This window comes from Falco biarmicus, chromosome 10 (assembly GCF_023638135.1).
Source record: "Falco biarmicus isolate bFalBia1 chromosome 10, bFalBia1.pri, whole genome shotgun sequence".
Lineage (NCBI taxonomy): Eukaryota > Metazoa > Chordata > Aves > Falconiformes > Falconidae > Falco > Falco biarmicus.
In genome coordinates, this window is record NC_079297.1 from 38,062,679 (window position 1) to 38,133,885 (window position 71,207).

General features: G+C 49.3%; 1 protein-coding gene across 1 annotated transcript; it reads right to left on the reverse strand.

Annotated features, from left to right (window-relative positions):
* Positions 1-25,898: 25,898 nt before the first annotated feature.
* On the reverse strand, positions 25,899-33,132 carry LOC130156226 (ubiquitin carboxyl-terminal hydrolase 42-like). Its single transcript, XM_056354530.1, has 11 exons — positions 32,946-33,132; positions 32,387-32,497; positions 32,216-32,311; positions 31,995-32,069; positions 31,762-31,832; positions 31,133-31,215; positions 30,789-30,897; positions 30,311-30,451; positions 30,005-30,105; positions 28,747-28,921; positions 25,899-26,066 (listed from the first exon to the last, which is right to left on the reverse strand). Exons 1-11 carry the CDS (start codon positions 33,130-33,132, stop codon positions 25,899-25,901), a joined length of 1,317 nt encoding a protein of 438 aa, XP_056210505.1.
* Positions 33,133-71,207: the final 38,075 nt, after the last annotated feature.

Here is a 71,207-nt window from a genome sequence, read left to right on the forward strand (position 1 = left end):
TAGTCATCCCCGTGGTGATGCAGATGAGGAGCAGACCAATTGTTTTCACATTGATCTTGGATCATGGGTTGTCCGTAGACAAGGACACTTTCAAAAGCACTTGGTCCTACCTGGACATCAGCTTCACCTGAACCACAGGTCCTCTGGGGCTGCAGAGATATCACTTGCAGCAATGCCCTCTCCTGCCACCACTGCACAGTCCAGCCCTGCATCTCTCTGGTCCCAAGGACAGCATGGTTTGCCTTCCTGCGGGACATCTCATTTCACCTTTACAATGCCACCTGCCAACAACCCCAGCGTGCTCTGCAGCAAACTTTTGCTTTCATGGGACCCTGGGCACTTGTTACCCCCATTTATTGTTACACATCTGATCTTGGCCCTGGTGCTACAGCTGAGGTCCGATGCATCTCTTCTCTGACACAAAGACCCTAAATCAAGGAGAGGAAGAGGAAAAAATTCTTATTTAACCAGCGTGAGGAAGCCTTAGGATGAAAAACCTCACATCTTATTGGGGACTTTAAAGATCCAGTGGGTTTAAATGGCAAGGGTTTAGGAGTACTCAGGGAGTTTGTAGGGCTGGCAGAGTTGACAAGGGATCAACAGCTGACTCCATGTCCATAAAAGACACTTTCATTTGGCTCTGAAATGGACCAGTCACCGCCCAAAGCTGAGCCAATAAGCAATACCAGTGGCACCTCTCTGACAACCTGTGGAAGAGAGGATAAAACACAGTGTGCAGCATCTGTAAGGGAGAGGAGTGAGAAATGTGTGAGAGAAACAACCCTACAGACACCAAAGTAAGTGAAGAAGGAGGGAGGGCAGGAAGAGAGAGTCTTGGTGGGATCCTACAAGCCAGTGGTCAGGCCATCCCCCCCTTCCCCCCCCGACAGTCACAGGACAGCACAGTGACAATGCTCCTTTAGGTGTCTGCAGGTTCTTTGCATCGGCATTCTAGCACAGCTGACAGATGATCCAACAACTGTGATGCTCAGCTGAATCTGAAACCCTGCGTCATCCGTGTCCACCTTGGCTCTCGTAGCAAAGAAATGGTGGAGTCTCATCTCCCGGGGGGGGGGTGAGTCAGGAGAGCAGCAGAGCGCAGGTGCCAGGAATCAGGGTGGCAGGCTGTGGCCAATGCTGGGAACTTTCACTGGGCAGTATCGCTCAAGGGGAGAAGAGTGTCCTGCAAGTGGTTGCAAGGAGGCCATGAGGCCCCAGGGCCTAAGGACAATTTACCTCTTCATAGGCCTCGGTGGCAGAGACAATGGCTGTAACCACAAGGACAAAGACTTTGCTTCTCTTGGTGACTCCCAGCCTTGCCAGTGCCCTTTTCCATGTCCATCACAGGGTGTCCTACGCTGTCCCACAGCTGCTGCTTTTTCCCTGCAGGCTGCAGACACCCGCCTGGCTTCCCCGCCTTGCTCTCACCCTGGCGTTTCCACACATGCACTGGTGTCTGTCCAGCCTCACACTCTGTTCCTTGAAACACAAAGACATGCACAGATCTTCTACTCCTTGTGGAGGACTTCTCTTACCACAGCATTAGCCCTTGAGTGACATTTCCTCCTCCTGATCTCCACTCTCCGCTGTCCGAGATGCACTGTGTGGCCGTGCTTCTCTCCCCTGCTCTTTCCTACCTCCAAGGAAAGCTCCACCACCTGGGAAACCACCCTTCAGGCAGGCATCCCAACCCAGCACCCTCCTTGTGCCCTTTCACCTGACCACGCCATGGCCTCACCACGCTCTTCCAAGGCTGCTAGCCTTTCAGCTTCTCGCCTAGACACGACCAACCTGTGCGCCTGCTGCTGTGCCAAGATGTACTCAGGCAGCAGAGATGTGACAAGCAAGAAATAAGCCCCTTCCTGGAGGGAGCCCAGGTCCTTAGGCAGAGGGGATCTCACAGCCCATGTGCCACCCAGGGGCCTTCTGCTGGCCTGCCCGAGACACTGGCAGATGGAGCTTAACAGCACGTGTCCCAGCCATGAGGCAGGGGCTCACCTCTCTGCTCTTTCAGACAGAGGTGACCTCACAGTCCCTTTCCCAGCCACATTCCTGCTCCTGGCCTGTCCCCTCCGGAGGCAGGAATGACCTCCCTGCTCCCTCCACAGCCATTGCCTTCCCACTGGATGGTGAGTTCCTGAGACACAAGGGACCACAGGACACCGTGCTCAGCCACCAGCCTCCCTGTGGCCCAGTGCCTCAGCAGAGAAAAGGAAGCTTCTCCCACCCAACATAGCTCGTAGATTTCCTACCAGTGCTTTGAGTGGAGAAGTGTTCCTCAGAGCAGCTGCGGAATTTCTATTGGTACATCGGTGCACAGCTGTACTTCCCGCTCTCAGTTTTTCCTTCTGACTTGAAGGAGCTCTCCAAGGGAAAGAGTCAATGAATCCTAGAATCACTGGGGTTTGAAGAGACCTCTGTAAATCGCCTTGTCCAGCTATCCTGCTCAAGGCAGGGTGAACCAGAGGAGGTCTCTCAAGGGTTCTGCCCAGTTTGGCATCGTCCACCAATGGGTTGAAAAAACATTCTTCCAACTTATACGAGGAGGTAAAAAAGGTATTCAGCACTGCTGGCCCAGGTACTTGCACTATGGGATGTCACTAGTCACTGGCCACCAGAAAGCCTTGACCTCTGGTGGCATATGGGCTTGAGCCCCCAGGCAATATTCTCACCCACAATATCCAACGTTTCTTTACTCGAGATGTCATAATCTGGCTATAAAGAGACTGCAGGAGACCATGTAAAGAACCCTTGCTGATGTGCAGGTACAAAACATCCACTTCCTTCCCCTACACTTACAGGTTCAGCAATGCCTTTCTTGTCCTACAAGTACCTGGAAGTGGCTGCAGGAACATTTTGCCCATCATTTTCCCAGACACTTAGGTGAGGTGGACCAGCCTGTAATTCTCCCAGTACTTTTTCTTGCCTTTCTGGAACAAAGGTTGGATGTCTGCCTTTTGCCAGGACCCCAGAACCTCTCTGATTGCTCAGAAAAATTTCAGGGCACCATCCAGAAAGGGTGAGATAAGCAGACAGGAGCACTTTAAATGAGCCTGCCCAAGGCGGCTGAGATGAATCTCCCTGGGACAGCGCGCTTTCTTCCTGCGGTCACACACAGAAATGGCCGTGCCCTGGGAGGTGTCCCCACCTCAGCTGGCCTCATACACTGCTGGCGTGTTTGAACCCCAGCCTCACGCACACAGGGGTGCTCAGAGGCACGAGCCCTTCCCTGGCACGTGCGGAGGCAGAGCACTGCAGCGGGCACAGTGAGTGCCTGGCCTCCTGCTGCCCCTGCCAGAGGCTGGCAGCACCTCAGCCCGGGGGTGTAGCGCCCTGCTCGGCACCTCTCGGAGATGGCCCTCGTCATGAGCAGTGGAGACAGGCACCTCGGTTCAAGGGAGCACATCCCAGGGCTGCATTCAGGCGGTTTCTGTCAATACAGAGCATTTCATGGAGGCCAGCTGTGTCACAGAGGTGCCACTGCCTGTCCCTGCCTGCGGTCACAGCACTGCCACGCAGCACGGCTGTGACCAGGCTGCCAGCGCACTCAGGCCTGACAGCAACGCAAGGGTTCAGAAGGAGCGTGGAAGTGGGAAGAGGACAGTATTGCAGAGCCAAGGGCTTCCACCCCCTGGCAGTGCGGCCATGCCAGGACTCTTTTCCCCTCCAGCTCTGCACACAGGAACTGCCCCTGCAGCTCCAAATAGGCCTTGGAGGAAGGATCTCAGGGGAAAATAGTGACTGAAGGGCCCTTTATTTTGTTCAAACAGGCAGAGAGCAGGGCTCTTCATTTACACAGCCACTGGGGCAGAAAAGCAAAGGTGAGAGTGAATTACAAATGCAATGGCAATATTATCATAAGCAAAAATAAACACCACAATCAAAACATAGAAGAGACAGTCTGGGTCCGTAACAAATTATTTTATAATTGCTAGCAGAAGTTTATTGCTTCAGAGGAAAATCCAGCTATATAGTTTGCACACTGCACCCTTGAGCTCCTGGTTCCTCATGCTGTAGATGAGGGGGTTCACTGCTGGAGGCACCACTGAGTACAGCACTGACACCACCAGGTCCTGGGATGGGGAGGAGATGGAGGGGGGCTTCAGGTGTGCAAAAATGCCTGTATTGACAAAGAGGGAGACCACAGCCAGGTGAGGGAGGCACGTGCAAAAGGCTTTGTGCCGTCCCTGCTCAGAGGGGATCCTCAGCACAGCCCTGAAGATCTGCACATAGGACAGAACAATGAAAACAAAACAGCCAAATGCTATGAAGGCACTAACCACAAGAAGCCCAACTTCCCCGTAGTAGGCCCGTGAGCAGGAGAGCTTGAGGGTCTGGGGGATTTCACAGGAGGGCATCCAGGTAGATGCCCAGGAAGAGCCAGAAGTGCAAGTGCTGCAGCTCCTGTCTGTCTGCAAATGCCAGGAGGAGGAACTGGGTGATGGAGCTGCTGTTGGACATCTGCTGCCTCTGGGCATGGGGAGCTGTTACAGGAAAAAAATACAGTGACAAGTGAAGGGTGACTTCTCTGAGCAAAATCAATGCCATTTCCCACAGACCATCCCCCTGTCACACCCAGACATCCCTTACTCTTCCTAGCAGACCTTCCTTCAGCTGTGTGGCTGGAGGCCTGCTTGGTGCTGGCCGTGTGGGCGATGAAGAGCAGGGCATCTGCCCACGGGCTCTTGATCAGTCAGCCCCAATCTGCAGAAGTAGATATGGGCAGGGACCAGTCCTGGGGTTTAACTTTCTCCTGTTAAACCAGTGCCGGAGCAGAAGGGCCTGTCAGCATCTGCACTGCCAGTTCTCTGTCACAGCATCCCTGCGCTTTTTTTCTTTTTTTTTTTTAGATCACTCCCCTCTCTCTGTTGGTGAGTGTTCTTGGATGTCAGAAAATCTTGCAATTTCTGCTGTCCTCAGGGGGAACACAGTGAGCTCTGCGAGGCAAGAGGATTGCCTGTGGGTGAGTGCACAGTGTGGGGAGGTGGTCTGTCCATCTGGTTCCCAGTGTCTCTGGGCTTGCACCTTCCTGGGGTGGAGGGTGACCACACTGCCATGTCACCCTGGAAATCCACCAGGCACTGCTGAGAGCAGCCTGACTCATCACAGACCCCTCTTTCTTGAGGTCTCAGCACCCCGCTTGTAGCCAAGGACACACAGGGCTCATTTCACCCTTCCAACAGCATTTTCTCTGTCACAGCATCCCTGCGCTTGTCCGTGGGGCTTTCAGATCACAAAGGGTGGGAGGGGACAGGTTTGCATTCTGGAGGGCAGCTCACTGCTTGGAAACAAATTTTAAGTATATAGGTGAGAGTCACCAATACAACATCTGACAGAGAAAAAAAAGCTCAATGCCCATCCCCACAGAGGGCATTGCCCACAGCCCCACAGGTGGCATGGGACACTTGTTCCCATGGACACAGCTGCAGGAATGGACCCACAAGATCAGTGTGTGACTCTGCAGCTGAAACACCCATCCCCAGAGAGCCTGACAACAAGAGCAAGAGAACAGTAACAAATAACAGAGACAATGGAGAAAGGAGGCAAAACAGAGTGAGGGTGCATCTGAGAGAGGTGAGTGTGCTGGGCACTGAGGGCAGCGCTGCCCTTGCCCAGCTCTGCTCGCCACCTCCCACATGTTGGAAGAAGGGTTCGCCGGAGTCAAGAAGACACTCAATATGTGTTATGCATCTTGCTCAACTTTATTAGTTTCTAACACTACTTATATAGAACCAATACACATGCATATTCGTAAAGCAGAAATATAATTGGTTATTAGTCTCTAAATGCTTGCGGTTCTCACACCCCTAATTATCATGACTAAAATAAGCATTCTATCCATGTAGCTAATTGTGTTGTTGTGCTTCAGCCTTGTAGTTTGTTACTCCCTATATTCCCATATCACTCCCCATCATTCTTGGCCCTGCACCTGCTTTCCCAGCAGCTGTAGCTTGTTACAGCCACGGCCTGTTGGCCCAACATAATTACTTGGTCTCAGGATTCAAGAATAGCTCAAGGCTACCTTTCTTGTTAACTTCAGCACAGCAACTTCAGTACAATTCTGATTACAGGTCTATTCTAATACCAGGCCTGGATCGTGAAGATCTTCAGAGACTCTAAGGCCACGCTTCTGCAGCCATTCTTCTTTACCCACACACCAACATTGCCGGGCAGCTGCTCTCAGCCCCTGTGCTCTGCAGAGGGACTGGGACACGTGGCTGGAGAGCTGCCCCGCGACTCTGCTGGAGCTCTGGCTGCAGAGGGGGTGGCTCATGCCTCGCCTCAGGACCCCCAGCCCTGAGGGCAGAGGCTTTGCGGGGGAGGGAGCAGGCCAGGGGGATGCCTCAGAGGAAGGGCTCCCTCATTCCCTGATATTATCCCAGCTGCACAGGATTTCCCTCCTGGGAGGTGTTTCCCTGTGCCAGGTCTTTCCCTGTCGGTGCTCACAGACCCCATCCCAGCCTCTGTGCACTGGCCCCACACAAACCTGCCTGTCTGCAGGGCACTGGCTGGGCACAGAGTCCTGTCCGCAGAGGGAAAGTGCAGCTCTAAATGACCCTGATGGCTCCAGCGAAGATGCTGCTGCTCCTGTTCATAGACAGAGGAGTGGCTGAGGGCACTTCAGAAGCTCCTTATCACTCACAGTTCCAGCTAGGAGTCTCAGGGACTTCTTCCAACTAGAGATCTCCGTTGTCATTTTAGCCTGCCCTCCCTTCCTCCAAGAGTAGGACACTGAAAACACAAACCCAAGAGAGACCTGTATTATGATAGCAAACACTGCCCTGAACTTCCTCATGAAATCTTTCTTCCAGACATGTCCGCAGGGTAACCTAGACCTGAGAGCAGCCCTGAACCATGCAGCATCCAGGCAAAAGAAATGGAATCCTTCCCTACTGAGTGTCACTCGGTGTCACCACCGAGCTGTGGGAAGCTCCCCGGCAGGCTGAGAGCTGCCCCTGGCAGGCGGCAGAGCCCCTGCCCCAGCTCACAGCCCCCTGGGCTGCAGGGACCCTGCTGGCAAGGACAGCCCTGGGCACCCCTGCCTGCACAGCCACCTTCACAGCCCTGCAGCCGGCCCTGGCACAAGGCAGCCCACATGCCCTGGCCCTCCCACGCTGCAGCAGGGAAGCCCTGCTCTGCAGCACACTGGCCTCCTCCACAGCACAAGGCTCCCACACAGTCCCACAGGCTGGGGGGGCCCCAGCTGCTGCAGACCCGGCTAGGAACTGCAGAGGCATTGCCCTGCAGCCACACACTTACCGGCTCCAGGGCTCTGCAGATTTCTCCAACGGTGAGCTCTCAGCAGTGTCCCAGCCCAGACTGCCTTGAAGCTCTCAGTACCTCGCTCCTGTGCCCTGGGTGCCTGCAGGCAGTGCCTCAGCCCTGCTGCGCTTTGCAGAGGCGCTGCTGGTGGGCAGAGCTGTCTCTCTGCAGTGCTGCCCGCTTGCCATGAGCTCCCTCCATGGCAGGAGCCCGGCCCAGCTCAGCAGCAGGGAGCAGCCCAAGGCAGCCCTTGCTCTGCCCCTCTGCGCTCCCTCCAGGTGCCCCTGGGGCTGCACGGGAACCTGCTGGGGAACAGCCGGATGCAATCACTGATGCTCCCTGCCTCAGCTGGGCAGAGACACTTCTGTCCAGCAGTGGCATTTCTCTGAGGAAAAAAAAGTTTTGTGCATCAGTATCAACTTTTGTTAACCCATTACTAGACAGGACACCATGAAGACTGCATACTCCTAAACAGCGTCTGTGTATGTGTGTGTCTGGTGGTTCTACAGGCAGGGGCGGGGAGGATGTCTTCAGCGCTTCAGTAAGCATTGCAGAGTCAATTGAAGCACCTCACTGCATAGTCCTAGGGGTACAAAGACTCAGCTCTCCTTTGCCCAGGCCAGGTCTCTGCTCTGAAGCAAAGCCTTTGCACCCACGGGCTCGGGGACACTTGGTTCCAGGTTTCCTCATGGCAGAGCTGGGCTGGTGCCACAGCTGGGGGGCTTCAGCCCAAATGTGCAGCAGTGCCCTCTCAGCCAGGGGCACACACAGAAGCAACTGGAGCCCGTCCTGTTGCAGACGGAGTTGTGACACTGATGGAACCAAGTGCCAAGGCAGGTGGCAGAGCTCAGCAGAGCTGCTCTGCAAGGGCAGCAGCTTCCAATTGCTCAGAGATCCAAAACAGAGTTGAAAATTGTGAGGCAATTCATGGCAACCCTACATAATAGTTATTCCTCCAGCAATAGATAAGGAAGAAACCAAGATGCTGTGTGGCCTCTGCTGAATTGAGTAGGGGCAGGTGTGGGTACAGCTGAGGTTATCTCTGTCCTCTTCTCCTCTGCCTTCCCTGGCCAGTTCTCCCAGGCCTCTGTGGCTGCAGGCAGGTCTCTGGAGGAGAAGAAGCAGCAGCGGGAGGGGATCAAGTCCCGTGAACTCAGGCAATCTTGAGCAGTCCGTGGGAGCAGAGGGGCGTTATCCCAGGGAGCTGAGAGAGCAGGCTGCTGTCACAGGGAGGCCACTCTCCATCCTCTGGGAAAGGCCATGGAGACTGGGAGAGCTGCTGGAGGGGTGGCATCACCCACCGATGGTGCAGACTTTTAAAACATGGCCAAAGGATGAGCAGGGGAAATTAAGGCCCCAGAGTGTGTCCACTGAGATTATATTTCTGGGTGTATGAAAGAGAAGGTGAGCGGATTGACCATGGGGACATTGTGCGTGGACATCCTCTCTGCTTTCTGCGAGGAAAGGACAGGATTGGTGGACTTAGAGCAGTGGTGGTCTTCAACTGGGATTCAGCAAAGCTTAAGAAATCGTGACCCACAACATTCTAGTGCCCACATTAGGATATTGTGTCCTGCATGGGTACAGAAGTGGATGGGTATAAAAACAGTTGGATGGTCGGTCTCTGAAATAAGTGTTGAGTGCATCGTTCTCTGCCTGGAGGCACCCAGCTAGCAGCGTCCTGCTGGGGTCTGTCCTGCCACCTGCCCTGTTGTACCTGGTTTGGATGACCTGGAGGAGATGAGAGGGGTATTTTTCATAGCATTTGTAGATGACGCCACATTCAAGACAGCAGACACTGCGCTGAAGGAATGGTTGCCAATGTAAAGGACAGACATGCTGCAGGGGTGTTTGAAAAGATACTTAAATGTGTCCAATAATAAAAAAAGATTCCAAAGTCTTTTCCCTAGAGTGGACTAAGCCCCTGCACTGAGTGAGGCTGGGGGCTGTGTCGCTGGGTAGTAGCTCTGTGGGAAAGGCTTTGGGGGTCCTGGGGTGTCATAAGGCAAAGCATGAGCTGTCAGGAAAAGCAGCCAACAGAATCCTGTGCTACGCAGAGACAGTCCAAGTGATTATTGCTTGTCTACTCATCACGTTATACCATAGATCCAGCATAAAAGAGACATTGGTAAACTGGACTCAGATCTCTGGAGGCCCACCACAATGGTCAGAGGTGGAGCACTTGCCACATCAGAAGTTAAGACAGCTGGGCTTGTCCAGGCAGGAGAAAGGAAGATCTTGGGGGAACATGCATCAGCATGGCTCTGGTCCCAGGAAGACACAGTCAGGCTCATGCCCATGCTGCAAGGAAAAAGGACATGAGAGAATGGGCTGAAAGCAGACATGGTCAGAGGACATCAACTGAGAAACTCTTCCAACGTGACAATAGCCAAATGCTGGAATTGGTTTCCCAGAGATTGTGTGCTGCCTCTTTCCCAGAAAGGGACCAATATGCATTTAGGTAAAGCCTTGACAAATGGGGTCTGGCCCTGCTCTGTGCAGGACGTTGGTCAAGAATCCTGCAAAGGTCCCTGCCAGCCTGAAGGATGCTGTCCCTTCTTCCCAAAACTGTTCTCCAATTAGGGAAAGCACTCGCCTGCTCCCTGAGCACTGAAGAAACTCACAGCAGGTGTGGGGCTGCTTCACAGGTGCCCACAAGGTGTCACCTTCCCTCAGCCCATCCTTTCCCTGATACAAGCTCTTCTCTGGTACTCTCCTCACATCATGCAACAAGAACAGCCCAGCCTGTCAATCCCCATTGACCATGCTTTTCTTGTTGTATATCCTCTTCCGTATTTTCAAGATGCTTGCTGTGGGAATTGTCCACCTTGGGTAGCAACTCCATAAAGCACACCATTCTCTCTCATTCACCATAGTTTACTACCATTCCTCATCATCACCACTGTAATCTGTGACCACCACCTCCGCAGACCCACGTACTTCTTCCTCCTCAACCTGCCTCTCCTTTACCTGGGCTCCATCTCCACCACTCTCCCCCAAATCCATGGCCAGCTCCCTGTGGGACACCAGGGACATCTCCTATGCAGGATGTGCTGCACAGGTCTTTTTGATTGTCTTTTTCATTTCAGCAGAGTATTCTCTGCTCACCACCATGGCCTATGACCACTACGTGGCCATCTGCCAGCCCCTGCACTCTGGGACCCTGCTGGGCAGCAAAGCTTGTGTCCACATGGCAGCAGCTGCCTGGGGCACTGCGTTTCTCAATGCTGCGCTGCAGACGGCCAATACACTGTCACTGCCACTCTGCCAAGGCAATGCCCTGGGACAGTTCTCCTGTGAAATCCCCCAGACCCTCAAGCTCTCCTGCTCACGGGCCTACTACGGGGAAGTTGGGCTTCTTGTGGTTAGTGCCTTCATAGCATTTGGCTGTTTTGTTTTCATTGTTCTGTCCTATGTGCAGATCTTCAGGGCTGTGCTGAGGATCCCTCTGAGCAGGGACGGCACAAAGCCTTTTGCACGTGCCTCCCTCACCTGGCTGTGGTCTCCCTCTTTGTCAATACAGGCATTTTTGCACACCTGAAGCCCCCCTCCATCTCCTCCCCATCCCAGGACCTGGTGGTGTCAGTGCTGTACTCAGTGGTGCCTCCAGCAGTGAACCCCCTCATCTACAGCATGAGGAACCAGGAGCTCAAGGGTGCAGTGTGCAAACTATATAGCTGGATTTTCCTCTGAAGCAATAAACTTCTGCTAGCAATTATAAAATAATTTGTTACGGACCCAGACTGTCTCTTCTATGTTTTGATTGTGGTGTTTATTTTTGCTTATGATAATATTGCCATTGCATTTGTAATTCACTCTCACCTTTGCTTTTCTGCCCCAGTGGCTGTGTAAATGAAGAGCCCTGCTCTCTGCCTGTTTGAACAAAATAAAGGGCCCTTCAGTCACTATTTTCCCCTGAGATCCTTCCTCCAAGGCCTATTTGGAGCTGCAGGGGCAGTTCCTGTGTGCAGAGCTGGAGGGGAAAAGAGTCCTGGCATGGCCGCACTGCCAGGGGGTGGAAGCCCTTGGCTCTGCAATACTGTCCTCTTCCCACTTCCACGCTCCTTCTGAACCCTTGCGTTGCTGTCAGGCCTGAGTGCGCTGGCAGCCTGGTCACAGCCGTGCTGCGTGGCAGTGCTGTGACCGCAGGCAGGGACAGGCAGTGGCACCTCTGTGACACAGCTGGCCTCCATGAAATGCTCTGTATTGACAGAAACCGCCTGAATGCAGCCCTGGGATGTGCTCCCTTGAACCGAGGTGCCTGTCTCCACTGCTCATGACGAGGGCCATCTCCGAGAGGTGCCGAGCAGGGCGCTACACCCCCGGGCTGAGGTGCTGCCAGCCTCTGGCAGGGGCAGCAGGAGGCCAGGCACTCACTGTGCCCGCTGCAGTGCTCTGCCTCCGCACGTGCCAGGGAAGGGCTCGTGCCTCTGAGCACCCCTGTGTGCGTGAGGCTGGGGTTCAAACACGCCAGCAGTGTATGAGGCCAGCTGAGGTGGGGACACCTCCCAGGGCACGGCCATTTCTGTGTGTGACCGCAGGAAGAAAGCGCGCTGTCCCAGGGAGATTCATCTCAGCCGCCTTGGGCAGGCTCATTTAAAGTGCTCCTGTCTGCTTATCTCACCCTTTCTGGATGGTGCCCCTGAAATTTTTCTGAGCAATCAGAGAGGTTCTGGGGTCCTGGCAAAAGGCAGACATCCAACCTTTGTTCCAGAAAGGCAAGAAAAAGTACTGGGAGAATTACAGGCTGGTCCACCTCACCTAAGTGTCTGGGAAAATGATGGGCAAAATGTTCCTGCAGCCACTTCCAGGTACTTGTAGGACAAGAAAGGCATTGCTGAACCTGTAAGTGTAGGGGAAGGAAGTGGATGTTTTGTACCTGCACATCAGCAAGGGTTCTTTACATGGTCTCCTGCAGTCTCTTTATAGCCAGATTATGACATCTCGAGTAAAGAAACGTTGGATATTGTGGGTGAGAATATTGCCTGGGGGCTCAAGCCCATATGCCACCAGAGGTCAAGGCTTTCTGGTGGCCAGTGACTAGTGACATCCCATAGTGCAAGTACCTGGGCCAGCAGTGCTGAATACCTTTTTTACCTCCTCGTATAAGTTGGAAGAATGTTTTTTCAACCCATTGGTGGACGATGCCAAACTGGGCAGAACCCTTGAGAGACCTCCTCTGGTTCACCCTGCCTTGAGCAGGATAGCTGGACAAGGCGATTTACAGAGGTCTCTTCAAACCCCAGTGATTCTAGGATTCATTGACTCTTTCCCTTGGAGAGCTCCTTCAAGTCAGAAGGAAAAACTGAGAGCGGGAAGTACAGCTGTGCACCGATGTACCAATAGAAATTCCGCAGCTGCTCTGAGGAACACTTCTCCACTCAAAGCACTGGTAGGAAATCTACGAGCTATGTTGGGTGGGAGAAGCTTCCTTTTCTCTGCTGAGGCACTGGGCCACAGGGAGGCTGGTGGCTGAGCACGGTGTCCTGTGGTCCCTTGTGTCTCAGGAACTCACCATCCAGTGGGAAGGCAATGGCTGTGGAGGGAGCAGGGAGGTCATTCCTGCCTCCGGAGGGGACAGGCCAGGAGCAGGAATGTGGCTGGGAAAGGGACTGTGAGGTCACCTCTGTCTGAAAGAGCAGAGAGGTGAGCCCCTGCCTCATGGCTGGGACACGTGCTGTTAAGCTCCATCTGCCAGTGTCTCGGGCAGGCCAGCAGAAGGCCCCTGGGTGGCACATGGGCTGTGAGATCCCCTCTGCCTAAGGACCTGGGCTCCCTCCAGGAAGGGGCTTATTTCTTGCTTGTCACATCTCTGCTGCCTGAGTACATCTTGGCACAGCAGCAGGCGCACAGGTTGGTCGTGTCTAGGCGAGAAGCTGAAAGGCTAGCAGCCTTGGAAGAGCGTGGTGAGGCCATGGCGTGGTCAGGTGAAAGGGCACAAGGAGGGTGCTGGGTTGGGATGCCTGCCTGAAGGGTGGTTTCCCAGGTGGTGGAGCTTTCCTTGGAGGTAGGAAAGAGCAGGGGAGAGAAGCACGGCCACACAGTGCATCTCGGACAGCGGAGAGTGGAGATCAGGAGGAGGAAATGTCACTCAAGGGCTAATGCTGTGGTAAGAGAAGTCCTCCACAAGGAGTAGAAGATCTGTGCATGTCTTTGTGTTTCAAGGAACAGAGTGTGAGGCTGGACAGACACCAGTGCATGTGTGGAAACGCCAGGGTGAGAGCAAGGCGGGGGGGAAGCCAGGCGGGTGTCTGCAGCCTGCAGGGAAAAAGCAGCAGCTGTGGGACAGCGTAGGACACCCTGTGATGGACATGGAAAAGGGCACTGGCAAGGCTGGGAGTCACCAAGAGAAGCAAAGTCTTTGTCCTTGTGGTTACAGCCATTGTCTCTGCCACCGAGGCCTATGAAGAGGTAAATTGTCCTTAGGCCCTGGGGCCTCATGGCCTCCTTGCAACCACTTGCAGGACACTCTTCTCCCCTTGAGCGATACTGCCCAGTGAAAGTTCCCAGCATTGGCCACAGCCTGCCACCCTGATTCCTGGCACCTGCGCTCTGCTGCTCTCCTGACTCACCCCCCCCCCGGGAGATGAGACTCCACCATTTCTTTGCTACGAGAGCCAAGGTGGACACGGATGACGCAGGGTTTCAGATTCAGCTGAGCATCACAGTTGTTGGATCATCTGTCAGCTGTGCTAGAATGCCGATGCAAAGAACCTGCAGACACCTAAAGGAGCATTGTCACTGTGCTGTCCTGTGACTGTCGGGGGGGGAAGGGGGGGATGGCCTGACCACTGGCTTGTAGGATCCCACCAAGACTCTCTCTTCCTGCCCTCCCTCCTTCTTCACTTACTTTGGTGTCTGTAGGGTTGTTTCTCTCACACATTTCTCACTCCTCTCCCTTACAGATGCTGCACACTGTGTTTTATCCTCTCTTCCACAGGTTGTCAGAGAGGTGCCACTGGTATTGCTTATTGGCTCAGCTTTGGGCGGTGACTGGTCCATTTCAGAGCCAAATGAAAGTGTCTTTTATGGACATGGAGTCAGCTGTTGATCCCTTGTCAACTCTGCCAGCCCTACAAACTCCCTGAGTACTCCTAAACCCTTGCCATTTAAACCCACTGGATCTTTAAAGTCCCCAATAAGATGTGAGGTTTTTCATCCTAAGGCTTCCTCACGCTGGTTAAATAAGAATTTTTTCCTCTTCCTCTCCTTGATTTAGGGTCTTTGTGTCAGAGAAGAGATGCATCGGACCTCAGCTGTAGCACCAGGGCCAAGATCAGATGTGTAACAATAAATGGGGGTAACAAGTGCCCAGGGTCCCATGAAAGCAAAAGTTTGCTGCAGAGCACGCTGGGGTTGTTGGCAGGTGGCATTGTAAAGGTGAAATGAGATGTCCCGCAGGAAGGCAAACCATGCTGTCCTTGGGACCAGAGAGATGCAGGGCTGGACTGTGCAGTGGTGGCAGGAGAGGGCATTGCTGCAAGTGATATCTCTGCAGCCCCAGAGGACCTGTGGTTCAGGTGAAGCTGATGTCCAGGTAGGACCAAGTGCTTTTGAAAGTGTCCTTGTCTACGGACAACCCATGATCCAAGATCAATGTGAAAACAATTGGTCTGCTCCTCATCTGCATCACCACGGGGATGACTATCTACAGTGCTGGCTAAGTGGGGAGGTCCTAGGAGACTGAAGGTTAGTCAGAGTGGTGCCCACCTACAAGAAGGGTAGGAAGGAGGATGCGAATAACTACAGGTGGATCAACCTGGTCTTAGTGCCAGGGAAGGCTGTGAGCAAATCATCCTGAGCACCATCAATCAGCAGGTGGAGGAAAACCAGGAGATCAGGACTAGCCAGCATGGGTTTATGAAAGGCAGGTCTTACATGATGAATCTGATCTCCTTCTGTGACAAGGTGATCTGCCTAGTGGGTGAGGGAAAGGCTGTGCATGCTGCCTACCTGGACCTTAGGAAAGACTTTTGACTTCATCTCCCACAGCATTCTTGTGCAGAAACTGCCTGCTTATGGCTTGGCTGCGTGCTCTCTATGCTGGGTTAAAGCTGGCTGGACAGCCAAGCCCCAGGAGTGGTAGTAAATGGAGTGACATCCAGGTGACGGCCCATAAGGAGTGGTGTTCCCCAGGGCTCAGTGTTGGGGTCAGTCCTGCTCCAGAACTTTATCAATGATCCGGCCAGGGGGATTGCGTGCACCCTCAGTGAGTTTGCATACAACAACAAGTTGGGTGGGAGGGCTGATGTTCTTGAGGGCAGGAAGGTTCTGCAGAGGGATCTGCACGGGTTGGACAATTTCAATGAGTCAAGTTGTATGAAGTTCAACCAGGAGAAGTGCCAGTTCTGCACTCGGGTCACAACAAGCCCACACAATGCTACAGGCGTGGGGCAGAGTGGCTGGAAGGCTGCCTGGTGGGAAAGTACCCAGAGGGTGCAGGTTGACAGATGGTTGAGCATGAGCCAGCAGTGTGCCCAGGTGGCCAATTTCATCCTGGCTGGTATCAGAACAAAGGCGTACCAGAAACAGTGTGGCCAGCAGGACCAAGGCAGTGTTCGGCCCCTTGTAAATGGCTGAAGCCAAACCTAAGACACTGTGTTGTCATTTTGGGCCCCTCACTTCAAGAGAAACGTTGAGGGGCAGGGGAAGGCTCCTTGCAGCTCTCACTCACCGCTGGTGGACACCTTGCACTGGCAGACCCCGTAGGGAAGGGTGCTTGCCCACTACCCCATGATGCTTCTCCACAGCCAGGACAGACCCCCAGTACAGCCCCACCAGCGTTCCCCAGGAAGGGGCATGTGAACGCCACACAGCTTTGCTACCCTGACAGCAAGACCAAGATTGACCTCTGGCCCAGACCAGAGAGTGGAGAGGACAAAAACAACCCAAAAGTACCCCAAGGTCCCCTCCCAACTCCACCCTCAAGGAAGGCTGGCCAGCACACAGATGTTGGCATTGCAGGGTTGGTGGTGCTGGCCCCGTGTCTTCCCCTTTCACGTGAAATTCAACTCCCAAAACAAAACACAGCTGAAGTGGGAAACTACGGTGGGAATGGGAAATCTGCACTGAGCACAGGAAAGCATCAGCAGGATGGGAAACCATTGAGATGGGAAGTTGTTCCAGAATTAAAAGTCAAACCATCACAACGCTGGCTGAAGCAGGTGCTGGTAGAATGATCGCCATGGGGACAGAACACTGTTTGCCCCAACAAATGCCAACTGGCCAGCCGCCACGGCACATATTGCAGCAAACTCCTCGTGGTGCTCCTGCCCTCCGGGTAACCCCCAACCAGCTCTGCCGGCCAGAATCTCACCCCATCACCCCCCTTTGCTTCCCCTAAGAGAGAGGTTCCCCCTCCAGCTGCCGATGGTGTCAGAGGTGCTCGGCATGAGCTTCAACACTCCGACCATGCCACCACCAGTCACTGCTGGCATGCTGCCCTCTGCCAAAACCACAACAAAACCCCAAGGTGAGGTCTGGGAGTGGCAGAGCCCATAGATGGGTGGCCGTGCCAAGGAAAGCTTGCATTGCCCTGGAGGTGGCTTGGATTTGTTGTCATTTTTGAGAAGTGGGGACCACCCCAGCAAGCCCAGAGAAGCCCCTGGACCTGCCCGAGCTGTGGCCAGATGCCTTCAATGAGGCCTCTCCTGAGCTGGCAGAGGACAACCTGCAGTTTCAGGATGAGCATTTGTCCACCATGGACAGCAGTGACCCGCTCACGTGGCTTGACAGCATCCTGGAGCTCCCTAAAGTTCTCAACAGCTGCTGTTTGACAACCCTTCTCAACAAGCTCCCAGAGCTCTCAGAAAACGTGGCAAATGGTGGCTGCTCCATAGAGCAGACAGTGACTGCAGGGCTAGGGGACAGCAAAGACACAGACAGTGGTGTCCCTGATGTCCATGTCTTGACCACCACCCTCACCTGACCTCTTGGAGTACATGATGGAGGGCGAATGTCCAAAAGAAAAAATTGGCGGCCGTGACGCAGGAGGACACCAATTCCTCCTGGTGGAAGGTGGCAACATCCCCCTGTCGCATGCTGGTCTGAGACCGGAGCATTGTTCTGTTTGTCTTCTCGGGAACAGAATTAAGACTCAAAAGAGAGTCAAGAGCCAAGGAACTTTATTTGCCCAACAATCAGTCTGCGAATGCAAAGGGAGAGAGAGCGAGAGAGAAAGACAGAAAGAAAGGAAAGAAAGAAGGAAAAATAAAGAAAAGAGTTCAGAGCAACAGCTACCACCCGGAGCTGCAGCATCCCAACAGTCCGATTCGTTTCCAAGTCCAGTGGCAGAACGTTCCGTCCAATGTTAGGTGGTTCCGTTTTTTATAGAGTTGTTACAAGCTGTTCTGCTACACCACACCTTCCACCCGGCAATGGTGTACGTGCCCAACATTCCTCAGGGGCCTCCAGGTACCTTTATCCCCCTGACCCCTGGTCTGGGCACAAGCACAGGGGTTTGGTTAAGTTTTGCAGGATCAGCCTCCCCTGTTGCTCCATGGCGTCAGTCAGCTTCCTCCTTAAACCTCTGCAGTGGCAGTGGTGTGATCTTCCTGCCTTAAACCTCTTCTGTAGCAGTGATATCTTCCTGCCTTAACGACATACAGATCGTTCACTGTGGTGATGGCATGAGCTTCCTGCCATAGCAATGTTGAGAAAACACATCTGCTATGGCGATGGTGGGTCTCACCGGTGCAGTTTCTCACACCCCCTTGCTGGACCCCAAGGGGAAGCAGGGTGGGCTGGCAGCGCTCCTCCCCACCTGCCTGCCAGGGAGTCCCATGGAGCTCTCTCAGGTGGGTACGATGGACACTTCAGAGGAGAGCTAAGTGTCCAGAAAACCAGAAGGGTCCAAAAGACCAGAAGACCAGAGGGTCCCCAGAATGGTCCCCCAGAGAGTCTCCTGCAGATCCTGCTGCAGAGTCCCCTGGCCAGACCCACGGCTGCCGCTCAGCATCATCTGCCCCACATGGCGCAATTGGTGGAGGAGGCACTGCAGAGGCAGCCCCGGGTCATTTTGACCCACTTGCAGTCACCACTGGGTGTCCTCTCCAGACGGGTGGTGCCCAGATCGAGCAAGGCTGCTGGCAAAAAAGCCAAGCACCCTGCACTGGCTGGTACCCCCAGGATGCTAAAGACCTCCCTACGAGACAGCATGACACCCAGGAAGTGCAAGAAGATGGTGGTCTGCTAGGTGGCAAAAAGCTCCAAAACCCTCTGGGGGAGGGGAACCTGGACAGGGACGGCACAACTGCGGGCTGTAGTGGGCAGCAGGTGGGCGGCAGCAAGCAGAGGGCATCCAACAGCGACTCCGTGCTCACCAAGTGAGCCAGAACCCTGAGGGACTCCAGGAGACAAAGTGCCCCACACCGCCCTGACCGCTGTTGATATATTGATAGAGAAGGTGTGGAGCACAGATCCCTGTGACGTGTGACCTGCACCCGCCCACTACAGCCCCAGCCCTCTCCCATATCTCTCCTTCTTAATTCATTAAAGGCTTGATGTTCCGTGCACAGTGCCTCTGCTTGCGGTCATTCACGCAGTGGGAGACAGGGATTAATGCAGCCCCTGCCGCATGCAGAGAACCGACCTTCCACACTCCCCTCTGTCTAGGTGACACCTCCACCGACATGACTCACTCTCTAAAGCAGTTTCAAATGAAGGGACTTCCCATCAAGGGAGGCAGCCTTGGCAGGGGTGAGAAACAAAGACCAGGTCGTGAAAAGAACACCGTTAGCTAAGTTACGCAGGAAGAAGCCTTCCAATGAGGAAAGTTCTGGCAGCAAGAGAACACAAGCTGGTAAGGTCTTGGGATCCACTGACACCAACAGAAAATGAGTTAAAAATAGGACAAAGATAATTGCGGCAGTGGGAGATGGCGACCTCCAACTCAAATAGTTCCACCCGAAAGAGGCCAAGACCCTGCTTGGAGAACATGCGTAGTTTGGCAAAACACGTCAGTAGTGCTATTGAGGATGCATACGTATTTGCATTAGAAGTGAAAAACCAGTAACCAAACCTGTGTATGACACATGACTATGCAATGTATGGCACTCTGAGAAAGGCCCCGAAACCCTTCTCAGTATTCCAATTGGATCAAAAAAATTTCTGTGCGCTTTTTAATTGATGGAGCTGTCCAAATGTCAGTAGTCACTGCTGACCCGGCCAAGGCATTACATACACAACCTGGCTGCCGCAAAGTAAGGTATACCGGAATAGAGGGAGTAAGTAAGGAAAGCTAAGTGGCCAAAATTAATTTATGGCTACCCCGGCCAGGAAAAACAAATGGCAGATGCAGAAGTGCTCGCTGGAGAAGCTGAGAGTTACATTTTGGGATCTGGCCTGCCATATGGTCGGTGCAGGAAAACGCCTGGCCGGTCTGTATGGTCTTTTGCTTCTCTGGTGACAGCAGATGAGGAAGACGATGGGGAGCCCCACATAACTACTGGGTGGATGTGGGAGAAAAATGGAACAGGGAAATTAATTTGTCTGTTACAACCATCCACACCTCTTCCTCGCTCTCCAGTTACCAGTTAAAACAATGTCCCTTGCCAGCAGCAGCAAACTCCGCTATGGATGGGGTGGTGGCACATTTAGAAAAGAGAGGTATCAGCACTAGAGCCCACTCTCCATACAGTTTTCTGCTTTGACCAGTCAGAAAGCCTTACGGGCAATGGCACCTAACTCTCGATAGCCGCAAGCTAAATGCTAACTCCCTTTTAGTGTGGCAGTGCCCAACAAGACCCAGCTGGTGACACAAATACAGGGAGCCTCCCTGATTTGGAAGGCTCCTTTTGATATGGGAGATATGTTCCTCTAGATTCCGCTCCACATCCAAGATAAAGCCCAGTGTGCCTTTACCTGGAAAGGGACTCAGTACGTTCTCAATAGGCCTCTGTAAGGATATAAACACTGCCCTGCTATTGCTCACAGTACTCTGGCTGTAGTCTTAGCACAGATCTATTCCACCTGGCATCACAGTGTATCGGTACATTGATGGAATCCTCAGCGGGTGAGAAGGGACAGAAAGCATTAGAGAGACAATGAAAACCATTTGGGAAACACTGATCAAGTTGGACTCAAAGTCCCAGAATCAAAGTGCCAAGGGCCAGCACAAGAAGGTAGATTCCAAGGAGTCTGGTGGGTTAGAGGAGCTGCCTCTGTTGCACCAGAGACACTGGAACAGAAAGCATCTGGGCACAATCCATCTAGTATGCTGGAACTACAAGTCTGCATTCTGGTGTAACCGTATTCTTGCCTCTTCTGTCATTGCTCAGCCCTGGTATAATTTGTTAAAAAAGGGAAAATCATGGCAGTGGACATCTGATCAGCTCTGTGGTACCGTCATGTTCCCATTCCTATTCAAATACAGGAACTTATTAGTAAGCATGGGCTAATTCCTGGCACACCACGATTCGCACAGTAGCCCACAAATCCCTCAACTAGATTTGTTCTGCCTGTATTGATGACAGTTACATGGCTCTACATTATGAGGGAAAGCAGATTACACAGCTTGCTCGTTTGATGTGCAGGGCTGTGTTTCAAAGGCCTATGACAAGCCCAGAAGAGCACAGCATAGTACGGCTTACGAATCAAGTAAATATCACATCACAAACCATACTGCATGTGGCTTCACGAGAAACTGGGGTTTATGCAGGTGCATGGGAAGCGGGTCTGTTGCTCAAAACACAGCAAATACTGTTTAAAAGTATTCATATACTGAAACAATAAGATGACATACTTTTTCATTTGTCTCTAAATCCCCATGTAGATGTAATTCCTGAAATCGTACAGCTTGAGGCACTTTTCATGTAAAGCCAAGAAAGCTCAACTCACAAGGCAAAGAACCTTATTAACAGAACGGATCATCTGTGACTACAAGACACCTTCCCTCTCATTGAAACAGAACAGCATAGTTAAAAGCAGGTTTTAAATTCCACGTGGAGATATTGAGAGCTTGAAAACTACAGGACATACTCTTTTCAGCAAAAAATATTCCATTCCTTTCCACTTCTCTGTCAGCCTTACCCTAGTGTTTCTTATTTTTCATGCTGCAGCACAGAAAGCCAGTCCCCACAGCTGCACAAAGGCTTCCACTGCCAGTGCGCAAAGCATTGAGGAGTCTGGGCTCCGTCTTGGCTGTACAGGAACGACCCACCTCAAATGCACTACACAGCCTGCACCTGGGGGTATCACAGAGTGATACTTAATCACTGCTTTTCCTCCCAGTAATAACAAACCCAACCCAACCCAACCCAACCCAACCAAACCAAACCAAACCACACCACACCACACCAAACCAAACCACACCAAACCACACCAAAGCACACCAAAGCACACCAAACCACACCACACCAAACCAAACCAAACCAAACCACACCAAAGCACACCAAAGCACACCACACCAAACCACACCAAACCACACCAAACCACACCAAACCACACAAAACCACACCAAACCACACCAAACCACACAAAACCAAACCAAACCACACAAAACCACACCAAACCACACCAAACCAAACCAAACCAAACCACACCAAAGCACACCAAACCACACCAAACCACACCAAACCAAACCACACCAAAGCAAACCAAACCAAACCAAACCAAACCAAACCAAACCAAACCACACCAAAGCACACCAAAGCACACCAAAGCACACCAAACCAAAGCACACCAAACCACACCAAACCAAACCAAACCAAACCAAACCAAACAAAACAACCAAACCAAAACAAACCAAAAACAAAAAAGGGGAAAAAAAAAAGAAACCCTCCTTGCTTCCACAGGTCTTCTGACCAGGCGAGAGGTTTATGGAAGTGACGACTGATTTCACCCCAACATACAAGCCACCTTCTGAACAATTTTCAGAGCTGTCCAAAAAATCCCCAGATCTTACACATCAATCAGTCCAAAGAAAGTACAGAGGTCTCTGCACTACTAGGACACAGGCAGGAACACTTGGATTTACTAGACACCTTTGTAAAAGCAAAAGGTGTTACACAACCGTGCCAGATCCTTGACCAAAGACTTTTCAAACCACCTGTTTGTTGACACAGTCCCTGCACTTCAACTCTTCCACCCATGACAATATTCTCTCAGGGATCAGACTTGCCTGCTCTGATCAGAGAATCAGTCAGCACAGTTCACTTTGAACCAAGCTAAAAACAAGGCCCAACCTCTACATTCACACTTGGGATACACGGCTCCTAGCGCAGGGCTCACACTGCGGTCCCACCTGAGGTACTGTCCCGATCCGATATTGGAAGTCGATATCGGGGACGGTTCTTAAACAATCCCAAGAATTAGATTAAGGCACAAACGAGGCCGGATGCCATACAAGCTTACAAGTTTTATTCTCTACAACAACTGATACTTGTGATAGGACAGAGAGGAAGAGAAAGAGAAAGTCAGAATCCCTAAGCAAGAGAACGGGAGAGGCGCACCTATTCACCACCACCAATATAGGACTCCAGTGATGTATTGTCTTGGCGCGGTTGTCCAAGTCCCAGACTCTGTAGAGGTGAGCGAGCGGGTGGAGCAGGTGGAGTCGGTGAAGTCCGTGGAGACCTCCGAGTCGCCGAGCACAAGAGTGAGCAGAGCCCCAGCAGTTATAGGTTTCAGTCCACACCATTTCCCCGGAAAACCGCCCAGTTCTCCTAAAATAGTTTAGTTCACACAATTTTCGCCCACGCTCCCAGGTGTTACTGTGCTGGCTCCCCAGTCCCAGTTCCGACAGGCAGCGTGTCTCCGGCAGCAGCCGTCCCGACTGAGGCTTTTCTTGCCAACAACAGGATGCTGTGGTCACAAAGTAGGTAAACAAAGTCCCTTCTGCTCGGCAACAGGAAAATGGCGGTCGTGAAACAGTGATGTTGAGACAATATTATTTTCTGTCCTTAAATACCAGGGCATGCTGGGAGCTGTAGGCCTGGGGATGCCCCATGGCCATGTTGTTCCCAGGGCATGCTGAGAGCTGTAGGCCTGGGGATGCCCCATGGCCATGTTGTTCCCAGGGCATGCTGGGAGCTGTAGGCCTGGGGATGCCCCATGGCCATGTTGTTCCCAGGGCATGCTGAGAGCTGTAGGCCTGGGGATGCCCCATGGCCATGTTGTTCCCAGGGCATGCTGGGAGCTGTAGGCCTGGGGATGCCCCATGGCCATGTTGTTCCCAGGGCATGCTGGGAGCTGTAGGCCTGGGGATGCCCCATGGCCATGTTGTTCCCGGGGCATGCTGGGAGCTGTAGGCCTGGGGATGCCCCATGGCCATGTTGTTCCCAGGGCATGCTGGGAGCTGTAGGCCCGGGGCCGCCCCATGGCCATGTTGTTCCCAGGGCATGCTGAGAGCTGTAGGCCTGGGGCTGCCCCATGGCCATGTTGTTCCCAGGGTGTGCTGGCAGCTGTAATTGCCCACCCTCAGCCTCCTGGCAGCCACGTTGGGCTGGGGGGTCGCAGCCTGTTTTGGGTCTGCGGCCAGGCTGAGTGGGGGCTGGGGCCGGCCATGGGGCGAGGGAGGCCCTTGGGCCAGCGCAGGGGTGTCTCCTGCCTGCTGGCTGCCCGGGGGTGTGTGTGGGGGGGAGCTCCCACCCCCCAGTGTGCCGGGCCCCCGGGCAGCTGGAGTCAGGCTGGGCTGGGGCAGCCCTCGGGGAAGCCCAGTCCCCTTGAGGGATTGGGAATATGCAGCTGCCTGGGAGAATTACCAGCCAGAGCATGCGTGTTCAAGCCTTGCTTCCCTTGCTGGAAAATAGTTCATTTTTATATACAGCCTCTCACCACCGAGATCCAGGCAGTAGGGATTGTGCCCTGTGGGGAGCAGCCTGGTGACTGGAGCCTGCTGCCCTTCAGTGGCAGAGCTGGATGCTTCTCGCTGACAGGATTAAGTTGTAAAGAGTCATCAGGAGAGGCTGCAGCTAAAGCAGTGATTAACTAGACCTATTGAGTAAACTCAGCAAAGGGTGGCAAGCCTTCTGAGGCACCTGGGCTATAACAATAGCCAAGGGAAGTGGGGTAACAGAGCACTGCTGTCAAAACCATATAGCACCGAGAATAAATGAGGTTCTGTAATACAAGCAGAGTGCATGTGCCCCAAGAAAGTTCAGCAACTTGTTGACCACCAGTAGTCTCAAAAGACCCCAAGAAAGCCCCACAGGAGCAAAGTGACATACACAAGTGCCTTATGCATATGTAAATAATTTCAGGGAACTATTTAGTGTGAAGTACAACTTGCCATCTGAACATGCCCAGAAAGGACCCTGAGGGGCTGGATATTGAACGGTGGAGCATGTTGATAGGTCACAGGTTTTTCTTTTCCTTCCCTCACAAAACTCCACTTTGTTTTGATAGTAAGCGAAACCACATATTTCAATGTGTTTTCTCGATTGGTAGTTTTTGCCTAACATATGGGATCTCCAGGTTTAAACCCTGGTGCAAGAAAACCCCAACAAGGTCACATGTCTGGAATAAAGGTTTGCAAGTCTGGGGTATACCATGGTTCTATTACACGACTCACAACTAATTGTTCACAAACAATTCCTGAGGAGAGTATTCTCATGGGGTAAGGGATTTATTTCCCGTGTTTCAACTCTATTATCTGTATTGGACAAAAAGTGTTTAAGGGACCAAGCCCCTACCCCATTTGTTAGGCATTTGAATATGCCAACCCGGGGACAACAGGACTTTTTGTTTGTGGTGTATGGATTAACTGTGGCGTCTCAATACATACTGGATCCCCCCTTTGCAAGGGGTCCAAGTCCCCTGCCCAGCAGGCATCTCGTTGAGGGGCCCACCAGGACCTCCTCTGCCAAGCTGCTTTCCAGCAAGGTGACCCCTGACTGTGCCGGGGCCTGGGCTTGTTCCTCCACAGGCACCAGACTCGGCACTTGTTGGACTTGATGAGGTTTCTTCTGGCCCCTTTCTCCAGCCCAGCCCGATCCCCACACGCCACCCCCTGTGGTACCAGGCACCCCCACGCCCTGTTTTGTGGGTGCAAGCCATGCCCAATGCCTGCTTGTCCCCACTGGGTTCAGGCACTCAGAGTGACACAGCCCCAGCTGCGGGACGGATGGATGAGCCCCAGCACCAGGATAGAAAAAAGACTGAATATTTCAGATGGGGGGCAGCCCAGGGGGTTCCCAGCCCTGCACCCTGCCAGCTGCTCACTGGCAGGGAAACCCATTGCTCTTCTGGGAGCAGCGCTGCCACCACGGGGGCTTGCAGAAGCAGATGCAGTGGGGCCAGCAGTCGCATCTCCACCAAAGCTTTGAGCAGCCCCACAGCCAGGAGCAGCCGTCCTGCAGGCACAGTCCTGCCTGGCACAGTCCTGAGGCCGCCTGCCCACGTGCCCTGCCCACGTGCCCCCGGTGCTGGGGCCTGGGCTCTGCTGGGGTGCTCCTGCCCGGCCCCACATGGATGGTGCTGCCCAGGCCCATGGAGCTGATTCTGTCTGGCGCCAAGGGGCTCCTCTTCGTCACCCCCACCGGGCTCCTTCTGCCCATCTGCATAGGGCTGCTTCTGCTTGGCACCGTGTCCTGCCCTTGGTCTTTGTCCCCATCTGCTGTCTTCCCTGAGTCTACATCTGCCCCCAGCAGCTCCACTCAAAGGCCCTGGGGCCACCCTCTGGGCTGCAGCAGGCCTGGTTAGAGCTGCTCCTCTTTCCTGGCGGGGGGGAGGAGGGCACTGCGGGGGGGCGTCCTACCACAGGCTTCCTTTCGCAACTTGGCCATCATGATTTGCAAAAACTTTTTGTACTGCTTGGTCACTATGACGGTGTCCTGCACAATGCGGATGAGCTCCTTGGCGAGGTTCTGTGTAACCACAGCTATGGCTGAGGGGCTGCTGGGGGTGGCTTCACATGGATGGGGCTCTGTGCTCTTTCACTGACATCCAGTAGGGAATTCCTCATGCTTTGGCATCCCTGCCATCCATGAGGAACTCCTGCTGGGTCCTGGCCAGGGGCGATTCCCAGCTTCCCCACTGGCACCCACTGGCCCTGAGGGACTGGGAATGTGCTATGCAGGTTAGTGCCACTGACTGTGCCATCACAGCAGGCCAGTGGTCTGGGACGCGGTAGAGGGAGCCCAGGGTAGAGGAGCCACTGCATGACAGGGAGGGCAGCAGGGCTGGTGGGGATTGGTGGTCCCTCCGCAGAACATCTGCACTTGCCCTGCAGTGGAGGATGGGGAAGAGAGAGAAGGCTGTTGCCCTGCAGTGCTCATGCACATCTGTAAGCCCACGTGTGGAGTTCCAATTTCTGCTAGTGAGGACTGGCAGGTTTCTTGGACAGGGAGACTGGGAGGGCAGTCAGACATTGGGTTGCCTGAGGATCCTGACATCTTCTTCCTCAGCCAAAGTGCCACGAGTCCCAGAATCACACAGTGGTCGTTGTTGGAGGGAACCTCCGGAGATTATCTAGTCCACCCCCCTGTAAAAGCAGGCTGTGCTAGAGCAGATTGCACAAAATTCTGTGCAGGTGGCATTGGAACGTCTCCAGAGGCCTCTCTGGGCAGCTTGTGCCAGTGATGTTAGTTGGAGTGCTGTGTGAGGGTCCCTGTGCTGGTGGGGGGCAGTGCCTGTACCAGCTGCAACATCAAGGCACTGCAAAGGGGCAGGGAGATGATGAGCACAAGCCCATGCCACGCTCCCTCCCCCCACACATCACAATGCCTGTTGCCAGGTCCCTGATGGCTGTGGAGGCCACCTGGCCCTGGGCACCCTCTGCCCCAGGGTGCGCTGGAGCTGTCTTTGCCCTGGAGCTGTCTTAGGCTCGCTCTAGTCCACCCAGGATGCCTCCTGAGCCCTTCCTTGCACCCCAGACCCCTCTGCAGGGACTCTAGCACCAAAAGAAAGCCCACTGGACTCGGGGCCTGGACCCTAGATTCGACCATTCCCCTTGAGTCTCCACGGCACTCCTCCATAGGTGTCTGTAATGCCCCAGAGCCTTGTGTAGCTCTCTAGCCAGATCATGGGAGCCCTCCTGAGGCAGTCAGGGTGACCCAGGCACTCTGTTTGTCCCACAGTCCCTCAGGGAGCCCTGCAGGGTCCCTCTGGCCCCCTTAGCGCCTCTGTACTCTGCCTGGAAAAATTGCTGAGCGCGTCATGGTGCAGGGACATGGCGGAGCAGCCAAAGCAGTTGCTGTGCTTTCACTGGGTACCTGGAGACCCATGGGACAAAGTTACGATGGACTCTCCTCTAACTTCTCCCCTCCTTTGTTCAGTCTTTAGGCTTCATGGTACATTGCATATTCGTTGTTATACACAGGCTTGGCTTGTGTATGCTGAAGGAGGTCTGAACTAGATGAGGTCCCAGTCAGCCCCTCTCTCCAGCCTGCCCAGGTCCCTTGGGATGGCACCACGATGCCCTGGCCTAAGTGCTGCTCCTCCCGCTTTGGTGTCATTTACCAAAGTGAGGGTGCCTTCTGCCCCATCATGGAGACCATTAATTAAGGAAGGTGTCAAAGAGGTTTGCAGCCAGTACTGACCCCTGGGTGCCACCGCTAGTTCCTGGCCTCACACCAGACTTGGTGCCACCGAGCAGCACCCGCTGGGCCTGGCTGTTCAGTCCTTTTCAGTCCCGCTCGCTGTCGGCTCACCTAGCCCTTTTCCATTTGAGTGACTTGAACTCCATGTTTAAAAGGAAGAGATTGCAAGAGGGGCCCATGCAAGCACACAGCTTTCAAAACCCCATGGCATAAACTTCCCACACTGAGTATTTCCACCAACTCCCCTAAAACCTAGAAAAGTACATGCCCCCTCAGTGACTTGTGCAAGGCCAGCAACTGCTTTTAATTCTGGCTTTGGCTTCTCTGCCGGTGGGTTCCAAATGAGTGTTGTTTTTGCAAGGTGATCCCCAAAGCAGAAGAGAGATTAAAGCTCTTCCTCGATGGTCCTGTGGGCAGGTGGGCCAGCTGGCGGAGCTGTCCCAGTCTCTGGAAGCTCCCTCTGAGCTCTTGGTGACCACAGGCAGCACTGGGAGGAGGGACAGGGTGGGCTGTTGCTGCTTTTTGTGCAGCTTGTTCCCTGTTGGGGTCACTTGCGGTGCTTCCTGGATCTTCCTCCTCCTCCTCCTCTCTGATATTCCATGATACAGATGCTGTGCTCCACGCTCATCCAGGGTTGCAAACCGCCCGTGTCTCCACCACAGCACCCTGAGTATTTCTCTCAGCTGCATCTGTAGTGCACTGAAACCCTCCTCCTCCTCCTTGCTGAGTGGTGGTACTCTGTGTACTCCACAAACCGGCTGCGGAGATCATAGCCATGCCGTGGGGATCTGCTCCGCTCTCTCTGCCTCAGCAGGCTTTTCTCTCCAGCAGCCCTGGGTGCAAGAGGTGACTCGGAAAAACTGTTGGAAAGCCCCTGAGTTGTGTCAATCCTGGGAGCATGACGATGACTTGGAGGACTTGTTCTCCTCCTCTTTGGTGACTGGTGGTACCCTCTGTGCTCCACTAATTGGCTGCAGAGATCATAGCTGCGCCGTGGGGATCTGACCTCTCTCTGCCTCAGCAGGGTTTGCTCCCGAGTAGCGCTGGGTGCAGAATTTTGGGAGCTGCCGTTAGAGGTCCCTGGAGTTGCGTTATCATTGGGAGCATGGTCATAACTTGGAGGACTCGTTCTTCTCTTCCTCCTTGCTAAGGGGTAGTACTCTTTGTACTCCACAAACTGGCTGCGGAGATCATAGCCATGCCGTGGGGATCTGCTCTGCTCTCTCTGCCTCAGCAGGCTTTTCTCCCCAGCAGCCCTGGGTGCAAGAGGTGACTCGGAAAAACTGTTGGAAAGCCCCTGAGTTGTTTCAATCCTGGGAGCATGACGATGACTTGGAGGACTCGTTCTCCTCCTCTTTGGTGACTGGTGGTACCCTCTGTGCTCCACTAATTGGCTGCAGAGATCATAGCTGCGCCGTGGGGATCTGATCTCTCTCTGCCTCAGCAGGGTTTGCTCCCGAGTAGCGCTGGGTGCAGAGCATCTGCGGGAGAAAAAGAACAAACAAGGATCAATGTTTGTTTAGAGCTGCTTTTGCAGCCCCCTCTGGGGTTCACTCATTTACTTGGAGTGGTTTCTATGACAGAGAGAAGACATGTCAAGACAAGAATATGGGAAATTCAGTTGGGGTCTTCCCACTAGGTCTGCCCCTGTCACAGCAAGACCTCGCCTTCATACCCCCTACGGCCTCCATTTCATAGAATCATAGCATCACAGGATGGTTTGGCTTGGAAGGGACCTTAACGGTCATCTAGTTCCAATCACCTGACATGGGCAGGGGCACCTTCCAACAGACCAGGTTGCTCAAAGCCCTGTCCAGCCTGGCCTTGAACACTTCCAGGGACAGGGCATCCACAGCTTCTCTGGGCAACCTCTGCCAGTGTCTCTCCACGCTCATCGTAAACAAGTTCTTCCTAAGATCGACTCTAAATCTACCCTCTTGAAGTTTAAAACTGCTGCCCCTCACCCAATCACTACACATCCTGATCAGGAGTCCCCCAGATCTTCCCTGTAGGCCGCTTTAGGGACGCTTCTCTGTATCAAACAGCTACAGAGAGCAGACAAGTAGCAGTTTACATCGGGGCAGCAGCCTAAAGCCCAGCAAGGGAAGGGAAGGACTGACGGGGGGCAGTTCACGTTGGACAGCACTGAATGATGCAGGTAGTAACTGTCTGCTAGGACAGAAAGACTCAGGAGGATCGGAAGGAAAATAGCCAGACCGGGAAAGGGAAATGTATTCTCGACACATTTTGGTAGTGGCTATTACCTGACATAAAAAAGTAAATAGGCTTGCTGCGCGAGAACTGTGTTTATGTCGCAACGATCCACCAACGTATCGTCCATCTGGTACCACAGTCCATCGCTGGCCTGTAAATAAAGGCAATGATATCTGGAGATGAAATGCGTGGTTTCTTCAGAAAAACACAGGCAGCAAACTACAGAAGCAAGAGTCCACCAGTGCAAATCCCATCCAGCCAGTCAGGAGACCTTCTCCCCCAAAAGCTTGGCTACCAGAAAAGTTTGCCTTCCCCAGCACACATTCTTCCCCGTGACAAAGGAGGTGGCTCTTTACCTTTGTGTAGCAGAAATAGTGTCCTGCCTGACAGCTGCCACCGCTGTGCACCAGGACAGCATATAAGGTGTAGAGGAGCAGTTCTGCAGCTCCCTGAGACATGTATGGCCGGAGATCCAAGTACTGGGGATACTGCACAAACTGCAGAGAGATCAAGAGGGCTCAGGAAGGATACTGCCATACCACGTGAAAAAGCCTGCCAAGACCAGGGCCCAGCTATGTTAAAATACATCTCTGGGGCTCATCAACACTTCTTGTCCCTGAAGCAGCAGGTAACGCCTTGGGTGGCAGGAAACTGTTCTCGGCCAGAGCAGCTCTGTCGCAGCAGAGCATGTGCTTGCCTTGCCACAGGAGCTCTCCTCTGCCCAGAAGGGAACACCAAAAGCTCCACCTGAACAGCTTGTGACAGAGCATCCTGCTTTGGGAAATCTCCTGCTCCAGGAAGAGAAAGAGAGTTGCCCTCCAATTGCGTACACACCTTGCCGATCTTCTTGCCATAGAAATCAAAGCGTTTCAGGCACAGCGTGAGCACCCTGGGCGCGCGATCGATTGTAAACCTCTTGAGGGCAGTAACCATCTCGTCACACCTTGAAAGCAAGCAGAGAGCCAAGCACTGAAATGCACCCTAGCTTGCCCCAAGGCAGCCAGACAACCTTTTCCACCTCACACGTCCTCACGCCATTTCAAGACTCTTCAGAACCATTAGGCCGTAAGAAAGAAAAGCTGTGCCTCCTGATTGTACATCGAACCTCCTGAGGCTCGATGACAGGCAGCATCTCCACACAGGTACAAGTCTTAATCTGGTGTTAGACATCCTCTTACCTGCTACATTGAAAGCTGTTTTCACCAGCCAGCCGCTCAGGTTTCACAAAGTTCTCCAGAGCTGCGGTGACAGATGAGGCTGCCTGGAGGGGTGAGAAAGGAGAGCTCTGAGCTGGGAGAAATGCCCTCGCCCAAGCACTCAGGAGGAGTTGCCCACAAGACCCAGGTGGATGACGCAGAGGAGACCCACCGTGACCCTGCAAAGAGTGGCCAGAGGGAGGAGGAAAGAGGGTATGATATCGGACATTTCCCTCACTTCCCAGAGATTCCCGGCTGACGCTATCAAGAGCTACCTCACCGTGCCACCGCTCAGTTCAGCTGCCGATAGTGTGCAGCATCATCAGGAATGAAAACAACACGAGCCATCAGCCTAGGAGCCAGGTGGGTGTTGAGGGAAGGCAAAGAGATGGTGGCTGAGAGTCCCTCAGTGCAGAGAGTATAATGCGTGCTTGCCCAGCACCTACAGGGAGACCGCTGCCATGGCCTTTGCAGGACACCTCCCATACCACTTCCCACCTCCCACCAAGCTCTCCTGTGTTCACAGTGCACTTTTCAAGGCCAGCTGCACACATTCTGGGAAGCCACAAGGAGCTTGGGATGTCCTGAAGCACAGTGAGAAACCCTCTTACTTCGATATCCAAAGGCACATCCAGGAAGGCCTCGCAGGAATTGGAAACTGCTTTGCAGCTGCAGCACGTGACTGGAAGGCAAACGGAAATGCTCAGCAACAGGTGAAGTCAATAGGATGTGCCCATTTATGCTTTTCATCTTTTCTAGAGCCAGCCACACGCTCATCTGTTTCTCACAGGCACACAGCAGGGCACAGGCAAGTGTAAGGAGAGCAACAGTTGTGGAAACATACCTCTGGACCTCAGGAAGCCCCCAAATATTTGATGGACGATGGTAGTATATTGAGAAGAGGTGTCCCAGCTGGAAGGAAACAGTAAAGCAGAGAGTTATCTCCTCCAAGAGTTTTCCTTTGCCTGCAAGCCCTGGGCGTAGTGTTTCCTTGATGGGGGTACATCAAGGCAGCCAAAAGGCCGGGCAACATTGAAAGGTCATTTGTTTGTGCTTATGCGCTGCTTCCAGCCAGACAAGCTCTCTGCATGGCAGTGACAGTACAGCGTAAGAAGTCGTGGGCGTCTTCCTGCATGCCAAGCATGAAATGTCCTCCTATTCCTAATCAAGAGGAAGGTAGTACTTCAGTCCTCTACCAACAGAGGAAAGCACATCAAAGTAGCTGAGGTGACCTACGTGGGAGGGCACTGATGACGTCCCTGGGCTGGATGGCACTGGCTGAGGTGTTCCAGGCATTGTTAACGTGCGCTTCCATGATGCACGTCATGCAGAAGCCTTGCTGGCGACCTGAAGAGGGAGGGAGGAAGGGAAGCAAGCCAGTCAGGTTAGTCAAAGAGCCATTGAATGGGAAACCTCATGGAGATCTTGGAGTTGTCCTAGACAGTCTCCTAGTCCTCCCCAGGTGCCAATGGCCCAGTATGCCCAGGACATCTCAGTACACAGAAAACATTCTTGAGAGGGATGCTTCACTGACAGAAGTTTTCTGTGCAACCAGCAGAGAGAGTTTAACCTGCAGGAATCGGGAACAACACCCGGGACTAGAAAGAGGCATCTTTGTGAGAGCGAACACACCTTGATAGGACAAGCGGCTTCTAGGCTTGAGTGTTCCCAGAACACCAGCTTGGGGGCAGCTGACAAAGAAGGGCTGTTTTTCTCCTACATCCCGTTGCAGGTTCTGGGGATGCTTGGGAAGTGCCCAGCAGACTGACAAGGAGATCTTCCTAAAAGTACTCACAGGAGCTGCTGTGCTCATGAGAGAGCAGGTAGTTGGCAAGAGGGGGTGTGTACGTCAGGCACTGCAGCACGGAGTTGAGGAAGCACGTATTGCCCAGGTTGTAGAGGCCTGCTCCAGCTCTCTGCCTTTGCTGCCAGCCCATGCAAATCTTCTCCGGGGAAAAGAGGATCCTTTGTGGTGGAGCCATTCCCTCGGCAACGACTGCAGGGAAATGATGGTTTTGTTGCACAGAAGCGTATCTGAAAAGCCAAGTTCTCTGCAGGAGCACCCAGGACAACCAGCTCCAACCTCCAAGCCAGAACAGGGGAAACCCAACGCTGTCTGTGACATTTACTGCTTGGAAAAGGTTTGGGAAAAGCCTGTTCACCTCCTTCTTTTGCTGGAAATCCAACAAACCCACACTCTGATTTCTGGGCTCGGGATACCCGCCTTTCCATCTAGAGTGTTGAATGATCAGGTCAAGCCTTCCCTTTTTCTGACTGTCACTTGACAAAAACAAGCAGGCACCAAGCCCAGAAGGGAACCCTACTGATGTCAGTTTGTTCTACGGGCAATGTGTAGAATGGCAGAGGAGGGACAAAATGACCAATTGCTGCGTCCAATCAAAAAACCCTGGGTAGGCCTGGCTGCTCTCAGGAAACACCCCAGAATTCCCTCAAGGTTGTCCCCACAATCAACATTCCAGGATGGAGCAGGAGCCGTGCCCATTGCATTTGGGGGCTCACAAAGCCCAAGGCTGCTGGTGAAGCTGTTACTCACAGGAGTCGTTTCCCATTGTGGCCGTGGCTCCTCTCAGGAGCAGAGCAGGAAGCTTTGGCTGGCAAAGAATGTCCAGATGCGGCCCAGAAAGAGAAGATCAGCACCAATACCATCACTTGGTTGCAATGAAGAAAGTGGAGCTCAAGAAAATCATTCAACCACCATAAAAAACAGAGGCCAACACTTGCCATCAAAAGTGTTCAAGTGGTCGCTTTAACTGCCTGTAGCGACTGTTAGCAGCAGAGCCCTCTGGCTCTCCAGCCCACACTTGCCCACCCTGTTTGCAGGAGTGACCGGTGCCTGGCCGCTACTATAACGGTTGCCTTTGCTGGGCTGTGTTTCTGGTCTCCCTTCCTGACCCATCAGTCAAGGTGGGCTTTGGGTCAGGCTACGCTGAGCTCAATGCCTCGGCCTGCCACCTCACTACTTCCCTAGCCTTGGCAACGGCAAAAAAATAGGAATTACCAAACAGGAACTCTACCCATAGTGCCTGTCTGGCCAGGCTAGAAGGGTGGAAAAGCTCAGCATACAGCTTGGGAGGTAGAGAGCAGCCTCCACTTTTATCCCCAACCTACCTCTTCTAGGACCTGTCCCACAAGCAAAGTCCTAGTTACCTTTGGAAGAGGGTGGAAGCTGAGGAGCAGTCAGCAGGAAAGGAGAAATGTTTAGAAAGAGGTAGCCACGCAAGTAGCTCAAGAAGGAGCCGAGTTATCCTGACGGGCAGCTCAGCCCAACTGGCTTTGGCCAGGATGTCCAGCCCTGGCCAGGTGAGGTCACAAGTTCCGGGTGGGTGCCGCATCACTGCCCCTTTGTGACACGGGGCTGCACGGCAACACACTGTGGCCAGGCAGCTGCCCCAGCCTGGGCACCTCCCCTGCAGCCAGCAGCCGGTGCCGCTGGGCTTCCCCACGTGCTGCTGGCGAAGGGCTGCTCGGCCGCCGGCACAGTTCCCACCTCTTCCCCGCTGCGCACAGCCAGAGGAGTCAACGCCTGCCCCGGGCTGGAAGCTGCCCGTGCACAGCTGTGGCTGGCACCGTCGCGTTGCGCAGGGTTTCTTTGCCATTCATCCCAGCTATAGGACTGTGTGCGTGAGACTCGTGGAGCAAAGCACCTGCCCATGACTTGCATCTGCCCCCAGGACTCAGCCTGTGCTTGGGACATCCACTTTGGCCACAGCCTCGCTTGGGTGGCTTTTTGTCATCATGTGCCCCTGGGGATGGCTGGTGTTTCCCCTCCTGGCCTGGGGAGGCTGCTTTTGCCCCTTGTCCACACCAGGTACCTGGGCTGACTCCTGCCCTGCTCAGGGGGCTCTTTATGCCCCTGCCCATATTGGGGTGGCGAGCTTTGCTCCTGCCCCTCAGGGGGCATTGACTTCTGTCCCTGTCCTGCTCAGGGCATCTTGCCCTGCCCCTCCCCTGCTGGGGGCAGCCGTTTTTGCCCTGCCATAGCAGGACACCAGGACTCCAGTGCTGTTTTCCTGGCACCAACTACCAGCGCAGGCTGGATCTCAGTGTCACACCACAACCTTGCTGCTCAGGACAAAGTCAGCTCCGCTCCAAGTCTCCTTCAGCGCTGTTCCTCCAGCTGGCATCTGACAGGCGTAGGTGCAAATTTCCCTCCCTGCTGAGCTGGCTGCAGGGCCAGGCCGCAGGAGCTGGCAGCACCCAATGCCACCCAGGGAAGTGAAGGATCCCGGCAGCTGGATGTCAAGTAGGCTGTGCCTCTTCCTCCCGTTCCTCACTCACACACTTCAGCTACAGCTCTTGTGCTTGGGCACATGGCGAACCGTTATGCTTCACAAGATGCCGCAGTCAGTGGGATGGGTTGTGTGAACGTGGCTGAAAAGTTCCTGTGCCCCGACAGGCTCCCTTCACAAAGGCATCTTGTCCATGAGATGACCTGTTCAGAGTGGTTTTCCGTATTTAGCTTTTTAGTAGCATTGCACTAAACAAAACACCGTAACCAGTAGTTACCTGGAGGAGAAAAATAAAAAAGGGGGAGGGAGGGGCAGCGGAGAAAGGGAAACATAATAAAAAAGGGCAGACTGAAATAAAACAGACAACAAAAACTTGACTGCAGTTCTTAGTAAAGCCAACATGGAACATGACCAGAACCAGCTGCCAGGCGTTCCAGGTCCTAGGAAGCTCTGTCAGACCTGTGCAGAACACCTCTGCCCTCATTAGACATTGCTGGTATTGCAAAGACCAACTTGCAAAGCTCTCTTCAGACTTGAAGGTATCTGCTGCCCTGAGGGCCTTTGGTGGAGGAGAAGGAGATCTCCAGGCACACCATGGAGCTGCTGACAGGCCCACTGTGAAACTGCTTGGCGTGTTCCCCAACTGTATTATCCAGGGGCTAGTAAGGCTTGTTGGAGGTAAACCCCAGCAGCCTGAGAATGCAGGCACACGAGTGGAGACCCCGGTGTGATGTGCCTTGTGTGCCTGGGCTGCTCTGCATCTGCTGGGTAGAGGGAGGACAGAGCTCACTGCACTGCAGCAGTGGTATCGGTGGCTGGCACAAAGGCACCCAATGTGTCTGCAGGGCTGCCTGGGGTGCCCTCCGCGCTGCCCTGCTGAGGCTCCACCTGGAGTGCTGTGTCCAGTGCTGGGCTCCCCAGTGCAGGAGAGACAGGGAGCTGTTGGAGAGGGTCCAGAGAAGTGCGACGGGGATGAGGGGTCTGGAGCATCCCCCTTCTTATGAGGACAGGTGGAAAGAGCTAGGTGTGTTCAGCCTGGAGAAGACAAGGCTGAGGGTGTCTTACCAATGCCTACAAATCCCTTAAGGGTGAATGTCAGGAGGATGGGGCCAGGCTCTTTGCAAGCTCTCCTGCTCGCACACCTACTACAGGGAAGTGGTTAGTGCCTTAGGAAGATTTGGTTGTTTTATTTTCATTGTGCTGTCCTATATGCAGATCTTCAAGGCTGTGCTGAGGGTCCCGTCTGAGCAGGGACGGCACAAAGCCTTTTCCACGTGACTCCCTCACCTGGCCGTGGTCTCCATCTTTCTCAGCACCGTCATGTTTGCCTAACTGAAGCCCCCCCGTATGTCGTCCCCATCCCTGGATCTGGTGGTGTTAGTGCAGTACTCGGTGGTGCCTCCAGCAGTGAACCCCGCCATCTACAGCATGAGGAACCAGGAGCTCACAGGTGCAGTGAAGAAGCTGCTGCAGTCAGGTGTCTCTCAGGAGAAATGAGCTGCTTTGTGTCTCTTCACAAGGGACTTCCTGTTCATCTTTGGATCATCCTGTACATTTATGACTGTATCTGTTACAATCCTGTTTTCCCTGCAATATCTGCACCCATTGCACTTCTTCAAAAGCAGGAACCCAGCCTGTGTGACCCAGAGGACTTTTTGTGCATGGGAGGGTGGTACAGCTGGCCTCCAGTGTTGCATCTCTGTAATAAAGGTGGTTTTTCTCAGTGCCCATGTCTGGAGGTTGGGCTCTTCTTCCAAAGCTGAGCTCAGGAACAGGCTGAAGGAATTGCCCCCAGGAGCGTGCTGCTGGGCTTGGGTTCCCCATGGCTCAGGGGAGGAGGGCATGGGTCAATGCGTTAAGGAATGGGCCTGTGTTGAGCCTTCCCGTGTGGGTGCCCAGTGCCCATGGGAATGGTGGGTGACCAACAGGGATGTGCCTGGGACCATCTCCCTGGGCTTTCAGGCACCGCTGCCCTCCACAGCAGCACCGCCTGCTCAGGGCCATGCCTGAGACCACATCCCTGGGCAAGAGCAGGTGTCTCTCTGCACGCCCCAGCTGGGGCAGGCTGCTGTGTCCCTGGTGCACCAGGAGGTGCCTGGGGAGCCCCCAGGCCAGCAGTCTGGTGCTGGGGACAGGGACTGGCCCAGAGGGGCTGCCGGGAGTGGGCAATCAGGGTCTGTGTGAGAGAAGAGCAGCAGGCAGAGGGGGACACTGGCCTCTGTCCCCTCATGCCATGGCTGGTGTCAGCCCTGGGGCTGTCTGGCAAGATGAGACCCCTCTCTGATCACCAGCATCTGCTGTGCCTTTCAGAGAGGCTGGGTCTTTGGGATGAGTGCCCAGAGCTCTGCAGCCCCCTTTGGGTGGGCAATTGCATGGGGCCAGCCCAGCGTGGGCTGCTGTGTCTGCCTGGGCTGGGGAGAGGGCAGGGGAGGGGGGCAAAGCGTGGAGGGAGGGGGCAGGGCTGGGCTGGGAAGGGCCTGGGAGAGGCAAACACCAGTGTAGAGCTCAGCTGTGTGAGTGTGCATGGTGGGGTACAGAGCAGGGTGGTCCTGGTGCAGACCCAGGGGTCATGGTGAAGGAAGCAAGGCACCAAAGGAGAGGGCCTGCACTGTTTCATGCTCCTTGGAGACCCCAGGGAGGATGCAGCAGGGAAAATTTCCCCAAGAAGTCCCAATCACCGCTCATTTCCCTGTGTGGTCATAGACCCCAGCCCCAGCAAGGGACCTTTGCTGCATTGTCACGTCTATCCTTCTTGGTGGCTTAGTGAGACCAAACTCCATTGCCATTTTCAATATAAAGTGATTCATTTTCCTACAGACACTTCTTACACACAAGTGTCCCATAGCTCTTGCCACAGTTGGTCACTCAGCCAAGGCCGTGGTCAGAGACTTCCAGCCAGATCATGTGCTCATGGCCTTGTTTTGACAAATATTGAAACAGGCCAAGGATTGCCATCCAGCAGCAGCCCTGGGCCCAGCGCTCTGGCCTTTCACTCTAAACGATTCCTCAAATAAAACCCCAACTCTCTTAGCCCCTCCTTGTCCATAATGTGCTCCAGGTCCCACCCATCCCTCTGGCCTCTTCAGGACCTGCTCCAATCTGTCGGGGTCTTTCTGGTGCTGGGGAGCCACATTCTGGGCACAGCAGTCCTGATGTGGTCCTGTGGTGGGTTAACCTTGGCCCGAAACCTACCAGTGCCCCAGCTGCTCATTCACTTCCCTGACTCAACAGGACAAGGGAGGAAATGAACCAGCAATGTTCATGGGTCAAGATAAAGACAGAGAGATTACTTACCTATCCCTGTAATGACCAATTAGATGTTGTCTTGCCAAAGGTCAATTTCATTTATTGCCAATTCAAACGGATTTTGATTATGAGAAACAATGTCCAAAGTATTATATGACCATTCCCCTCACAGGTCCTTCCAGGGCCAAATTACTCCATTGCTCCCAACCACCTAATCACCCACACCCTGAGAGGTGCCGGAGGGATGTTGAAGAGTGGGCTGATAGCACAGAACGCCTCTGCTGCTCCTTTCTGCTCACAATTCTGCCCTGCTGCAGTGTGGGTCCTCTCCATGAACCCCACTATCTTTGCAGCGTTCGTTTCATTCTGTCTTACTTGTGTTCTTGATACTCACAGAATGGCAGAGAAGTGTTGACATTGGAAGAGACCTCTGGAGATCACCCAGTGAAACTCCCCAGCTGAGGCACAGCCAGCTCAAGCAGGTTCTACAAGGCCTTAGCTTGGTAGGTTTGGAAAATCTTCAGGCATGGACACTGCACAACCTCTCTTGGCAACTCTTCCGGTGGCTGATCATCCTCAGAGTCAAAAGTGTTACCTTGGTTCAGATGGAATGCTGTATACATTAACAAGACTCTCAGAGCTTTTACTTCTACAGAGTGAACAGTTGTAGAACTCTCACCCTTTCTTCCTGGGAAAGTTGCTCCAGTGCCTCCCACCCACTTTGTGGCCCTCTGAAGAACTTGCTTTAGCAGATCAAAAACTTTCTTGCCCTGGGAATAACAGCCCTGGACGCAGCACTGCAGATGTGGCCTCAGCAGTGCTGAGAGGAGGGAAGGGTCACCTTCCTCCATCAGCCAGCGATGCTTTTCCTAATGCAGCCACCACAGCTTTGGGCCTTTGCCATGAAGGTGCATCAATCATTCATTATCACCTGCTTGTCCTCTGGCACCCAAAGGTCCTTCTCTGTAGAGCTGCTCTCTAGCTGCCCTGCCACCAGCAGGATAGCCACAGGAGGTCTGGATCACAGCCTGGCCTCCCCCAGGGACTTGCTCAGCAGCAGCAGCTTGTCCTTCTTGGAGATGAGCTTCACCTCTGGCACAGGCTGTAGGGTGCTACAGAGCCACCTGGGAGAGCAAAGCCCTCTCCTGGCAGGGCTGCACAGACCAGGCCTGTTGCCCTCTGGCCTTGGCCACTGCAGCCTTTGCTCTCGTGGTGGGAACCCCCTTCATCCTTCTGCTGCCCCCTGCCATCCCCTCCAGCATCCTCTACTGGGCAGCAAACCCTTCCCACACAAGGGCTCCCATCCCTGGGTACCGGTGTCCGTGTGACAAGCCTGCTCTTGGCCCTGGTGCCACACCTGAGGTGCTGCAGCCCACATGGGCCCCAGAGCCCACCGCCTGGGGCATGGGCAGCAGGAGCCCCCTGTGCCACCACAGAGCTGTGACATCAGTGCCATAAGTCCTAGAGGAGGGGCAGGACAGCTCCCACGCCTTCGGTGGTGGGTCGAGACACAAGGTCTGTAGGGGAGACCTACGGGAAAGATGAGGAGTGGGGGATGCTCTGTGTGATGTCAGGGCAGCTCAGATACATGGGGCTCTTGTACTGGACAGGCAATTGAGGTTGGGTGAGAGCTTGTGTGTGGATCAAAGGAGAGACCAGAAAGAATGACACTGTGGTAGGAATTAGTTGTGGTTTGACCCTGGCCATAGCCTAAACACCCAGAATCAGTTGCTCACTGACCACATACATGTCCAACATGACTGGGGAGAGGATCAGAGGAAAACTCACAGGTCAGGACAAAGGTCAATAGGAGAAACAAAAGCTTTGTGTGAAGAACATGCACTCCATGCTAGCCCAAGCCAGGACAGAGTTACAGGTCATATGGTCAGGGTGAAGAATGAACAATGTCTTCTTCACATGCTCTGAGGCAATCTGTGGATGACAGGGTCTGGCTTTTCTGGAGGAATCAGTCTCCTTGGTATTCACTGCACAGGTAAGCAAGGATGCCAAGAGTCCAGGGCCTTGTGGGCTAGTTCCTCATGTTCAAACAGCCCATCCAGTCTGATGCCTGCCTGGACCTGGCACTCCAAAAAGGAAGAGCTGCTCAAGGATGTGAAGACCAGTGCCAGTGTTGGTTGTAGTGAGTGTGAAATTGTGGTGACCCTGATCCCCAATTAGGTGGAGAAGGAGGTCAGCAAAGCACAGCTCTGGGACAGGAGGGAATGAGAACCTGGCCTTTTGAGGGCCCTGGCAGGTGGGATCCCGTGGGGCCAGGGACCAGAAAGCATCCCTATGCCTTCCTGGCCTAACCAGCTTCATCTTGGGCCTCCACCTAAAGCTTTCTCCATGGTTCCAGGAGGCCATTGAAGCCAGGCAGTAGTTTCAACTCCAACGTGATCCATGCTGTAGATCTGCAGGTCTCCAGGCAACATCTTAGACACAGCACTGCCTGTCCATAGACCTTGCTCTTTTGGCCTTGAAGGCTCATTTTCCCAGTTGATTCTTGATGGGGTGTCCAATGAAATGACACTATGACCCTTTAAATCCTAGGGCCTCACTGCTTCCTTACTTCTCATCCCTTCATCAGTTGTTAGGAGGAGGAGAAGGAAAAGCAGGTTCTGGCTGTCAAGGACTAAAATGGAGGAGCAAAACTGTTACCTTCAGCTCCTTTCATATAGGCCTTAAATCTTTCACAGGAACCAGAAAGCACTGAGATTCCTCCACCTCCCCACCTTTTAGCAAAGAAGTTCATACTATCCAAGCAGAGCATTTGTTTGCATTCTGTTTACAGCTTCAAGCACCCCATGATGTGGAGGTTGGTCATTGCATTATCTCCTGCCAAGAACATTCTTATTTCCACATCTGACGATTGCCTATCACATTCCTGCCAGGTACCACAGCTCCAAGACCGGCTTCATCCTCCTGACCACCTCCCCGTTGGGACTGGCAGGTCACTAGGAGGCTCCCAAGGCCTTCCCTTGTGCAGGCAGAACAAGGGCCTTGCCCTCAGTTTCCCCTCCCAGGAAAGTGTTCCAGCCCCTGAGCATCTCAGTGACCCTTCACTGAACTCACTCCCAGTCATACACATCTTCCTTGCTGTTATGGGTCCTGTCTCGAGGCACTGAGACACTTCTTGCCTCAGTCCCTCCCCAGTCAAGGCCCAAAAATGAACACAGCAGTCTACACATGGTGTAATGGGTGATGAGCATGGGGACACCATCTCTTCCCTCACTCCCTTGGCAAGGCACCTCTTCATACACTCCAGGACACTGCTGGCTGCCTCTGCTACCAGGTCACGGGGTGGGATTGTGTTTTGCCTTCTGTGCCCCAGCACCACCAGGGCCTTTTCTGCACAGACACTGCCCAGCCAGGCAGGTCCCAGGCCCTGCAGCTGCAGGGTGTTAGTCCATCCGAGGGAGGTGCAGGCTCTGCCCTTGGTCCGTCCTGCACCTGTGCAGCTCCTGACAGGGCGGCCATCCCACCTGCCAGGTTTTCCCTGGATGGCATCCCTAGGGCACAGGAATGGGCCTCCGAGTTCAGGGCCATCACCAGACATTGTGGCAGTTGCCTCCACTGGGTCATGTGTACAGCTTCTAAACTGTACCACGCACAGGTCAGTCCCCTGTGCTGGCAACAATGCCCCAGTATGTCCCAGGGGCCTCCAGGTGGGGTGTCAGCCCCTCACCACTGCTCTCTCAGCCTGACCATCCAGCTGGTGTTTTACCCATCTCTTTCCGTACGCACCCAGAGTGTCATGGCCTCACGTGGGCAGAACACTGAGGGAGACCATGGCCAGAGTTTTGCTGAAGCTGAGGGAAATGACATCCACTTTGTAGCTCCTCACGCACAACTGCAGGCTGTCAGGTTGCGAGGTGTGATTTACCTGTGGTGACGCAAGTCGAGGTGGACTTAAAAGAAACACTATGTCTGGGTGGCTGGGTTCAGACAAAATGGCCTTTATTGTTTATACAAACTATTTATATATCTTAGACAGTGCAGGTGTTAGACCCTGATAGGATTTTGTGTCCTTCTTCTTGCTTGCTCTTTGCTGTTGCTGTAGGTGCCCGTATGCTGCGGTTCTAAGTTCCGATTCTTCACACCCTGTTTACATACCTGACAATTTGTGACTGTCTTAAAGGTACACGACTAAGTCTTTGAAGTCAACTAACTTGTCTGCAGACCCGCTGCAGACCCCAACATTTACCCTTGGGAAATCCACCTGGACAGTTACCCTCTCAGGTGACAGAAGTGGGGAGTGAGTTTTTTTATTTATGACACTTGATCATGCTTCACATTGCTTGCATATAGGAAAGATCCATCTGCATCTGTGTGCACCCAGAGCTCTAAGGCAAACAGGTGGGAGACGATGTAAAGGAGCTGTAGCACCCACCTGCAGAATGGAGGGAAGAAGTCTGATGTAAGGAGAAGGAATGTAAGTCCCCGGGGACAATGAGAAAAAGGGTGGGCTTGGGGACATTCAGAGCAAGGTTGTCCACCCTGTGTCAGACCTCAAGGGACAGTGTTTCCTACCACTCCAGACCTCCTCAGGAGAACCTCTGCCTCATTATAAGTTGGAGAATGCTGCTAGAACCTCTCCTCTAACCTAAAAAGTAGCAAAATATAAGCGATGAAATAAAAATTAATTATTTTCAGGTGCACTTTGAACTCCTCTCTCTTATCTACAAGAATGGAACAGATTCAATTAGCTACACAGGTCTCCAAGACTGGAAGGAAATGACAAAAAGATAAATACCTCATTAGGGCATTGGGGGCTCCTGCCATGAACCTGAGCTACTGAGAAAAGACTGAACCAGCAACTGAAGGAATGCAAGTCAGAAGCAATACTGAAAATACCTTCAAATATTGATGGGTCCCAATGAGGGCTGTTACTGAGAAGGTGTCCCCATGGACTCGTTAGGGTAGCTAATAGAGGCCAGAAGTGCAGGTAGGCAAAGGTACTGTGTCAGTGCTTGTAATACTGCAATTATCCTTTTTTTTTTTTTTTTTTTTTTTGATGAAGCAGAAAGGCCAAGCCCTGACCCCCAAGCCCTTGGAGTGCAGATAATAAGTCTCTCCCAATAAAGTTTCCTGTCACAGGCCTTGATGACATGGGCAGCTGCCAGGGGGACAAAGGCCTCAGTCCCCTGTGGGGCCATTCAGCCCTGCTGCAGCCCTGGGCCATCTCCACTGCAAGTTGCCCTGCACTGTCCGTGCTGGTATCACTTTACACTCTGGCGGTTAGCGCATTTCTTTCTTTCCCACCCAGCCCTCACACCCTTGCTTGTATGCCTTCGCTGATGTCTCTGCACTCATCCCTGCTTCTTCCTTGAAACTCAAAGCCATGGGCTGATCCAGGCTCCCTTGGGTGAACCCTGGCATCCCAGGGTAACCCTCAGAGGGACACTTCTTTTTCCTCACATCCAATCTTATCCTTCTGTTATCAATTTGTTAATAAGTTAAGATTGATTGACTTTATTTGATTGATTAATTTATTTTATAAAATCATTTTATAAAATTGAAAAATAGAAGGATAAGAAATATTTTTAATGAAACTTATAGTTGCACAGTAAAAGCTGCTATGAGATCTTCTGTACATCCCGTACCAAGGCTAGAAGAAGGGTCTAGAACCATTGTTAAAACTTAGGTAATAACTTCAGGGTTTGAAAGGTTTCTTTGTATTTGACCAGTCTTCTGTATGTAGAAGGTGTATTGAAATGTCAGAATATGAGATGAATGGAAACCAGGGAGAGTCGACTGGAACAGCTTGTGGTTACCTGCCAAGAAATCGTGAACTTTAGTGGCAGGTAATTCCGGCAGGGGGAGATCGCGACCACCGACTCACATACCACCTACCCAAATCGTACCCCAGACCCATTTCTAGACCTTTCTAAGCTCTACTGCGCAGAATCGGATATAGGAGGAGAATATGTTAATGATTTATGGGAAATATCATGGTTATGCATGAATACTTAATGAATATGTATGAATAAGTTTTATATATGGTGTCTGATTTTGGGACCTGGTGTGCGTTGATCGTGTGAGGACTCGCTCACGCACCCGGCCATTAATAAAGAAGTGTCTTCTTATCTACATCACATTGGTGTCGATAAGTTCTTCATTCTGAGATTTCGGTAACAGTTTTGGCGACCCAGATGGGACCTCGCTGAAGGAGACCGGAGGAGTCGGGGACCTGATCGGTTCCAGCCGGCACCGAGGATTTCTCGGGGATACCCATCGATCCCCGATCCGTAAGGCTCTTCGCGACGTTCCCTGGATTTTTGGTAAGACACTTCTTTTTCTAATTGTAGTAAGTGGGTTGGAGTCCCACTAAAGTAAGTGAGTAAGTGCACTAGAGGAAGTGGGTAGGAGTCCCACTATAATAAGTGTATGGTAAGGAGTGGGATGGAGTCCCACTGAGTAAGTCTGCCTGTCAGACGCGGTGAAAGAGCTGCGCAGGGTAGGACTAGGAGTCTGCCCGTAAGACATAAGCGAAAGCTATTGCAGGGTTGGACAAAAGTGGAAATAAGAGAAACTATATGCTATAGTGTTCTCTAAGGTAGTGCCTCTAACAAGAAGTTAGGAGGGGGTTTCGGTTTTTTGTTGGTTTTGTGAGTTTGTGTATTAAGAAGAAAATTAAGATACAATATTGTGGTTTATGTTTGTTTAAAGTAACTGTGGGAAAGTGTGAGTGTGGCTGTAAGGGTGAGACGTGCAGTTGAGCACGAAAGCGAGTGTGGAGTGTGGATCCGCGGATCGGAGTGACAGAGTTGAATAATTGTGTATTGTACTGTGAGTGATAATACCATGGCAACTAAGTTAACTCGGTTGTTTAAAAGTAAAAGCATGGGTAATCTTGCTGTAAATAATAAAATCCTGAAAAATTCTCCATTGGGATGTTTGTTGGCACATTGGGGGGATTTATATGAGGATTTGCCAAAGAGCCAGATGATAAAGTATTGTAATAATTGGTGGCCGCCATATATATTGGAAAATCAGGAAAAGTGGCCCACGAATGGGACACTGAATTATAACACTATTCTGCAGTTAATGCTGTATTGTAAAAGCGAAGGGAAATGGAATAAAATGCCAAATGTGGATTTGTTCTTTTAGGTAAGACAAAGAAAGGATTGGCAGGATGAATGTAAGCTAATTATTAGAGATAATTTGGTAATGGCTATAACTTCTGATAATAAGAAGGTGGAAGAAAAAAAAAAGTGTTGTTCAAATTGTGAGATTGGGAGTGGATACAGGAGAGACATTTTTTTTATTAAATATCTGTAAAGGAAAAATTGGAACAAAACCAGGCCATTCCTGCAAACCCTGGATTTGAAATTTGGAAATAAGATAATTACACATGAATTTTTGTATGTACCAGTATGTCCGATACCCTTCTTAGGAAGAGATTTGTTATCCAAATTAAATGCACAAATTGTTTTTGATGAAGGAGAACTTTTCTTGAAAATACCTGAGTCAAAACCGGGAGAAATCCTGATGATACAAGAAAAAGTAAAGGAACAAGAAAATCCACCGGAGGTGGATTTGGCAGTGATCCCTACTGTATGGGAAACAAATATTCCTGGTAAATCGAAACTAGCAGAACCTGTTAAAATAGATTTGAAGGAAGGCGCAGGAACAGTGAGAATTAAACAATATCCAATCAAATCGGAAGTGAGACAGGAACTGAAGGAATTGATTGATAAATTTTTGGAGTATAAAATTTTGGAAGAATGTGAATCTGAGTATAATACTCCTATTTTACCAGTCAGAAAACCCTTGGGTGAATATAGGCTGGTACAAGATTTGAGAGCAGTAAATCAACTAGTTAAGGATATTTATCCTGTAGTAGCAAATCCTTATACACTGTTAACAGCATTAAGGGACACTTATCAACGGTTTACAGTGCTTGATTTAAAAGATGCTTTCTTTTGTATACCTTTGGAAAAAGAAAGCAGAAAACTGTTTGCTTTTGAATGGGAAAATCCTCAAACCGGGCGAAAGATGCAGTTGACATGGACTAGATTACCCCAAGGATTTAAAAACAGTCCAACTATCTTTGGAAATCAATTAGCAAAGGAACTTGAAATGTGGAAACAGGATAAATCAAGGCCTGGGCATTTACTTTTACAATATGTGGATGACATATTGATTGCTACAGAAGAAAGACTTACCTGTATACAGGTGACTATCGACCTCTTGAATTTCCTGGGACTAAATGGATACAAAGTGTCCAGGAAGAAAGCCCAGACAGCCTGCCAGACTGTGATATATCTGGGCTTTGAGATTTCAAAAGGACAACGACAATTAGGAAAAGATCGCAAAGAAGCTATTTGTGGTATACCTGAGCCGAGAAATATTCATGAACTCAGAGCACTTTTGGGAATGACTGGGTGGTGTCGCCTTTGGATCATGAACTATGGGCTAATAGCTAAACCGCTGTACGAGGCCCAAAAGAACTCTCCCTTTGCATGGGGCCCACAACAACAAAAGGCTTTTGTAGAGTTGAAACGTGGCTCAATGTCTGCACCTGCCTTGGGACTGCCGGATCTAACCAAAGATTTCCAGTTGTTTGTTCATGAAAGGCAACACCTTGCACTGGGCGTGTTAACCCAGAGGATAGGAAGCTGGAAACGACCAGTCGGATATTTCTCTAAACAACTGGACACAGTGAGTAAAGGGTGGCCAAACTGCCTTTGAGCAGTGGCAGCAACAGTGATGCTCATACAAGAAGCTCGGAAATTGACTTTGGGAAGAACAATAACAGTCTATGTCCCACACATGGTGATAACTGTCTTAGAACAGAAGGGGGGACACTGGCTGTCTCCCAGCCAAATGATGAAGTACCAGGTGGTATTGACTGAACAACATGATGTGATTCTAAAGACAACTAACCTGGTAAATCCTGCAGTGTTTTTAAGTTCCATACAGGAAGAAGGACGACTGGAACATGATTGCTTGGCTGCCATCGAGTATGTTTATTCCAGTCGTGAAGATCTGAAGGATGTACCACTGGAGCGACCAGACTGGGAACTGTATAGTGATGGAAGCAGCTTCATGGAACAAGGAGTCCGATACGCCGGTTATGCGGTAACAACAGAGACTACAGTTATAGAAGCAGGAGCATTGGCGAGTACCACATCAGCCCAAAAGGCAGAACTCATCGCTTTAATTCAAGCCTTAGAACTAAGCAAAGACAAGAAAGTAAATATCTGGACTGACTCAAAATACGCCTTTGGGGTAGTGCATGTCCATGGAGCTTTGTGGAAAGAGAGGGGGTTATTGTCCTCTCAAGGATCAAACCTTAAGCATCAAACAGAAATTTTATGATTATTGCAAGCAGTTCAAAAGCCAGATCAAGTAGCAATCATGCACTGTAAGGCACACCAGATTGGGAATACAAAAATAATAGCTGGGAATAATTTAGCTGATAGAACAGCAAAAAAGGTAGCAAAGAAACAAGCATTGCAAATGGCAATAATTCCTTCTAAAACAGTAACCCTTCCTAGGGAAAACCCGAGATATTCAGAGGAAGATGACAAATTGAGTCTGTTATTAAATGCTAAGAAAAACTTAGCTGGATGGTGCATAACTCCTAATGGACAGTTAGTAATTCCACCTCTTTTGATGAGAGAGAGAATTCAAACGAGACATCAGGAATGTCACTGGGGAGCAGAAGCCTTAGTAACATCTTTACGAAAACAAGTAATATCAGTTAAGATGTTGGGAATAGCTAAAATGGTAACTGCAAAGTGTGAGGTATGTTTGAAAAATAATCCAATGATTAAGAAAAAGGTTCAAATGGGTAGGCTGAAATCTGGTACAGAACCTGGAGATTATTGGTAAGTAGATTTTTCAGAGTTACCTATAGACAAAATGGGTACCAGTACATCCTGGTAGGGGTTGATACTTTTACAGGATGGCCAGAAGCCCTTCTCTGTCGTACCACACAAGCAAAAAAGGTTGTGAAGTGGTTATTACAAGAAATAATTCTGAGATTTGGAGTTCCTATTGGAATTTCCTCTGACAGAGGCCCACACTTTGTTGCTGAAGTAGTCCAAAGTGTTAGCAAAGCATTGGGTATTAATTGGGATTTACATTCATCTTGGAGGCCACAATCTAGTGGGAAAGTGGAAAGGATGAATCAAACTTTAAAACGACCAATAAGTAAAATTTGTCAAGAAACCAGTCTAAAGTGGCCTCAGGCGCTTCCATTGGCATTATTACGTATCAGGGTACAGCCAAAGAGTGGAACCTCACTCAGTCCTTATGAATTATTATATGGAAAACCATATGAGTCTCCAGAACCAAATCCAAACGTACATGTAAAAGGAAAGCAGGATGTATATAACTATTTGCTTTCTCTAGGAAAAACTTTGACTGCAATTCGGAGTGCAGTAATTTGGAATAGACCTTTATCCCTGGAAAATTCTGTGCATGATTTCCAACCGGAAGACTATGTCTATGTGAAGACCTGGACCTCTGAACCTTTGCAGGAGCGCTGGAGAGGACCTTTCCAGATACTGTTAACCGCTTTTACAGCTATCAAAATAGCAGAATCAGATGCTTGGATCCATTATACTCGAGTGAAGAAAGCACCTACTCCGTGGAAGACTGTTAATCGTTACCCAGAGACTTTAAAATTGACTTTGAAACATGTCTAATTTTTCATATCAGGTTATGATTATTCTTTGGATTTTATTTTGGTCGGTAGTGTTGGTGGGATCATGGTCTGACTTGGTGGACAGGAACAAAAGACAAGTAGAAACAGAACAAGTGATTGACATTCCTAAACAAATGGCTGAGGAAAATTTGATGGTAGGATTGATTAAAGAATTTGCCAATTTACAAAATGTCACACAGATCACTGCTTGTTTGCCAATACCGAGGGCAGTAAGTGAACCTATTCCATGGGGAATTATAACTATGAATCTGACCAATCTGGAGCATAAAAATGAAACCACATACTGTGAACAAAGGCCAGTAACTCAATGGTATGAACAAGTAAAGGTTATTAGAAAACAGTGGAAGTTGCCAGGTAAAGAAACAGATTGTAAAAAGCTACTGAATTATGATTTTATCACAGGATCCCGACCTAGTGCCAAAACTGGAGTTCTTCTTCCTGGGGGTCCAAATCCCCTGTTAGGATGGTGTTCCTATGATGAACAATTTAAATCCAATATGAGCAGAAGTGTCATGGAATGGAAGTGTAACGAAACTGGCCAAGGTACCCAATTAGTAGCACAATGGGACTCTATATGGTCAATGTCCGTATTTTCCCATTTTCAGTATATGGCAAGAACTTCTTGGTGTTTTACCTGGGATGGAAAGATTTTTTCAGTATTACCCTGGGTCAATGATAGGTCAGCTTCATCGGGAGAGAAGGAAAATAAAATAGTGCCATGGTGGAAATGTGAAAAAGTGTATGATTGTAGCAATGCAGACTTAGTAATCCAAAGAATTCCTCCGTTGGCTGCTGCTTTGAAATATGGTTGGTTTTGTCGAGGTCTTAAGAATACTCTCAATTTAACCAGCACTTTTACAGTTAGAAAAGGAACTTTGTTTAGTTGTAGAAAATCTACTATTCGAAGTCCAGGACATTTAGTTTGGGCATTAAGTGATGGAACCTGGACAACACATTTACCATTAGATGGTAAAGTGAAACAAATTACTTTAGGCATGCCAACATTGTGTCCAATTTGGAAGAAATCACCATTTAGAGGATCCTTAGAGAATTTAGAATTGAAACGAATAAAGAGATCTGAGATAAATTATGATATTTGGAATGAACCATCTACAGGAGTGAAAATTGGCTGGGCACTTGAATCACTTTTAAATCCTATAGCATCATATAGAAACAGAGCATGGCTCTATCAGTTAACTGGTCAAGTGGAAAATTTAGCAAACGTTACCAAAAAGGGGTTTAAGGAATTGAATATAAAATTACAGGCGACCTCCAGAATGACTTTACAAAACAGAATGGCACTAGATATGCTCCTACTTAAAGAACATGGAGTATGTGGATATCTCAAAGATAAACTGGACCACTGTTGTATCCACATTCCAAATGTCACACAAGATGTGGAACATGATCTAGACCTATTAGAAAAAATTGAAAAAGAAACCAAAACAATTCAAAAGGATATGTCAGAAGATTGGCTTGGAAAAATTTTTAACAAACTGGGATGGAATTTGAGCTCTTGGATACAATCTATAATTAAAACATTGTTTCTGTTACTAATTGTCTTTTTGATGATCATGCTAGTATATGCATGTTTGAAGAAACAGTTTACCAATAGAATTGCAGTCAATCGTATGATTATGAGAGAAGTACCAACTGTTTTATCAAGACATGATCCATCACCAAAATATGTTGAAACAAAAGATATATGAATAATGTGAAAGTATTGAAATAATGATTTTCAACACTTTCAAAGGGGGGAAATGTTATCAATTTGTTAATAAGTTAAAATTGATTGACTTTATTTGATTGATTAATTTATTTTATAAAATCATTTTATAAAATTGAAAAATAGAAGGATAAGAAATATTTTTAGTGAAACTTATAGTTGCACAGTAAAAGCTGCTATGAGATCTTCTGTACATCCCGTACCAAGGCTAGAAGAAGGGTCTAGAACCATTGTTAAAACTTAGGTAATAACTTCAGGGTTTGAAAGGTTTCTTTGTATTTGACCAGTCTTCTGTATGTAGAAGGTGTATTGAAATGTCAGAATATGAGATGAATGGAAACCGGGGAGAGTCGACTGGAACAGCTTGTGGTTACCTGCCAAGAAATCGTGAACTTTAGTGGCAGGTAATTCCGGCAGGGGGAGATCGCGACCACCGACTCACATACCACCTACCCAAATCGTACCCCAGACCCATTTCCGGACCTTTCTAACCTTTACTGCGCAGAATCGGATATAGGAGGAGAATATGTTAATGATTTATGGGAAATATCATGGTTATGCATGAATACTTAATGAATATGTATGAATAAGTTCTATATATGGTGTCTGATTTTGAGACTTGGTGTGCGTTGATCATGAGAGGACTCGCTCACGCACCCGGCCGTCAATAAAGAAGTGTCTTCTTATCTACATCACATTGGTGTCGATAAGTTCTTCATTCCGAGATTTCGGTAACACTGGGAGGTTGTTGCTGTTAGTGCAGATCTCTGTCTCCTCAAAAAAGTTAATTCTCAAAGACTACCTGAGCTCAAGTGCAGCTGAGTGCTTATTAATGGAAGAAAAGAAGATTCATCATGGTGCCTGTGCAGCTCTGGCTGCTCTGTTCTGCTCCTTTTTGGACTGAACCTGAGGACTGATGGAATGAGCTTGTCAGGTGAAGGAAGTAAGGCAGGAACTGGTTACAGGATCAGCAAGGCACGTAGCCTCTCTAATTGCACTCTATCACATGCAGATAGGAGCTCTGACATTAAAGAAAGATCAATCCACCCCCCTTTAACAAGCATTCAGGTTGCCTGAAGTACTGGTTGCTTGTGAAAATGTAGGGGGAAAAAAAAAGAACAGGAGGTAGACACAGGCTTTCTGCTGATTTTATCTGCACTGCTCTGCCGAAGTCCCTCACTCAAGGTTGCAAGGCACTCAAACTCTGGTTCTTGAATTACCCTCTTTCAATTCTGCCAGTTCATGTTGGTCCTGACCCAGCGCAGACAGTGCTTTTTCTGTTTCCTGACATGTTGTTCATAGCTCTGGCAAATCCCCTCATTTTGACCTGAAGCTTTTCTTGTCTTTCTTGGCTAGATCCACTCTTGAACAGTTATTGTCAGAGCAGAAGTAAGAATTCCCAAATCTATTGACCGAAGTCAAAATCATCTCTGCCCTCCATAAATATACAAAAAATTGACCGGGTTGAGTAACATGTGAGTGATGCTCCCAGCGTGCATTAGAATTCTCCCTTAAAAGACCTAAAGAACAGGACTGAGAGATTAAGGGCTGATTTTAACCTGTCTAAAAGTAACAACTCTTTTGGAATAGTTTTCTTTATTAATTGGAAACTGAACATCTGTGGTGGCTGTCAAGGGTGTAACTGTCACCAAATGTATGGGGTGTCATAATAGGAGAGCAGAGGTGTCTTACAGAATGGAAAATTGGAGGCAGAGAGAACATTTCATATGACAGCTGAGAGGTGGGAAGAAAGGAAGTTAAACCAGATTGAATAAAAGAAACAATGGTAAAAGCAGAGAGTTTAGTGCAAGATTGAGGAACCTGGAGTTTTGTAACAAAACTGTCTGCCACCCTCATCTTTATCAGTGATAGCTGTGGTGATTGCAGGTTCCAGATTCTGTCCGTGTGTCTGTCTATTGGGTTATCTGTGCACTTCAAGAGTTCAGACTATGTTGCTGCTCCTCCCCTAATCATACTGTGAGTCTGTCTGGTTTTTCTTGGTGTCTCAGCTCCCAGAGACAAGTGACTGTGTAACTTAGATTTTACTTTAAAAATAAATTTTTGTAAATGATTGTAGAGAAAAGTGGGAGAATGCAAACCCTGTCTCAAAAGCAAATTCAATTGGCTTATCCCCTCTAAAGTCGCCAGCTCTCTGAGCCAAACTCATGAATTTGAGTGGCCCGACTCATGATTTTTGAACATGGAGGGGTTGTGATACTGATCTTCTGTCACCACAGTATCAGATCATGTAATGCTTCTTTCTGATCCAAGTGGCCAGCTGGCCATAATGTTGCATGCTGGGATCTGTAGGTTTTGCTGGCCATATGTCTGCATTAAAGATAAGCTTGTTTGCTCTAGTCTAAGCAGACAATCTGCTCAACTTTATGCACAATTAGATATAGCCTTTCAGCTGCTGGCAGATTGCCAGTGTGGTCCTTTCTGTTGCATGGAGTTTGGCACCCTGGGTGATAGCATCTCGGGAACTAGAGTTGTGGCAGTTTTACATGTGCTTGTAGGTAATGGAATGGTGAAAAAAATAGCAGAAATTCCTAGCATGCCTACAGCATTTTCACTTGATGACCTAATGTTGCATAGGTATGAAATAATAGTCACCTGTCAAGCATTGACATGATGGGAAAAGTGAAAATGGAGGGGGAAGGATGATTTTACTGTCACCATAGTATCAGATCACGCTATGCTACGTTCTGCAAGGACAAATGAAAGGGGATGGGAGAAAGCCTAAGGTACTAGCATAGACTGGAAAGCTTGGGAGGAAGTAAAACAGGGGATGCAGAATTCAGGTCTTTGGTACTTTCAAAGTACAGTTCAGAAAAGCAATAAATTGACTCTGAGTTTTGTTACAGATTGCTGACTCAGATCACTTTGATATGGAGATAAGGGACACCAACAGGTTAAAAAACTGATGCAGTTAAAAACTGTTACTGTTGCTGCAGTTGGGAACAATTAATGATTGATATAATTTGGAATTTATATTGAGTAGAAAATGACAAGGAAGCCAGGATAACCTGCAGTAGTCCCTGACAACTATAAGGAGGCCTTTTTCAACTATATTGATAGGAGAAGAAAGCATAGTAATGGTACTGGAAACTGTCACTAAATGGTGAAGGTAAAAAGGCTGATAAGAAATGTGGAAGAGCAGAAATGCTCAAATTTTTTTTTTCTGGTTTGTTTTGGGGAAGAATAAGGACTCACATGAAATGAAGACAATAAAATACTCTTTCAGACAGTTTTCAGACTGTTTGCTATGGGAGGGTAGTTAGACAACCTTTACTGTGTGTCAAAAAATGAAAATGGCTGAGCCAGATAAGTTACTGCTGAAATCATTATCTCAGGAGACTTGTGGCATACTTACAATGTTAACCTTTAATAAATCCCAGCATTGCAGAAATATTCCCCTAAACTTATCTTAATTGGTAGTTGTGATTTAGAAATCACTGAATGGGCATATTTCTGGAGAGGGTCAGAAGGGGATTCAGCTGGGACTAGTGCTAGTACTGGTATTCTTCAACTTATTTATAAATGATCTAGGAGTAAAGAATTGGTGGAGAGGCAAATAATGACAAGGGCAGGACAGCTACAGAGATCTGGTAAACTGGGCTTGCTTAAAGAAAGTACATTTTGATGTAGCTACTTGCAAAGTCACAGACCTAAGAGCAGGGACTGGAAGCCAGACTGTGAGTTGTATTCTGGAAGCTGTGGCTCTGAAAGGAAATCCAGGCACAACCCACTGAACATCAGCTCCCAGTCTGATCCTGAAACTTAAAAGGCTAATTTGATCTGTAGATTTATAAACAAGGATGTAGCAAATAGGAACAAGGAGGTGATTTTTTTTCTGCGCATGCTGTTAGTGGAATCAGGACTGGATTACTGCACATTGCAAAACTGGAGAGTTACAGAAAAGAGCCACAAAAGGATTCAAGGGCTGGTGAGAGACATAAACAGTTCAATCTGTTTATCTTGCAGGAAAGAACATGAGAATGACTGTATTACACTGTGTAAATACTCCATGGAGTTTAAGTATTGATTATTGAAGATCTATTTAGTATAGCAGAGACAGGCGTAACAGGAATCAGCAGCTGAATATTATAGCCAGAAAAATGAAAATGAGAAACTAGGTACAAATTTTAACAGTAAAATTAATACCGGCTAACAAGGATAATGGAGGAATTTGTGTCTCTTGGTATCTTAGCATCATTCTGGATGTCTTCCTGGGAACTGTGTTTTAGTCAAAGGCAAATCTAAGTTGCTAGTCCCAGACATGAGTAACTGAGTTAAGTTTAATGTAGGAGTACAGAACAGGTGATTTCCTGATATGCCTGGCTGTAAACTTGATGACAGCCATGGAGGGTGATTTTTAGTTTGGGCTTCTTCATTGTCAGTGACATTAACGCAAAGGTGGCAATGTGCTCCTGAGACAGCGACTCTAAGCACAGGACTCTCAGTACAGCTGGCTTTACATTCTGAGCTATGACGCATGAGGGCTCAAAAGAGGACTGAGGAGATTCCTGACATTGCCATGCATTGTGTAGGGTAGACTGGGGAGCTGAGACCTCTCAGATGTGATTGCTCTGACTCTGTAATGCTGGGATTTCGTAGCGTCATTCTAAACGGGTATACAGTGGCAGGGTGGATCATAGTGAGTCTTGTCTAGTTGCTGTTTCGTGATTCAGCCAGAGAAGTGCCTAGAGAGAAGATCGTTTACCATTTTGACTGCGGAAGAAGTGACAGCCACTCAGTCTGTAGCTCCGTTTCTTCACCTGAAAGTGCAGTGATTTTGAGGCATTCCTTACACAGCATTGCAGACAATGGGATTTGTGGCTGTTTCCTTGGCTGAATACTTTGGGCACTAGCCTTCCTGCAAACTTGCTGAACAGTAGCCTGGGTTAGAACACTCATAACCTTCTGTTCTCTGAGCTTCATTGGCATGCTTTTTACCGGTTTAGCAACAGCTGGTGCTTAATGGGCCCTTGAAGATAGAGAGGCTGCGTTTCTAAGTGGGAGATAATTTCCTTTGGCCACTCTCAAGGCCCATTTTGGTAGCTCCATCTTGGTTGCCCCAAAAGTCCAGGTGCTGGAAGTAAGGCGGCCAGGAGGCATGAACCTGCTTTATCTCCATGCATTAACACAGCTAATTAACTCCCTTTCGACCCACCCTCCAGGCGATTAATCCTCTATCAGCCTAGTCTCCAGCCATTTGAAGAGTCTGTGTCTGCAGAGGTATTTACAACCCCCAGCTAGCTAGCAGAGAGCAAGCCTGCCCGTTATCAGGGCTCTAAGACAAATGGCTATCTCCCCAGTGGCCTTGCAAAATCCAGCAGTGCTATGCTGTGCTGGCCACCTACTTTCACCCAGCCTCCCTTCTCCACTAACATTTCACAGATGTGACCTAAGCCCTCCCCTTTCATTGCTTAACAACAAGCAGCACCTCCCCAGCTCTGTGAAAACTGAGAGCAAAAGCACTTTACTTCTTAGCCTGCCAAGAGCCACACGGGGACAAGGCTTTTCAAGCTGTCTTGCAGAAATTCAAACTAAAAGACCCATAATGAATGAGAGGGCAGTGCTTCATATTAGCAAGGATAAAAAGAGGTAGCCAAAACATAGAACAAAACTCCTAGTGTGGCTCACAGCTATCCTCATTCCTGGTTAGGAGAGGTGATCTGTAGGTCCGGTAAATGTGTGAAACTGAGCTACAGCATCCCATGGAGTTACCTGACATTTATAGAAGTGTTTTTGACAAACTTCATAACACAGTAGTACAGAAGGAGTAAAACAGATTAGCGTGCATCAGAACAGTCGGCTTTCAGACGTAAGAATCGAACCAAACAGTTAGCTCAGTGGGTTATTACTTAAAGCATTGGTACCTGAAGTTCTCTGTTAAAACTGCAGTCATCCATCCCTAGAAATAGTTCCAGGCTGGCCGTAGCTGCTGCTTTCCAGCAGGGCGCACTGTGGTCCAGGCGCTGTCAGGGCTGAGCACAGAAAAGGAGACTATAGAAAAGCAAAACGAGAAAGAAAAGCACCGAGAGCAGCATCAAATTGAGGAGAAGGTATGGCCTGAGTTTCCAGGCTGTGTGTGGTATATTGACCTTCTGAACTGTAGGTATGGAGAAGCTACTCTGTCCCTTCCAAGCTTAGGCAATTTCTGGAATGGTCCTGGGGCTTTTCAATAGCTTTCTTCGCACCCTTAGTGATTACAGGCATGCAATGGATGTACACAAATACATAAGCATGTCTCCTACATCCTTCAAAAGTAGAGACACTCTTCATGTTTTTGGACTGAGGAGCCTTTAAAGGCTGTTAAGGCTACGCCTGCAGCGACCCGAGAGCATTGCCTGGGAGCAATACAAGATGTTGTCCCTCTTACAAGCTGGGGTGCTGCCAGCTCAGGAGTTCAAGATCAGACTGGAACCTCTCCTGCTATGTTGCCACGTGAGGACTCCAGAGCCAGCTAGTATTATAGCTTTTGACTGGCTGTCTGTGGTCTGCTTTGATTTCTGGAAAGGAGTCTGTTTTCCTTGGGCCTTGTGTCTATGGGTAATAAAGCCGTGCATTCACTGCTTTTGGGTCCTAGGTCTGTATCACCGCAGGGGTCTTGCTTAGTCAGAGACCTTGGATGAGTTTATACTGGAGCAGGGCTGCCCATCAACCGAGAGCTGTGGTGGAATCCTTCACTCTCCTGACTGCTGCAGTGAAAGGAGGAGGACAGAAGCAGAGTCTTCCGTAGCAACTTTCCAGGGATTATATTTGAAGTTTTTTCCTTCTCAGTAAAAGAAATCATGGCCCACCCTGTCTCCATTTCAGCTCCTGGTTCATTGGACATGAAAAGGAGATGAACTTCTTGCTGAACTGATGGGAAATGCGGGTGAAGCCTCTTAGAACCAGAAGTTGTAGTTTTATCACCACATCAGTCAGCCTTGGCCTAGCCCTTTCTCTAGGGAATGATGAAAAATTACTTGCAGGGGAAAGCCCAGGGCAGTCTGTATGTCACTGAAGTCACAACAAGGTCAGCTTTTGCTAGGAGTGATCTATTTCTGAGTGGCAGCTCCTGCCTGTGCAGCAGCTGGCATTGGTGCCAGCCCTGTTTATAGCTTTGCTTTGCTGTTTGCTGCCCCTTTGGCCATAGAACATTTGCAGGGAGGAAGTAATGGGCGTTGTCTTGCTTTACTGTATGCAAATGTCATATAGATTGAAATTCTGCAGGCTGAATGGGTGCGTGGCTGGGTGTAGAGGGAAAAGGATGAGACAGTTCATCTATGGGTATATTTGTACGGCAGTTGTGCTGTGCAGGTTGTGCTGTGCAGAGACAGCTAAGATATCCCAGGCATTAGAAGATGCTTAGCCATCTTTAGTGTTCAGAATTAGCTTGAATATCAACACAACTGCACTGTGCTGTGTGGATACGCTCAGTGTGACAGTCTTCTCAGAAACTGGTAAGCTCTTCAGGTAATTCGGGCCAGAATTTAGTATCTAGTTTAGTATGAGAACAAAAACAGTTAATAATCCATGCCATCTGTTCCTCACCCTAAGCCCTTTTAACTAGTCCTGCTAATTTGATGATGAGGTAAGAAGTACAACTGGGGGACTGACAGGGCTTGTAGCCTTGCCCCTCCTGCAGGAGAGCGAATTGGATGTCCTCTAAGCATTCGATGGGTTTTGAATCCCAGCATTGACTGCTTTGTGTTCTCTCAGAATTCAGAGATCGATGTGAGGTTCTTTGCCCCTAATCCAGCCCCCGTTCATCATTATCACCTCCTCAAAGTGGCCAGTGCTTTGTTATCAGGAGAGGCAAAATCTTACAAGGTGGCCATAATCTCCTCTGAGAGTCAGACAGATACTCTCCGTGGGTAAGAAAGTGACAGTGACTGAAAGCTCTAGGGGGAAGCAGGCTAGAACAAAGCTGTCCATTGCATCCTTTCATCAAACTGTTAATCTTTCTTTCAAAGACATCACATTTGTTTGGTGACAAAAGCCCCAAAGAAGCTGAATTGAGCCTGAAATCCTGCAGCAAGATTTAGAGGAAGCGTCTTTCATTCAGAGCAGGGAGGGGCGAGAGTCCTTCGTTTTCTTCCTACCAACCAATGGGCTCACAGAAGCCCACGAAGGTGACGGATTAATGCAGGGGCTCCCCAGGTAGATGCTACGTGACTCATGCCACGCTCCAAAAATGATTCCACAGCGACCAGCTGAACAAGAAATACGGAGTGTGACAAGATCCAGCATAAACTTGTGCTTTGGAAGGAGGGTGCTTTGCCTCTCTGAGAGATTTGCAAATTTACTACAGAAGACCCAAGATACAATGATCAGTATTACAGTTGTCAGAATCCAAATAGCACAGATTTTAACCAGTTTTTCTACTCCTAAGTTTTGATTGTATATTGTCTTGCTGTTTCCTCTAGTGCACAGCCCTGTTCCAAATCTTTGTTCTGGATGCTTTCTGTGCAAAGTCTGCATCTTTTTCTCAAGGACAACAACAAAAGTTAAAAGGATTCTAGCTCTATTCTAATTATCAGGTGGATTTAGGACTTAAGGGCAAACTAACTGGGCAATAAGGGAGGCTGTAATTTGATGTGTGTTACTTCTGTGCTAGCTTTTTCAGTCTTTCCCATCCTTTGCTGCTCATTTATGTCTGTGTATTGTCCCTTCTTTTGTGTTGGCATTGCTGGCTGTGCAGCCAGATTTCAGCTGGAAAAATAACTTTATTTTTGGCTAAACTATTTTTCAGCCAGATCGTTCCCTGACCTGGTTCACTGAGCAGTAAATAAACACTTTTGTGGTCTCTGTGATGGAAGAGTGATGAGGAGGGGAATAAGGGTTTGGGGGCAGAGCCTGCTTAACCGGATTAAGCAGCACTGTTGTCAGATGTCTAAGTACGGCCTCATTTCAGCCAGTACTTGGAGGCACCTGAATACTGTGCTCCTGGGACAACATTGCAATGCCTGGGTCTTCCTTGTCAGCAGGAAACAGGTACTTTGTGCGTAAATGGAAGGCCCAGGGCTGTCTTAATCATTTGTGCTGCAGAGGCATCCCCAGTGGGGGAGGATAATGGAGAGAAAAACCCTCTGAAGCGAGACCATTTTACTTTGAGGTTTGGGCATGGTTGTATTTGTGTGTCAAAGATGTGGCAGGCATTAGGACCACGCAAGAGCCACTTGGAAGCATCTGACTGTTTGTAAACTGTGCTTTCCTGGCTCTGGAGGCTTTTAAAAATAGTACCGAACCTGCCACCAGTCTGTGTTTTTATTTAATTATTATTAAATAGTTATATGGGTAATTGGAAATATTGACAGCAGTGTTAACGTATGGGGTGCAGGTGGTGTGTCAAGCAAATGAAAGAGATTTAGTTTGTAGCCAGTAAGTGGCATGAAGGAGTCTGAGCCCCACATGTAAGAGCATTTGGATGTGTGTCCTTATGGCTGGTAGGCTGTGCCTCAAATTTCCGAGCAGCAAAATTTCCTTACAGCTGCTCTGCTTTGCAATTTGTCTTTGTTTCCTATCGACAGCAGATTAGAAGTAGGAAGCTCTTTGCAGTGCTAGATTTTCTGTTCGAGGGAAATGGAAGCTAAATCCCACGGGTGTAGTGTAGCTTTGTCAGAGCTAAGTGCCTGGGGTCACGCAGCCAAGCAGTGGCTGCTTTTGCAAAGGGAAGCGGTTATGTTACCCCTCTGTGGGTGTTAATATTTGTGCTATAACTCCATACTTCACCCTCACTCAGAACTGAACTGCAGCAAGGTAGGTTATAACCTGCTCATGTGGCAGCATATTGCGTTAATGGTAAGAGCAACCATGCTGACGCTGCTTTTCCCTTGAGACATTTTCTCCTTTGAAGAGGAATTGATAATGTCACTTTTATGACCCTCTGTGAGCTTTTGCGACATGGAGCCTCTCTATCAGCCTGTCTAGCTCTTAAAGCTGTTTCTTCTCAAGCTTGTACTGAAACGAGGCATTGCTGAATCACCTCCGAAGCAGCAATGTTATGAGAGGTCATACTGAAAGTGGACCAGTTCCCACAGGAAAGTTCTGCAAACAGCCTTCTTAAAAGGCTTTTGTTTAAAAGCTAATGTCTCACGCACACTGTTGCCTCTGTGAATTAGAAGATTCAGCCCATAGCTGAGACAGACATGGGGGATGAGACAGGGATTTCTATTGGCAACTGGAAAGGAAGAAGAAGCTGAGAAGTAGGTTGACTTTTGAAATTCAGTTCTGGTGTCCTGGCAGCTGTTGAAGTGCCATAAAAAAGGCAGTGGTTTAACACTGGGTGAGCATCAGAATCTTCAAAGCACTTTCTTGTTTGGGAAAGATGTAAGGAACTCCTCAGAATTCCTGTCTGCGTTTGGAGGGGTGGAGGCTGCAGCCTGCTCTAAAGAGGGAATAGGAAGCTCCAGATCTTCATCCAGCGGATATTTTTCCCATGCTCTTTCCTCCCACACAGCAGCTCCCTCCCTTCCCTTCTGGAGCAGCGACAGGCAATAGTTTCAACACAGACAGTGCTTGGCTTCCTTAGGTTTGCTGGGTGCAGCTTCAGAATTAATTTGCTCTTTTAAAAAAATGTATTTTGAAGAATGGAAATCTTACCAGAGCGGTGTTACTGTTAGAAATCTCTGGTGTGAGAGCAATGACCTCTGGTTCCCTGTACCTCAGCAAGCATGATGAGTGAAGTTAACTCTGCTGCCTGATTTAGGGATAACATAGGCTAGCTACAGCTCACATGTAGATGCAAGTAAAAATCAGTATTTAACTCTAGGAAAGCCAGCTTTTACTTGCTGTCTCTTAGTTCTATTTGTATTCTCTCCAATGCAAATAATAATTCATAAAATTTTTTTTCCTGACAACTTTTATCTAGGAGTCTTGGTGTACCTTACAGACTGATGCTCTGAATTTCTCAGCCTCCCAGCAAGAGACATGTTGTCTGACACAGGGGCAATGAACAGTACGGGGACTGCCCTGGGATATTCTGAGCCAATATTAGAAAGGATTTGAACCCAGCATCCCACTCCTGCATTTTTATAGTAATAGAGACCTACAACTACCTATGCAATGATTTTACTCCAAGAACCATTTGTAATAGCAGGGAGGTTTAAAAGAAAAGAAAAAGGATAAAAGAAAAAAAAAGGATAAAAGCAGCAATTCATTTTCGCAGTTCTCAGCCCTTTTTATATTTTATTATGAAATGCATTTCTAAGGCATTTTCTTGAAGGAGGAAAGAAGGCATATTCATTTTAAGCTATTATTTCATGCTGTTATTAAGCTTCTGATTAAAGTACTTTTAGAGTGATTTATGACATCATTATTTCAAACTCCTACAAGAAAGGTGGGCCTGAAAAAGCATTTTTTATTAGTATAGTGAGATTTGAGCTGTGATGGAAGAGAACACAATTGTCTTGGAGCTTTCAAGGAGAATAACTTGCTCTGTGTCTCATGAGTTCAAATAATTTTGTCTTCTGGACCATCTCCTCAAATGCTGCTAATGTGGTGAGGTATGGGAAAAAACAGACTGAGATAATGGGCTCTAAAAGGACCAAAATAAGTGGTTAGGTTTCACAACTTTAATGCGCTGCCTTCTTAGAAGGCAAACACCAGCACTGTGTATCAGTGCAGTTTCTGAATTGATTTTCTGTGTTGCAAAGGTCCAGCCTGGAAAAGTATACTGAATAAATCACCTTTGATTGCTGTGTTAGAAATATGTCCCCAGTGACCTGGTTAGTAAAAGGTAGAAGGTGGCACGGCTGCTGCTGTTTTGGCTCTGCAGAATAAAGAGCAGCTCTATGACTAATTCTTGCTGAAAACAGGATCTGAGTGAAAACGACGTTACAGTTTCAGACAGTTTCATGTAATTTTTTTCCTGTCTTCAACGAGTGTTGTGTCAGTCCAGGTGGGATTGCCCTGAAGTAACCTGCTTGTTTTGTTTAGGTCCTTATTTCACAGTAAGACTTATGCAGCATCAGCAAAACTTTATTGTCCCTATTTGCATAGAATTAGATGCAGAATCAAGTATCAGAGAAGAGCTAGAAAGCTGTAACAATTTAATATTCCCCAAAGGTCTCACATTTATGAAATGACAAATCTGAGCCCTTTGGGAGTTTGCAGCTTGGACAGACAATAGGGAAATGAAACAGCTGCACATCACAGCCTTTAGAGATCAAGCATAAAAGTGAATGGAGCTGTCTTCAATTACATCTGTCCATTTCTGCCAGGTGTGAAGGTACATGGGAAGTTCCTTTGATCAGCAGAGTTAACTGCTGATGAATACTCTGCAGAGATAGACAAGCCTGTGTGACACTATGGATCCATGTACTGTATTGCCCCAGAGCATAGATAAGGGGATTAAATCAAGTTGAACTGTATTTACTCTAGCTTCTCTCTGAATTTGTCCAGCAAAAAGGAGTCTGAATCCAGATATAGTTCATGAGAGCATTAATATACCTGTTTTCCTTCTCACCTTTCCCACTTGTCATGCTCCAGGCATTTCTTTTTGTTCTTTGTAAATAGTTTTGGGCAGAGGATTCATCTGTGTACATGAACATATATATACACACACACACACAAGCTGTCACATGTACCCAGGCTGCTGGATGCTTCCAGTATGTTGGGAGACATTTAGCAAACCAGATAATCCCTAGAGGCTCTCACCACCCAGCAGGGCAAGGCACAGTCCTATTCATGACAGACTTGCTTCTCAGAGGACTGGTCCTAAATCAAAGACAATGAGAGTTCCTCATTCCATTAGCTTTTTGTCAGAGAAACTCTTTCAAAAGTATTACAGTCATCCCCCTGCAAACCAATGTGTAAAGCCGCAGCAAGAACCACCAGTACGTGATAAAGGGCTCGCAGATCATTTCTGCAAGCGCAAGCTGCAAGAACCCTGCACTGAAAGCAGAGTCGATGTTCAAAGGAGAAATGGAAGAAGTTATTTGTCACATATTCAGACCTATTTGCTTGCCACTTGTTGCTCAACTCCCCTATGCATAGTCTAGCTACCGCCACGAGCAAATGGTGAAAATTTTTAGAGGCAAAGTTCAATAAACTGTTTGAAAGCTTGTCCTTTGACAGCAGATGGCTGTAGTGCTTCAGCCACTGGATGATCTGCCTTGCCATGAAATGTTCTTCACCTGGGTTTCCATGCTATCCAAGTAGTGAAGTTTCTTAAGAACATGCAGATTTTGTCAGAGACCCAGTCAGTTAGAATTTGTAATCCCAGTGGCTGAACCATTAATATGTGGTTTTACTCCAGCTATGACCAAGGTCCAGTCCAGTTTGTGTCCATGAGTAGCACTGGAGAGACTGCATGGGAGTCTAGGGTTGCCTTGTCTGTGAAACCACTGTGTGTGAAGACACTAGCTCATGCTTTAACTAGGACGTGTGCAAGGAATGTTACAGTGCAAGGAAGATGGCACACACCTGTACTGATCCTGCTCTGTATGAAGTAGCGCTTTGCTTTACCGAGATTCCAGCTGTTTCTCTTTAGTGGCAACATGGAGCTGAGTGAGTCAGAAGCTCGCTCTCCGGTATGCAAATCTCCCGAGCCCTTAAAAGATTGTGAATGTCTCTTGTACTTCTATCCTGCAGCCAGAGTCACTTTGTTAGAAAGTTCAGTGACTGCCATGGAAGGCAGGTGTTGCTGTCCATTTAGTTCCATGTTTGCACGTAACTGAAGAGGGTACTTTGAAAGGTAACAGATCAAAGACGACACGGTGCATATTATGATATAACCAACCTGTGGAACTTGCTACTGAAGGAGACAGGGGAAACAGTGGTGCCCAAGAAACTTTTGAAAAGTACAGAAATACGAAGAGAAGAGGGAGGTAACAGGTGAGCAGCAGAACTCACGACACCTGGTTTTACAGGGCTTTGAATTGCGGTGTTCCTTTCTGATTCTGCAGCCACCATATATATTGTTTCCTCTCAACCTCCCCCCCCCGCCATCGAGCCCTCAACTACTGCAGTTTGCCATGAACTGCTTCAGAGACTACATGTACTGCAAGTGAGTGTGCAAGAGCCCAAAGCTACAAGCACTGATTGCCCAGATAGCTGCTGCCGGGCGAGCCAAACAGCCTGTGCTTCCCCACAGCTGCTGGCAGATAAACAAATAGCTTCAGGAGCTGCAGGCAACCCTTGGGCCGTGTCCTGTGGAGACCTGTTGTAGGAACCTGTGGTGTTAAAACACTTCAACCCTTTGTCGGATGCCACTAAAATTGGCCAAGAGTCAGAAGTGAGTGGGAAGGGGAGGACTGGCAGCTGACAGCAATCACAGAAGCCCTTCCCCAGGCTAACCATGACATAAGTAAGCATAGTCACAGCATAAATTGATGAGCCTAAAATTATCTACAAGGATGAATACTGTCTAACTGTCCCAACACATTATGGGCTTTCTGCTTACTCTGGAATTGGCAGATTTTGACTTTGGGTGCAGACAGCCTGACCGCTTGACTCCAGGCCCATAGTAGTATGACAGCTCCAACTGCAATTTTTAATTTGGGCCTGCTGCTTTTGCTTTTAGATGAAGATTCAGCAGGAACCTTCTTCCTTACATTGTAGCCTCTAGGCGTTACTGATTTGGTGCTGAAGCTGGTATTTTCTTCTTTTGGCAGCTCCTTGCCCTCTGGCATTGAATCCAGGCTGATGCTCCAGCCCCCTCCCCTCCTGTGTTGTTCCCAGGCTGTTGTGTCAGATGCAAAATAAACACTCAGTGGCTCAGAGCTCCTTGCATCCAGGAGAAATTGCCTTTTCACACTGGCTCTGAACCTCCTCTGCAGAGCCAAAGCAAAATCAATGCGGAAACTAATCCCTTTGCCCCTACCACGCACATCCTCTTCAATGATGGAGCCAGGAAAGACTGAAGAGAATTAACCTTTTCTGCAAAATTCTCTGAGCTAAGAAATACCCTGCTTTTCGTGCTCTCTTCCTCTTTCCCAGTTGCTGCATCAGGGAAACCAGTCTTCTCTGGAGCTGAAGTGTCTTCTTCCTCTTCTCACTACTAATGCTACAAGTTTATTTTAAAAATAAATTTCATACTATGCAGGATTGCTATAGCTAGTCTTGGCTCTCTAGCTAGTAGCTAGACCAAGTAGGTGGCAGCTTGGTAGAGTAACTGCTGCCCGCTCAGAAGCATCCAAGAATAGCTCTAGCCTCTCCTAGGGATCAAGTATACAAGTCTGGAGCTCCAGGGGTCCCTTCCTGTGACGCATATGGCGTTACTATCATAGCCATGGAATATGCTACTCTGTGAAGCTAGACACAGACATCTGGAATTGAGGGCAGCCTGTAACGCTGAACTGACAAAAGATAAAAAGGTATCAAGGTTTCTGGTCTCCCTCACTTCCCTTTTCTCAGGTGTCACAAACTCCAGTGCAGCCTTGTGCCCTGTTAACTGGTCAGGCAGAACGCACTGCAGTCCCCCTCTCAGCTTAGGGACAGCTTGCTCCAGGAATGCTGCCTCTTTCTCCCTTCCAGGGACTGCACTTGTGACATACTGACAAATGGCATTTTCTTGCACAGGCTCCTGGACTGTCCAGCTAGAGAAGGGAGGCACTGTGGTGGTGCTGCGGAGCCTGCTGCGGCTGGGACTGATGTTCTACCATGTCCCAATGACCGAGCAGTACGGCTATGTCTGCTTCGGCACTGGCGAGAAGAACTTGGACCTGCCCTTCATGCGGTGACTTGCCTGTCTGGGATGAGGGCTCGAGAACATTTAGATTTTATACTTAGGAGACTTTTGTTTACTGCTTGTTCTAATAAAAGTGTGAAACCTCTGCACTTTGAGTAAGATTCTTTTGTGCCTGGATTCTGGCCCCAGTTCTTTCCTTAGGACTTTGCTGTGTGCGATCCTCCTTCAGCTCCAGGTTGAATTCCCTGGTATGTGTCACTGAAGATCCTTTAGATACTGACAGATGGCATTTTCTTCCATGATGGGTGAAGCCCCAGGTTAGAAATCAAACCTAGGCCATCTAGTTACACATGCTTACACAACCATGACACTTCCTTGACACCATGCTTACACAAAAACTAATTTGGAGACAGCATGAATGAATGCCTACTATCACCCATGAACGACAAACAGAACAGGGCTGCACTCAGAGTAGAAAGCTCATGCATACTGTAAGGGATCTGTACTAAACCCTGAACTCGAGAAAGGCATATTGAAGAAAGTATTTTGTTTTTCAAATGTTAGGTTTCATGAAATTTAGAGAGGTCCTTCCAGCTCATGGCACTAAACTGTAGAAAACATTAACTGTGGGCATCACCTGGTCTTTTGCAAAATGTGCTCATTCAGGTTCATCTCAAGGCAGTGGTTTAATCCAGTGACTTTTCCATTAGTAAAGCTCACTGAGCAGAGCTACCTAGGCTAGAAGACATAGTAACTTCTGTACGCAGGAGAAGAAAGAAAAATCTTTTCCCTTCTGAAGGGCTGTAGGTTTCAAAGCTTCATAAAATAGACAGTCAGCCAGAGATTTTATCTCAGTATAGTTAATGAAGTCTTAGCTCTGCCTCCCAAAGCAAAAAGATCTTGGCCAGCTCAAGGGGCTGAATGTAGGGCTTCCATTTCACAAAGTAAGGCTAAGAAGAACCATTATAACTTGGTTTCCTGGGTAAAACGTGTTTATCCGTACTCTCTGTTCCTGTCCATGCTGATAGATATTAGTAGATGATTCTGATGAAAGCAGTACAAGGTTAAGTGGCATAGTAGTATATAAATAAGCTGTGTTGATCTGTAGCCCCCAGACAAATATCAAAGAAACGGAGCCAAAGCCATAATGACCCTGATAAATGTAATGACCTTTTCATACCAGGCCCATAAGTAGCACGTCTCAAGTAGCAGTGGTCAGTAGGTGCAAGGTACATGCATGTACTACTATACAAGGAGAGAAATGGTGCCACCTTTTAGTTAGAGCGTGGAAAATTACGCGCATCGATCAGGCCCAAACTATCCCAGGAAGCAGCCGTACCACCGATATGGACGACTTAAGGCAAATGTATTTCCATGGGGAAAAAATCACAGGCCAAGTCATCAAGGATGTCAACATTCTGTATTTCCTAGATCCAGGAGTGAAGCACAAGCCAGAAATCCTTAAAGGGACGTGTAAGATACACACGTCTGTTTACCACTGCCATAGGTGTTCTGCTGCAAATTATGGATAGTACAGATAATTAAAAAAATTAATTTCGGTAGTCATAACAATTTCTGTTACTGCCAAGGAAATATAGTTCTGCAGGAGACTTTTTCTTCCATTAGTGTCACAGGTATAAAAGCCCAAATGAGGCAGATCTGAGTTGAAACACAGGTTAATGGGGAATCACCATTCATTGTTGGAAAAAGCAGGAAACGTGCTTTTCCAAACCCAGTCGTGAACCACGATGAAACAAAAGCCTTCAGATCCTTTCCAGCTTTGAGGTAAAAGTCTTTGCCCCTCCTTTCTCCAAATCATTCTGCACACTGGACTTTGCTTTGCTAAATCTTGTATTCTGCTAGAGGAGCAGGTTGCAGCTCATTCACTGGAGACAGTATAGAGTACTAATGACAGTTTTGGCATAAGAAAATCGGGGATACTGACAACCTTGCAAAAAAAGCAGAGCAGTGGGGAACAGCTGTGCTTACTGACTATGCCAGTTCTGTCCATTACTGGTTTAAACAGAGAGGCTTGTGTGTATGTTTGACATTATCCTTCAGCAAAGGGTGTCCCACTGGCAGAGGTTTTTTGCACCGCTTAGGGCCCCTCTTCCAGATAAGCTTTGCAGATCTGACGGACCAGTGGGTCAGATCCCTGTCAAAAAAACACAAATGCATTTCAGCTTGAGAGTGATCACAGAGAAGAGGTTCCAACTGAAGCAGGAGCAGGCACTGTAGCCTTTGCCTCCGCACATGCCTCTTTATAAAAGGAATAACCATGAGCAGAGCCCCCTCAATTCAGAAGGGGCCACTGGAAAGGAATCTTTCTTTGTTTTGGAACTTCTGAGCTGCACCTCTGCACTGAACCCCCTGGCACCTGCTTGACTTCCAGTCTTACAAATCAGGTGTAGTCTCCAGGCTGCTGGCAAGTTGTCCACCTGTAGTGAAACTGGAGTGCCAAACCCCTTCATTGCAACTGAGTCCAAGACTGAATGCATCCAGCCTCTATGGGAGGTGCTATTTCAACAGCTGGCCTCAATAAGGTAAACGAATTACAAAGGCTAAACTCTGTGAGAAATAAAGTCTCTAAAAAGGGGTTAGTTTACTTCTGGTGGATAATCGGTTGTTTCTTCTGCATGTGATGGGTTTCTGGCCTAGTCTTGTATTTTCATACATTCAGCTTTGCTTTAGTGTTCTCTGTACAATACTACTGCAGCTTGCTGGTGCGGGAAGTCAGAACCTACAGTGTAAGAGGTACTAGAATGGAATTACCATCACAAAACTACAAATCTCTGTGAAGAGCAATGTCTGGCAAATATCCTCTGTTTTTTACCATTTGAAGTTTTAGGCTTGGCTTTGCAAACAGGCAGGGGATTTCAGATCCAGAATCAGTTACTGGAAATCTTACCCTGTGGATGGGTGGCCTAGAGTTTTGTTAGGCTTTAAATCTTTTGTATCAGTAGAGAGGGGAAGAGAGGTCCTTAGAGAAAGAGGAGTCTTTTCAGACAATAAAGATCCAAAGTAAAACCCTAGCATAATCTGCACAAACAATGCTCTAACAAATTAGAATTTGGAACAGACTGATAAACTTTGTCCAGCGATGTTTGCATGCCTCTGGTTGAGTAATCCCATGGTCTTAATGTAACCTCAATCAGTCATCCTCTCCCCAAACAGCTTTGTTACCTTCTATTTTGCATCGTGCAAATTTGAGATATTAGGAACTTTGGACAGAGACCATGTAGTGCATTTGTTTGAAGGCATTTGGCACATTCCTGAGAACTACAAAGCAAGCTTGCTATGCCAGGCAGCCACAGACTATGTAACAGCAAGCCCGTTTTCCTAGCACTTTTCTTCCTCAGCAATCCTGAACAGCACAAATTGAAAAAAGAATCATATTTGGAAGTACCTGCTACTGAAACGAAGCCACTTCCAAAAGGCTTTGCTTTTGCTTTGAGAAGTTTATGTTAGTTAACTAAACACCTAGAAGCAACAGCAGGAGGGATCTGGGAAAAGGTATCGAGCAAGATACAGCCACTTCTTCTCCTATGCATGCATTATATTTGTCTCTTTTGACCTTCAGTGTTACGCTAGTGCATTAGTGGAATCCCTTACATAACAACATCAGGACAGGACTCTTAATTTCTCTTGCCTTTAATTTCACATGCAAGGGGAGTTCAGCGAGACCAAACACAGGTCCCCAGTCTGGAATCTGGCAAAGGCAGCTCCTTTGGGAGAAGCTGCAGGGGTATTAGATGGGCACATGGGGCTCAGCCCTTCTTTTCATATTCCCCTTGCTGCAGGGGGAGGTCTGTAGCACAAGTTTTGGTATCACAAGACGGCACTTACAGTGAAAGTGGAAAAAAAAAAATCCCCAATTGTTTTAATGCATCAGCGTGCCAAGTGCAGTTCTGGTCACGTGTCCACATGCTTATGGGAAAGTGCTCCCGTGATAATAAATGATCTCAGTGGGAGAGAAGTGAATGTGTGAATGTGAGATAGATACACATCAATGCTGTGCGCAGGTTTAGACAGACAGTGGCTTTTTAAGAAACCCCTCTGTTTCTGTGTGGGGGCTGGAAGTGCACACCCCAATTCTGCATAGGAAGGAGGATTTAGTACTGGCCTGATTTTAAAGCTTTTGTTATTTCTCTTTTGAGCAGGTCTAATGATTCAAGATTTGGCACTTTCTCTTGCTGAACCCAATGTCATGTCCTAGTGCCAGGAGAAACTGTAGGCTGTAGGAAGTGCTATCTTCCGGCAGAGATAACAGACCTGTCATCTTCCTCTTCATCAATGAAGAGTCCAGTGGTATTTTTCGTGAGAAAGTAAACCCCTGTTTATAGTATCCTGACCGAGACTGTGTGTGGAAGTCTTGTGTGTGTGTGTGTGTGTGTGTGTAAGAAACCATCTCAGTTTCCAAACTGCAATGGAATCTCTCCTCATTTCAGACACATCTTGCTTTGTGCACATACATTGATTTGTTAGGGTATCTGAGGAGCTAGTTCTCTTGCTCATTAGGACAAGATATGTTTATT

Coding starts and splice junctions, on each gene's coding strand:
- LOC130156226 (XM_056354530.1), bottom strand. CDS start 33,132: ATGGCTCCACCACAAAGGATCCTCTTTTCCCCGGAGAAGATTTGCATG. Junction 31,216..31,761: donor ATGTGCCTTTGGATATCGAA/GTAAGAGGGTTT, acceptor TCACCCCTCCAG/GCAGCCTCATCTGTCACCGC. Junction 30,898..31,132: donor AACAGCTTTCAATGTAGCAG/GTAAGAGGATGT, acceptor CTTGCTTTCAAG/GTGTGACGAGATGGTTACTG.